The following is a 72,089-nucleotide window of genomic DNA, read 5'->3' as shown; positions in this document are numbered from 1 at the left end:
CTAATACATGGGTACTAATTAGTAGGAAATATCACTAGTACAAGTTAAAGTGGAATAATTAGTTAGACAATCATTTTAGTATTAAGGTTCGAATGTGAGAGTTCTATAATCATACTTTCAAGTCGTTAAACATGAATTTTCATGAATCTTATAAGTAGTGGTTATTACTAATTAAATAGTTTTACATAAGTTAGTAACCAAGTTACTAAATTCAAGAATTATAGTTTACATAATAAATGGTGATAATAAGGTTTCATAACTATTAATTTTAGAAACTCACTATTAAGTTATTATCGAAGTACTTCCTATAATGGGCACATGATGAAAATGGATCGTAGAATTTAAATCTAGAATAAAATATTAATAAGTCGTCCGTTATTAATTCTTAAATAGATTAGGAAGGAAAAGGGATATTACAAGCCTCCCCCGGCTATCAAGTATAATAATCGCGACTCGAGGTAACGTCTACTGCTAAAACCCGCACTCCCCTTCCAACTATGTTTATGATGATTTTACATAAAGTTTTGATGATATGTATTTATGGATTGCAGGATATGAAATATTTTGTTAAATGATGTTTCTAATGATGCTATTGGGTTTCATGATGCTTATAAGATGTTCCATAAAAATTTAAAATCACGAAACATGATAAATGAAAGTGAAAGATGGTTTATGGCAGTACTATGTTCTCTGGGCCGTGCACGTGTCATTCTGTTATATGGCGGCAACGCCACCTTCTGATGGGGGACAACGTCCTCGGTGGTACCTGCATTATGTTTGACATTATATGCCACCTTCTGATGGGGGACAAAGGTCCTCGGTGGCTTTGCCTCGTGTTATGATGTATGGCTTTGTGCCACCTTCTGGTGGGGGACATATGTCCTCGGTAGCTTAGCCTTCTATTGTACTCGTCAAGTAACCAAAGGAAGATTTCTGATAATTAATATGATATTATGATGAATGACGATACGAATCTTTCTTTTAAAACCCTAATATGAATTATGAAATGGTTTTAAGTATATTTTCTCCTTTCTGTTTGTAAATAAAATAAGTTGAAATGAATTTACGTTGTTAGAGTTGTATGTTATTGGGCCTCGGCTCATGACATTTTGTTTTTCTGTTTTAGGTACCAACGGGGATGACTGACCAAATTGCTTAGCAGTGAGAAATTGATAGTAAAATGACACAAACACTTATAGTTTTTGTAACCTAAGTTATTAGTTAGTTTAATTAACATTAACCCTTTTTTACTTTAAATTTTTATATAATCTAGCATGTTTAAGTTTTCACAGTATTATATGTTAGAATTCTAAAAGTATGTTGCCTTGTATTTTCCTAACGGAAAGTACGGCAGTAACGCACCGACCAAATGCTAGGTCTTCCGCTGCTAATAATCAAGACTAATTAAGCTAATAAAGATGTTTAGAGGTCAGGGTGCTACAATTATTTAATTTATGTGTAACTTTTGCTACGTAATTTGAAATATTATAATTTTTGTACCATTGGATAGTGCTCGAAATATGCTTCGAAACAACCTAAATTATCATATTATGTAAATTGAATATAACTTTTGCTACCTAATTCAAAACATTATCATTCTGGAGAGTGTTTGAAATATGTTTCAAACTGAGAACCATCTACAATATAGTTTTACAACTCATGAAAATATATTTAATTAGATAATGGTAAGACATTTTTTAGTCTTTCTTTTTGATAAATATAATAATAATTAAGCTATAAGTATAGTGTACAACATGTGATCACAACTTTTATAATAGGTCCAATTTACAGAATTAGGCATATAATTTTTCATAACCTCAACTTTAATTGCTCCACTGAACCAAAAAATTTAGTATTGCAAAAAAAATTATTAAGTAAAATTTATTGTTACAAACAAAACCAAAATCTATAATGATAAAGTTACATATATATTAGAAGTTTGGATGATGAAAAAATTAGGGTTTGATTTTAAAAAACAAACTTAGCATATTATAAAGAGCTCCATCTAAGTATGTCATATTATTGTTTTTAATTAATAATTTTTTTAAAAAAAATAGCATTCACTATAGAAATAATTACATAAAAGGCTTTTTGGATAAGTGAACATCATATTCTGATTTTAGATGAACAACCAAAATTATTGTACTATGTAAATAGAATATAACTTTTGTTACAAATTCGCAATATTATAATTTTTTTTGACAATTGGAGAGTGATCGCAATATGTTTCGAAAAAACTTTCATTGCAATATAGTTTTACAAATTATGAAAATTTATTTATTTGGATGAAAAATGACGTATTATACATTCTTTATTTTAAATACATGTAAAAATAACTATAAAAATAGCGTATTACATGTTAGACAATTTCAATTATATCTTTGAAAATCATACTTTTAACAATAGAGTTATATAAATATAAAAATACATATTTATAATTTTGATCATATATCATACCATGGTGGCATTACATGAATCAAATGAAGTTTGTTAACGACATTACAAAGGTAATGTACAATTCCGTAATTATTTTAATCATAGAATATTTATTGTACCCATAATTATGTATGTTTTTTTTTCACATATATCGATATGTCAGATCTTGAACTTGATTTTACTAAACTAATTGGAAAATCAAGTTTCGTGTTTCTAGACTATATGAGGTCATAGATCATAAAAAAAGAGAAAGTTTGACAAGTCTTGATATGGTCATGATGGGTGAAGAGGTATATATTACTCTTATACAATATTTTTGATTATTAGTAGAAGTTAGTTTTATATTTAATTAATTATATTTATGATACCATCATTACGATCTTTTTTTCACTTCCCATCCCCCATTCAGTATGTGTTAGTCTTTATGTGCCATTAAAAGTTGAAGTTGTGGCTGGCACTCATGTTTTTTATAATTTTTCTGTCATGCACCTATTAAATAATTACCCTGTACTTTCTTCAAGTATCATTGGGGGTGTTCTTCATGTGAAAATTGTGTTAACTATGTTAGCCATACCAATTATCGGGATAAAATAGACTTAACTACAATATATAGTTTAATATTAAAAAACATAAATTTATATAACGCAATAAAAAAATCTAGAAATAAGAGTATAATGAAAAATACTCCAAATATGCTACGAAATAAGAACCATTTACAATATAGTTCTATAACTTATGAAATGGAGAGCGCCACGTCGGATTGTCATGTCATGCATTTTTATTTTTAGCTTTTAAAAAATAGAGTTCTACCTTAGTGTTTGATTTTGAATGAACAACCTAAATTTATATTAAGTAAATTATATATAACTTTTGCTACGTATCAAAATATTATAATTTTTTTACCATTGGATTGTCCCTGAAATATGATCAGAAATAAGATTCATTTACATTATTGTTCTACAACTTATGAAATAAAGAACGCCATGTAGGATTGTCATGTCATTAATCTTTATTTTAAATATTTTAAAAAGTAAAGTTCTACATATAGTTAGATACATAAAAGGAGTTTTGGATTGGGAGAAATTAGTGTTTCGTTTTGAACAAACAACCTAAACTATTATATAATGTAATAAAATATAACTTTTGCTACCTAATTCAAAATATTATAATTTTTTTTACCATTGGAGAGTGTTTGTAATATGCTTCAAAAATAAGATCCATTTACAATATATAATTTTACAAGTCATTAAAATATATTTATTTAGATGAAGTGTAAGACATTATTTAATCATTTTCTAAGATAAATATAATAATTACTATAAGTATAGTAAATTATATATATGTGTGATTATAGCCTTTAATCATAGGCCCGATTTACAGGATCAAATGATTATTTTTCAAAACCCCAGTCTTACTCAATGAACCAAAATAATTTAATATTGCAACAAATCAATTAAGGAAACTTTGGTGTTACAACAAAAACTAAAATCTATATATCGATAAAGTTACATATATATTAGAGTTTGGATGATGAAAAAGTAGAGTTTGATTTTAAAAAACAACTTTAGAATATTATATAGATCTTTAACTAATTGTTGCAAGAGAAAAATAAAGGAGAAAGTATATAAATAAAATGGTGTTGAAAAATATCATTTCACAACAATAAAAATCAACAATGTAAACAAAATTCGCAAAATATAAAATAAGCAACAAACCTATGCAACGCACCGGTTTCAAAACTAGTATATATATATATATATATATATATATATATATATATATATATATATATATATATATATATATATACTCTTATGAGAATGAATTTTACACGCTATAACTCTTATGAATACATGATGTAACTCTAATGAAAAAGTGATGTAACTCTAAAAACAAAAAAAAAATTTCAAATTTTTTTTTTTTTTTTTGAATTCAAAATTTTTTAGAGGGATATAACTCTAATGAATAAGCGTTGTAACTCTAAACCAATCATATGGTTGAGATTCATTCTCATTTCTCATGTAATGAGCATTCTCATGTGATCCTGCCCCTATATATATATATATATATATATATATATATATATATATATATATATATATATATATAAAGGAGGAGCTTCTGTGGCTTAACATGTTTATATATATAAAATTGTGGCACTCCATATATCCTACAAGCATGTTTTGGTTTTACTATGAGCTTCTGTGCCTTAACATTACATTTTCTTGTGTGTATGCCATTTCCTAAGGGATGCTAGAACTTGTGCTTTCTCTCCATTGATGTATTAGCTATATAATGTCTAAACAAAAATGATTATGACTCTCGTAGGAAATCGCATCATAAGACCAAATAGCGTTCCTTGCATTCATTCCCCCTAGTTAACCACTCTGAAGTGAGCCTATATCTTTTGATAACCACACTATGAGCTCCTCATTTTCCAAAAATAAATTCCTTTACCATTGGTAGTGAAGTATTTAGGAATTTTATGTCGGTTAACGTTTGATGGATGAAATTGATTGTTGGTGTTAATGAAAAAATAAGAGAGAAAAGTTTGTGTACATGAAAAAAGAAAAGAAAAGGACTCCGCATTATTATTTTCGAGTCCTAATTGTTAATTCTCCTCTATCCTTATTAGCTAGAAGCTAAAGTAGAAAACTTTTGAAAATGAGACAAGGCTTCCAAGGAAAAATACAAAGGATAAAAAAATTCATTGTGAAAAAACATCGAGTTGGAAGTCCTTACTTGGATCATATGAAGGGAGAAAGGTGATGAACTGAAAAGGAGATTGGTTATAGTTGTGTTACTATTCAATATATTGTGTGGGTTGCCTCATTCAAAGTTGTAGTAATACTTCACTTCCTTGAGCACCACATTCCCAAATATTTGCCACACCTACTACCATGAGCCCTATTACAACCTTTAATGAGTCATATGATTTTATTGCATGTATAGCTACTTGATTTGGAGAGATGATACAAGCCTATGGACTAACTTGGTGAAGTTGGGCAATTGAGTGTTATAGATCGCCCTTCAAACACACTAGTATGAGAGTTGGAATGGACACTGAGGGTGGATAGAAGCAGTCATTTTAACTGCTTGGAGAGTTTTCTACGAATGAGTGGAGCGTCCCCTTATGAGATCCTTCTCATTGATTTGTAGTCTAGTTGCCTCTTTGTATTCTTATCCCTGATTGGTGCTTCTTTCTTGAGCTTTACAGATTATGATTTATGGTGTGCTTGGATTCGATTTATAGTCACCTAAGTATTCTTTTTTGCAACAATTTTATGATGGGGTGAAACTACTATTACTTCCTTGAACACTTGATTTTCATAAAAGTTTTGCTTAAGGACAAGCAAAAGTCTAGCTTGGGGGAGTTTGATATGTCTATTTTATAGAGAGTTTTTACCCCTGTCCCTCGTGAATCATTGGTCTCAATTTCGATCTTCGGAGTTATTTTTAGTACTAATGTGCTCCTTGTAGTGTTTTTGTAGTCTCAGGTTGATTATTGTAGGAATTAGCATGTTTTGGTGCATTTTCTATTATTTTATACCACTACAAGAGATGATGTATTTTTTGGAGCACGATCATTTCGCATGAGTTGGATTCTATGGTTCAAGGGCTTCCCAAGGAGTGGTCATTTTCTTAATTCCGACAAATAACGCAGAAATTGTAATACTTTGAAGATTGGATTATGGGCGTCAAAGAGCTGATGATCGCCCGACCCGGCCACATTCACCCGGGTTGATCGAGCGACTTAGCTTAGTCATATTTTGAGATTTAAAAGAAGCGAGCGAATTTACTTGCGGGCCCGACCAGACGAAATCTGCCCGGGTTGGTCGGGCGAGAGGTGAGCACAGGAAAAGAGGAGATGGAATCCGCCCGGTCGGGCGTAACGAAGCGATTAGAAGAACCTGATGACCGCCTGGTTGGGCAAAAACCACCCGAGTAGGTTAGGTTTTTAAGGTGTTTTTAAGCGTGTGTTACGCTAGCTTTTGATGGGAATATAAATACTCATCCTTTAGGATTGAAAGACGGCGTTTTCTTATTATAGTTTCAGCTTTTAGTTTTCTAAGGACTCTTTATTTACATAAGAGCCCTAGTATTACTTTCTCTCATTTTTACATTGAAATTTCAATAGAAGCGTTGATTTTAGAAGATTGGTTCTACAATCGGTATACTGTCTCTTCTCTTATTATTCTTATTTGACTCTTGTTTATTTATTCATCATGTCTACTTGTTTCACCATGAGTATGTGTGCTTCAATTATGATTGAGTAATCTATTTCTAGGGTTAAGGGGATCCATGATCAATTATGAAGTGATGTTTATAAAATATTGATATTTGATGTTGTGTGTTGATTTCTATTGAATGTATTATCTCTATTCAATCTAATTTGGCCAGATTTGATTGTTATAGTATTGCAATATTAGGTTATGCAGCGAGAGGTATAAACTTGATATTAAGGCTAGCTTCAATAGGTAGATTTGGTATTACGAAATTGCGAGAGCCTGTTAATATGATTCTATGGTTGATTTCAATTCGAGAGAGCAAACCATCCTGTTTTACTACTTTATTAATTATTGATTGTTGTGTTTCATCCTGGAATATTGTTCATTGGTGGACCCGTACCTTAGGCTCTTTTTATTGATATTCTTGATATATTTATAGTTTGGTTTAGCATAATCACCAATAACATTCGTTCCCTATAATCTAGATATCATCGACAATTAGGAAAAGAACACTATTTTTCATGTGGATTCGACCCTACTTTCCTGACTACTATTTGGTAGAGGACTTTAGGATTACTTTTGATTGGGTGATACGACTTTAGCCTGTCAATCAGTCATTGAACAAGGCTTTGTATAGAATGGATAACTTAGACCGCTTGTTAAAGTGGGCCGTTGAATTATCAGAATATGACATGCAATGCAAGCTTAGGACCGCCATCAAGGCAGGGGCCATGTCAGATTTTATTATAGAGGCATCATGTGAGGAGGAAGAAGTGAAGGAAAAAGAAACTTGGTAGCTCAAAGTTGACGGTTCTTCCGCTGTTAACGGATCTGAAGCAGCTATTGCGGGCCTCAGAATGTGCTTGGCAGAAGGTGCAAAAAGTGTGTTCTTGAAAACAGACTCGCAACTAGTAAACATGCTGCTAAGAGGAGAATTTGAAGTCAGAGAGGCCAACATGCAGAAGTACGCTGAAAAATCCAAGGAGATAATTTCTCAATTGAATCATTTGAGATACAAGCAATACATAGGGCGGAGAACACGAAAACGGACGCATTATCCAAGTTAGGTAGCTCTAACTCGCTCAGTATTGAGAGAATTTCTTGAATGAGAAAAGCATCACAGAAATAATTGTGACCATAGACAGCATAATTGGCTATTGTATATGAAGATTTATGGTAATCATATAGGTGGAAAAGCTTTGGCAATGAAGGCATTCAGAGCGGGTTTATATTAGCCAAGCATCTTGTGAAGAAGTGTGAGAAATGCCGAAGGTTTTTGTGGTAATCATATAGGTGGAAAAGTTTTGGCACTTAAGGCATTCACAGTGGGTTTTTAATGGCCAAGATCTTGTGAAGAAGTGTGATAAATGCCAAAAGTTTTGCTCCCGTAATCAATAGGCCTGCTAATAACTCGCAACCCATCTTGTGTCCCATATAGTTCTCGCAATAAGGAATGAATATCTTGGGACCGTTCAAGACAACAACAAGGGGAAAGAAGTTTTTGATAGTGGGGATTGATTATTTTACAAAATGGATAGAGGCAGAGCCGACAACAAAGATGAAGGCAAACCAGGTCAAAATGTTCATTTGGCAGAACATCATGACGAGATTTGGAATCCCATTAGCTATTGTCTTTGACTATGGCGTCCAATTTGACTACCTCTTATAGAATTCTTCTTGATGGACTTCAGAGAAATATTAGCCTACTCAGCAATCTGTCATCCTCATAACAACGAATTAGCAGAAATCGGTAATAAACATATCTTGAATGCCTTGAAGAAAAAGCTGGTTGAGTTTAAGGGGGGTTGGGACGATACAGTACCGACCGTATTATGGGAAACAAGACTACTGAAAAAAAAAAGCAACAACGGAAAAACTGTTAAAGCTGGCTTTTGATGCAAAAGCAGTGTTGCAAGTAGAGGTAGGTTTTCCCTCTTATCAAATCAAGCACTAAGACCTCGAGAAAAATGATCAGGCACTCAGGGAAAATCTGGACTTCCTACCAGAAATAAGGCTCATGGCGGAATTGAAAGTGGTTTCTTACAAGAATAGAATTAGTAAGGCTTACAATAGGAAGGTCTTGGAAAGGCCATTAGAAGTTGAGGACTTAGTCCTACGCAGAACAGCAGCCACTGGCAAGGCGCAAACAGAAGGAAAGCTGAGTGCTTATTGGGAGGGTCCCTACATCATAGCCAAGAATCTTGTTCCCGACTCTTGCATTTTGAAGGGCATTAACCACAAAGAACTAAAAAACTTTTGGAATGCTAGCGTCCTAAAGAAGTATTATATTTGATTTGTCGGACGTAATAAGCTAAGAGCCACTTTTCTTATACAAAAAATACAAACTTCTGCTAGCGTTCCATCAATTGCTTGGTTTCCATAGAGAAAAAAAAAATAACAGATCATATAACAGGTCAACAAATTAGATACTGACGGCAAAATGACATACATTAACATTAGAAAGCCATATAACATACCAAGTGCATTCGCGGTCATATAACAGACCTAGCACAAATCAAAGCCATATAACAGGCTAAGTGCATTCGTGATCATATAATAGACCTGACCCAAATCAAAGCCATATAACAGGCTAAGTGCATTCACGGTCATATAGCAGAGCTAGCATATATTAAAGCCATATAACAGGCTAAGTGCATTCGCGGACATATAATAGACCTAACACATATCAAAACCATATAACAGGCTAAGTGCATTCGTGATCATATAACAGACCTAGCACAACTTAAAGCCATTTACGGTCGTATAACATACCTAGCACAAGTCAAAGCCATGTAGCAGGCTAAATGTTTTCGCCGCCATTTAACGATCTCAAACGTAAAAACAAGGGTTCAAGCTTCAACACGAAATATAAACAAAACCGCAAAAGTTCATTTCCATAAAATAAAAGCTAGTGGCTTGGCGGCGAACTTCAAGAAAATTAAAGATGGCAACTAACAAAAAAGCTTTCAAAGTTTGAACAAAGTACTTGTAAATCAAAAAATTATTATCATCGTTTACAAATGCCAACATTGGCTGAATTCAATGTTAAGAAAAATATTCAAAAGATTACAAACTATAAGCTATTAGAAGAACAAGAAGAGTTGGTAGATGGCCGTCAAAAGCTTCAAGAGGGATGGGTGTCCTGATCCGTTTTCTCGGGAATAGACTAGGGATCCGCGTTTGCAACGACGTCCTTATCGGCAAAGGGCAGATCTCCTTCAAAGGGTGAGAGATGATGGCTTTCGGCATGAGCAGCCTCAATGACATTCCAGTCGAATCGAGGATCACACTTGCACACGCATCTCATGGCGGCAACCCACACACCATCATATCTTTCATGAAAGGTTGACACGAACTCGTTGAAGTCTTTGAAATCAGCAACTTCCATGGTGGCACCCTGAGCCTGAGCCTCGGTCTTAGTTCCACCACTGCAATATCTTTTTTAGTCCCGACAGCGTCCAAAGCTTTAGTTAACGACTCAACATTTTCCTCAGTTTCCTCTGTGAGAGTTACTGACGTCCTCAAAGTTTCCATATCATCTTCTAGAGGCTTATGGGCCTTAGTCTTGGCCGCCAAGTCCTCCTCAGCCTCCTTTAACGACTCTTGGCAGACCTCAAGAGAATACTTAACGTTATCCGTCGGCTTCTTCTACTCAGCATACTGCTCAATTAGTTATATGGCAGCATTGTAAAAGAAAAGGAGGCCATTAAATGAAAGAAAAAAAAGAAAATAGATAAACGGAAATGAAGGGCACAAGGATGGAAGCGTACTACAAGCTGGTCGTGAGCTAGTCTAGCAGCAGGAGTCGTTAAGGACCCTACCGGCCTATTAAGTGGCAATTGCATGGCTTTCTGGATCCGGTAAGCAAAGATTCCACCGTTCTTTGGGATGTCAGCATACAATGACTCGTCTTCTCTGACATCCTAGTCAAGCTGGTAAACCTTGCCAGGGACGATAAGCCGGTAACCGAAGAACACCTTCACAATTTCACTCAAAACGAAAGAAAATGCCCGAAGAAAGACTTGACAAAAAGCTTAGAGCCTTGACCATCTCTCTCAAATTTTAGTGGATGGAAGAACACGAGCCTGAAATCCAGCTACTAGGTGCTGGCTGATTAACAGGGATGGTATCCACGACTTATTCTTGAAGGCCGTCAGGGGAGGCATTGATGTCCAGATCCTCAACTCGAACGAATTCCTTGGAAGGGGCAGTAGTAGTAGGATCTTCAATTGTCGACCACTTTTTAGCAACAGTATCAACCGTAACTTGCTACCAACCTATTCTCCTCGTGCCTCCCCCGTGATAACTGGGGAACGCAAAACAGGAGTCTTAAAGCCTGTGGCGGCTAAATGAACGCCCACGGAGCTAGTGGCCACATTAGTAGAGCCGCCACGAGGAACAATCTTACCTGGAGTGTGGTCTATGTTCCCGTTCCCGCCCCCGTGAACAATACAACGAATATTCAGGAAACCGTTACGGTTCCCCTCCCCCTCCACTGTCTTTGGTGTTGCCGTGCATAGTCTCGTAATTTTCAGCTGGAGCTGGCTGCATTTTAGTGGTCGGATCCATATTGTCATCAATATAAAGAGATGTTAAGTCAAGATTAGGAAAGCCTGCTAATAATAAAGTAGACAACTAATAAACTAAAATGATAAACATCAGCAGACGGGCCAGTCTGATAACAAACTTACCATTTTCATGAGTGTGGCAAAGTAACAAGGCTGACAAGGGCTGGTTCCTGAGAATATACTTAGAGTGAGGAGCCAATATTTGGCCTCCTTAACCTTAGACTTGCTCTCGTCCTCAACAGTGTATACAAAGTCTTCTATATCAAAATAACCGAAGGCCGTCAGCTCATCCCAGGTTAGCGAAATTTGCGGTAAATCCTCCATATGAGGATGCAGTTCATTAAAATGGTGGCTTATAGGAAATCTTCAGGAACCTGTACCTAGAAGAAAGCATCTTGCCAACCTTTCTCGCCGGTAACTTCCGGTTAAACGGTGATTTTCTTGTCGATGATGTTTAGTGACCACCACCCCGCTTGCTGAGAGGAACCATTCGTTTTCAGCCAATGAAGATGTTGGAACAAGTTAAGAATCTCCGGGAAGTCTAAGAAGCGGATAGTCCAAATGTACGCAATCAAATTGCGAACCGCTAAGGGAGTTAACTGGCCTAAACAAACATTGAAGGTGTTTAAGATCTTGACCAAAAAAGAATCCACTGGGAAGCGAAGCCCAAACTCGAAGTGATGAGTTTAAACGGTCACATGATCAGGAGGGCATTTAGTTACAATTTAGACCTCGGGAGGGAGCACTAACCGATAACATTCGGGAAATTGGTGCAATGTTTTGGCAACCTTGGCCTAGTTGAGGTCGAGAGCATCCTGACGCCAGGATAGATCAATCTCCACAGTTAACGGACCAACACACTCATCCTCTAGAAGCCATCGCGCATCAGAATCGAGTCCGTCAGCAATATTATACTCCACTTCATTTGAGGTATCACCTCTCAGTAGCCCAGGAACTCTTCCCGACCACATGTTTAGACAAAGGCAAGCCAATGTTCACGTCCATATTACCTATCACGTCCTCAGTGAAGCGAGCAAGGGGGCTGGCAGGAGCGGATCGACGCTGGTAAGTACAATCTTGATTGGCTATGGCGGTCAAAATATAGTCTATGTCATCATCTAAATAAATGATATGAGGGTCAGCGAGGGATACATACTTGCATAAAAGGTCATAAAAATCAGCAATCACTTCAACCCCATCATCCGCCAAACTATCTAACCAATCATGTTCCCTGAGAGGAAGTACATCAAGATCAGGAACAACATCAAGCAGAGGGTTCCTAGGGGTCCTCCTAGCCAGAATTTGATGCCTTAATTCTCGGAGTGTTTGCTTATCACCACTTTGACTGGCCGCAAAATACCTCAGAGTTAAAATATATTCTTTCGGGGTTGAGGGGTCATTAAGGAACTTAGATCTATGCTCTCTTTACGTCTATGAAGTAACAAAATGTCCGCCAACAACTTAGTCTTATCTCACTTAAATTAGTATCAGAAGACGACATAATCTTATTCGCAGACAAGGGGGAGGAAGGCTCACTCTCGGTCATAAAAGCATTACTCAGATTATTTGGACTATTAGACGGGTTCGACATGATGAAACGCAAAGAAACTTAAGGAAAAGCGGAGAGAAAGAAAAATGAAACACCTGTAAAATAAGACTCGACGGAAAAGGCAAGAACAAACGGCTAAAAGTCACCGGAAACAGTCGAACAAGTTGTCTAAAAGCGAAAAACCACGAAAGGATGCAACTTGACCAAGAAATTCACCAAAAAAAAATGAAGTTCAAAACTCCAAAAGAGACCCAAAAACAAATCGCCAAGAAAAGACAAAGCACCAGAATCCGAAAGAGTAAAGGATAATTTTTAGCTACTTCTCAGTGAAATTTGAGCACAAAAGGATCGATTTTTTAAGCAAGACAAGCTTCGAGTGTGGAGGTTCGTCAGAAAACTAGATAAAAACAAGGAAAAAAGAGAGATAAAATTGAGTGAGTGAAGTAAGAAAAGCAGAGAAAGGACAATTTATCCTATATATGCGCCAAATCAACGACCTAGATCGAAAAATTTCTTAACTTCTCTCATAGATCTTTGCCAAGTGTAAAACACAGCAAAGCCCCAAAGTAATGGGCGGGATTTTTGCAAAAAGTGTAATCATTAACTTTTCGAAATCCCTTAACTCCCTGAAGAGACATGTGGCACCGAACAAAACAACTCCTTCAAAAAAACTGAATACGATAACTTTATTCGCGTCCCAGACAAACATCTTTAGCGGTCAAGACCCCAAAAGATGTTGGGGGGCTAGTTGTATGGGTATCACCCAAGTACGTTAGCGGACATCCTTGAGAGGTCCACAAACATTAGGAATGACGCGAATGTAAAAACAACATCCCAAGCTCATGAAGTCAATACGCTCAAACGATCCAACAACGTTGTTGGCCGTCGTGTAACAAGACAAAGTAGAGGAATCTTCCCTTCTGTTTCGGGTAAAAAACTTGGATATGATATTTGGGGAGTCGTCTCGAGCCGTGCCCCCGTCTATTTCAAGCAGGCCGCGTTTGGTCGGCTGTAATCCTGCAAAATTAGGAAACTTACCCCGGGGGGTGCCCCGGGAACGCTCCTCCGACGCTCAAGTCAGTAAATAACTTTATGGAGGGAGAAAGTGGTGAGAGAAGTTCTCAAGTGATAGAGATTAGATACCCGAGTTATGGGGATATGTTCCCTATTTATAGAGAGTTGTTCCAGATGAAAACTGCAATTTGTATTGCCAACAGGGGTATTTTCGTCCCTTCAGTGATTTTGAGCCTAACATTAGCCCCATGCTTAATATACGATAGAAGACCCATGTGAAGATCGTGTGCTGAGCGGAATTCTGCTGATTGTTATTATATCTAAAAATGGTTTTCAACCTTATGGACCAAGTATATAATATATACACAAGGGGCCAAGTGTCAATCACCATTACATGTGCTGGTAAGTTGTATTTGTGATTTTCATTTGTGATTCAATTCGTTGCCTTTCAAATTTCACGAGGAATGGTTGACTTTTACATTAACAACCAAGTACTTAAATAAGGTCAACTTGCTTCCACATGCACTCACATACGCATGGATGCTGCTCAAGCTGTGCAGTTCGTCGAGCACAAATTTTTTAGGCGCCACCTTTCAAAAAAATTCCAAGTCTTCGAAATAATTAATGCCACCTTTTCCTATGTTGTAAGCTCTCGAGCATCAGGCTATTTGAGAAGCTGCTTCTTATACATTCTTTTGAAAACCTCGAGGCACACACATATTCTCTTTGAGTAAGATGATTAAGCTAAGCTTTATTCCATGCATTCATGGTAAAGCCGATGAAGATTGTAGCAGTAGGTGCTCTTCGAGGGGTCGAGCCGAGTCGGCGCCAAGTAATTCAACCTCGAACTTGGCCCTTCGAGCATGAGATGCATCTTTGACCGTTCAAGGTGTTATGCGAGCATGAACCAAGTGAGCTCGAGCGGGAGAGAGAGGTGAGCTCGAGCGGTATAATCTATTAGGCGAGTCGTACTTAGGCGCCACTTTTCCACAGGTCGAAGCCTTCAAACTTAGATTTTCATGTTATATTAACCTCCTCGAGCTAAGATTATTCGAGAAGCTTTTTCTCATACACTCATTTTATTTCGAGGCATGCGTACTTCTTCTTCAAGAAATACTTAACCAGGTGGGTTACCCCTTGCATTGATGACAAAGGCTAGGAGGAGATAGTTGTAGTAGCCGCACTTCAACGGGACGAGCCGAGTTGGCGCCACCTCGTTGAACCTCGAGCTTAACTTTTCATCTGCCCAATTCGATTTATTAACGACCAAGTACCAAAATGAGTTTAAACGACTTTTACTCCAGTTTACGTGACTTTGCAGAGGATGTTGCTCGAGCTGTGGAATCTATCGAGCACATTGCTTTTAGGCGCTAAGCTCGATGGCCGACTCTTAAAACTACAAGTATTTGAGTAAAGACCACAGTCCTGCATATCTACCTCTAACAAGCTCGACGGCACACACCTCCAAGCTACAAGTTGGGATCGACGAAGGTCCATCGAGGTTCAGGGTCGCTTGATGAGCGGCTTCGAGAGAGTAGCTCGACCAAAGGAGCGAGTGGAGTAGCTCGACAAAGGGAGCGAGTGAGTAGCTCGACCAAGGGAGCGAGTTGAGTAGCTCGACCAAGGGAGCGAGTTGAGTAACTCGACCAAGGGAGCGAGTTGAGTAGCTCGACCAAGGGAGGAGTTGAGTAGCTCGACCAAGGGAGTGAGTTGAGTAGCTCGACCAAGGAAGCGAGTTGAGTAGCTTGACCAAGGGAGCGAGTTCAGTAGCTCGACCAAGGGAGCGAGTAAGGAGCTCGACCAAGGGAGCGAGTTGAGTAGCTCGACCAAGGGAGCGAGTTGAGTAGCTCGACCAAGGGAGAGATTGAGTAGCTCGACCAAGGGAGCGAGTAAGTAGCTCGACCAAGGGAGCGAGTAAGTAGCTCGACCAAGGCAGCGAGTCAGTAGCTCGACCAAGGGAGCGAGTAAGGAGCTCGACCAAGGGAGCGAGTTGAGTAGCTCGACCAAGGGAGCGAGTTGAGTAGCTCGACCAAGGGAGAGATTGAGTAGCTCGACCAAGGGAGCGAGTAAGTAGCTCGACCAAGGGAGCGAGTAAGTAGCTCGACCAAGGCAGTGAGTCAGTAGCTCGACCAAGGGAGCGAGTTGAGTAGCTCGACCAAGCGAGTGAGTTGAGTAGCTCCACCAAGGGCGCGAGTGAGTAGCTCGACCAAGGGAGCGAGTCAGTAGCTCGACCAAGCGAGTGAGTTGAGTAGCTCCACCAAGGGCGCGAGTGAATAGCTCGACCAAGGGAGCGAGTCAGTAGGTCGACCAAGGGAGGGAATGAGTAGGTCGACCAAGGGAGCGAGTGAGTAGCTCGACAAAAGGAGCGAGTATGTAGCTCGAACAAGGGAGCGAGTAAGTAGGTCAACCAAGGGAGTGAGTAAGTAGCTCGACCACGGGAGCGAGTTGAGTAGCTCGACCAAGGGAGCGAGTTGAGTAGCTCGACCAAGGGAGCGAGTCAGTAGCTCGACCAAGGGAGCGAGTCAGTAGCTCGACAAAGGGAGCGAGTGAGTAGCTCGACCATGGGAGCGAGTGAGTAGCTCGACCATGGGAGCGAGTAAGTAGCTCGACCAAGGGAGCGAATCATTAGCTCGACCAAGGGAGAGAGTTGAGTAGCTCGACCAAGCGAGTGAGTTGAGTAGCTCCACCAAGGGCGCGAGTGAGTAGCTCCACCAAGGGGGCGAGTTAGTAGCTCGACCAAGGGAGGGAGTGAGTAGCTCAACCAAGGGAGCGAGTGAGTAGCTCGACAAAAGGAGCGAGTATGTAACTCGACCAAGGGAGCGAGTGAGTTGGTCAACCAAGGGAGCGAGTAAGTAGCTCGACCAAGGGAGCGAGTAAGTAGCTCGACCAAGGGAGCGAGTTGAGTAGCTCGACCAAGGGAGCAAGTTGAGTAGCTCGACCAAGGGAGCGAGTCAGTAGCTCGACCAAGGGAGCGAGTCAGTAGCTCGACAAAGGGAGCGAGTCAGTAGCTCGACCATGGGAGCGAGTAAGTAGCTCGACCAAGGGAGCGAGTTGAGTAGCTCAACCAAGGGAGCGAGTTGAGTAGCTCGACCAAGGGATCGAGTGAGTAGCTCGACCAAGGGAGCGAGTCAGTAGCTCGACCAAGGGAGCGAGTCAGTAGCTCGACCAAGGGAGCGAGTTGAGTAGCTTTACCAAGGGAGCGAGTTGAGTAGCTCAACCAAGGGAGCGAGTTGAGTGGCTCAACCAAGGGAGCGAGTTGAGTGGCTCGACCAAGGGAGCACGTGCGTAGCTCGACCAAGGGAGCGGGTGAGTAGCTCGACCAAGGGAGCGAGGGAGTAGCTGGACCATGGGAGCGAGTGAGTGGCTCGACCAAGGGAGCGAGTGAGTAGCTCAACCAAGGGAGAAAGTAAGTGGCTCGAGAATACCAACTAGCACGAGGGAGTGCCCAAGAATATTCTTGTTCAACTGAAAAGCATGAGAAGTATTTGTCGTGCCACTCGAGAATATCACCAATTGACCGAAGATATCTTCGTGTTATGGAGACCGAGCAATTCGCCTATGTGACTCCCCTTTCATCCAATTAGCCCCACGCTAACTCTTAATGTGGGACTTTCCTTCACATTGAGTGTTATGCGAAATTGCTCTTTTAAGAGTTGGTGAGCTCCAAGAGTTCGAGGGACATACATGAAACCTCCTCGAGATGACTTCGTTGAGGAGGGGGGTACTTTCTCGAGATGAATTGGGGGCTGGTGTGCCCCATGTACCTTGAGGGACATCTTGGAGGGATGGTACTTTGTCGAGATGAATTGAGGTTGTTGAGCCCCATGTAGTTCGAGGGAATTCTTATCCGCACCCGAGGTTGCTCAAGGGCTAATGAGTTCTAGGCAACTCGGGGGGATAATGGACTTCGCTCAGGGTTGTCTTGCGGCCAATGAGCCCCAGGAAACTCGAGGGGCCTGACACCGTAGCTCTTGACGGGTGTCAACCTCGGCGACGGCGGTGGCCGAGATATCCTTCACTCGATCTGGGTGAAGTGCCTAAGTGTAGGTCTTTTTGGGGTCTGGTGAGCCCCATGTACCTCGAGGGGCATCTTGGACCTCGCTCGAGGGATTGCTTATTCGTGCTCAAGATTGTCTAGGGGCTGGTGAGTCCCATGTAGTTAGAGGGAATGCTTATCCGCTTAAAGGCTAATGAGTCATAGGCAACTCGGGGGGATAATGGACCTCGCTCGGGGTCGTCCTGCGGCCAATGAGCCCTAGGCAACTCGAGGGGCCTGACATCGTAGCTCTTAACAGGTGTCGACCATGGTTTTTTCGGGGACACTATTTAATGATCTCTAAAATTCCACATGCGCAAGTGCTGATTCGAGCGTCAGAGGGGGTTTCTTCTTCAAATTTAGCCTTCTTTATAATCTGGAATAGGCTCTTTTTGGAGGACCATGGTTTTTTCGGGGACACTATTTGATGATCTCCTAATGGAAACCTAATTTTTGGGCCTCCATTAATCCCTTTGATTCAATCTTACTTTGGATCAGATTTTCGGAACACCCCATGGAATATTATGAAAAAGAAGTCCTTTTTTAATCGCATAAAAGATTGGATCCCATTAGGGTCGACTACAATACGGATAAATTAAATAAAGGCAAGTTTGCTAGGGTTTGTGTGGAGATCAATATGAGCAAGTCGTTAATAACAAAGGTGTGGGTTGCTAATGCTTGGCAACAAGTGGAGTATCAAAATGTTCATCTCTTATGCTTTGCATGTGGACGTATTAGGCATGTACAAACCCAATATGAGATACATCAAGAAACACAAGCTGGGGATGTTTTGAGGTCTGGATATGGCAACATTGCCAACATGATACGCAACAAATGGAGGATGGTGTTGGGCGTACAAAAGAGGGCTTTGATAGTCCGAATGTTCATCTCTTATGCTTTGCATATGGACGTATTAGGCATGTACAAACCCAATATAAGATACATCAAGAAACACAAGCTGGGGATGTTTTAAGGTCTGGATATGGCAACATTGCCAACATGTAGAGTGATATACAACAAATGGAGGATGGTGTTGGGCGTACAAAAGAGGGCTTTGATAGTCCGAATGTTGATAAGACATCAGCCCAATGAAAGCCCAAGAAAATCGCTTAATAGGGTGGAAATCCCGATACATCTCCTTATGGGCCACGGTTAGTGGTTACTAAGAATATTAAAAAACTCGGTCTGTTTTTGGTAACAAAACACCCTAATGAGAAAAAGTTAAGTAATGGTAATGATGGGGCGTTACGTATTAGTAAAAACATTGGGAAGGGTTTAAATGGAGGAAGTGGAAAGGGTGAGAGCAAAAGCCAACGAGTAGGTAGCGTAAGACAGGGTTGTAATTGGGATTTATTGCAGCCAAAAGAAGATTTGCAGCAAAATGGCATGATTGAGTTGGATAAGGGAGAGAGAGTGAGAGAAAAAAAAAGCGGAGAAACCGCTTGGGCCAAGCAAGAACAAGAATCGAGGGGTTTCACCAATGAAGGAGAGGAGAGTAGTTGGCATATCTACTAGTGTTCATAAACCAGTGCAAGTTATTTATAAGAAAAAAGCAGCTACTAATGATTCCAATCCTACAAGATAGAGAAAGACATAGAACTTCTGAAGATACTGAAATTAGAGAGAGTGGGCACTATGGAAAAGAAGGAACAATCTTCGAAGGAGGAGGTTTGCATCACAACCTAGATGCAATCGTCCTCGCTGTTAGTTTTTCCCATCCCTAGTACCAATCATCAGCTTCCACCATTAATCCCGGCCATCTCCTTCGACAACAACCTAAACCCCCAACAAACCCACCATAATATTCAAACCTTGCCCACAAAAACTCCCTCTACCACCATAATAGAGCTCGAACCCCCGTCCTTCATCCTAGAAAAACAACCTTCGGACCCAGGGCTTTTCCCTAACCAACATTCATCGGTTTGCAGATCATCATTTTATTTCGAATTATCTCCCCCCAAAAACCCTATCTCTATTTCCCACCTTTTCAACTCCTCAAATGTGGAAACTCGTTGCGTAGAGACCAGTCCCCAGGGAGAAGCTGGCATTCCTAGCGGCCTCGATAGATTACTTGACAAAGCATCAACAACATCTATCAGAAGCCGAGTTGGTGCCATACGAAACTCTCCCAAGTATACGAATTCTCCCTCCAAAAAACCCCCCAGAGCTTCACATTCGATCACAAAGCGAAAGCATCGATGTCGCGAAATTTCAAAACTTGCTAACTCTATTCTTATTCCAAGACATGCAAGTAGGCGTACAAATTGAAGCAAGATACATAGGGGGAAGCATTGACATCGGAGATCATAGCGATGGTCACCCCTCTCTTATTGTTAGACATTTGGGCGTTAGGGAGGATGGAGGAATGGAAGGAGTGGGAGACGGATCATCCACATGTGATTTTAGGTCCATGTAGGGAAGTAAGTTGTATCTCAATCTTTTTCCCCAATTTAGAGATATGACAGCTATGATTTGGAATATTAGGGGGGTAGGAAGCAACGACTTTGTTCCTCATCTCATCAGCTCGCATCATATGTACAAGATGGATATTATCATTCTCCTACAAACAAAGGCGGGGGAAGATAGGGCCAACCAGGTCACAAAACATATAGGGTTTCATGATTATAAGGTGGTCCCACCTATGGGTAGAAAAGGTGGTATTTTGATGTTATGAAAAGATACGGTCACTCTTATCGATTTTGTGGGGCCCTCAGATCGATATTTTCATTCTCTCTTTAAATTTTCTCCCCAAACTCCAAAAGTTTTGGTCACTGGAATTCATGCTCCTTGTTCGATTGCAGACAAAAGGAAATTATGGAAGGAAATGAAGTATTATAGTCCGCCAGCCCAAACCCCATAGATTGTGGTTGGGGAATTAAATGAGGTTGTCACTCAATTTGAGAAAATGGGGGCTAGGGTTGTTACTGCCACTCAGGCAAAGACCTCCAGAACTGGATGGATTCCACCCAATTAATGGACTTAAGTTACCAAGGGGCTAACTATACATGGACAAATTACAGAGAAGGTGTTATTTGATTAAAGAAAGAGTGGATATGGCATTGGCCAATGCTGACTGGATCAATACATTTCCTAATACACAGGTACTTCATCTCCCGATAACTTTTTCGGATCATTGCCCAATTTTAGTTAAATGTTTAGTTAATTCTTCGAAGGGTAATCTTCCTTTTCGTTGCAAGGAAGCATGTCTTTATCATAATTCCTTTCAAAATCTCCTAACTACAAGTTAGGGGAGCATTATGTGGATTTTCTTACTAGTCGAAATCGGTTTCTTTCGAATGTTAAAATTTGGGCTCAAAATAATTTTAATAAATTGCTTAAAACTAAAAGACAAATTTTGGCTCGTCTTCAAGGTATTCAAGAGTATATTTGCAAAAAACATTCCTCTTGCCTTATTCATTTATAGAAGGATGTTGTTAATTATAATAAAATACTGAATTTGGAAAGAGTTATTCTAGCACAAAAGGCTATAATAAATTGGAGAAAGTTTGCAGATTGGAATTCTAAATATTTCCATATCATCTTTAGGGTAAAAAAAATCGATCTCTCATTTGTATGCTAAAAAACGATTCTAGTGATTGGATTTCAGATATACATTCCTTCATAACCTAGTTATTAACCACTTTTCTACCTTTTTCCAAACTACTCATGTGCTCTCTAAGAGACCTTTACACATTGAGGTGACAAGTAGGCTAAGTGACGAAGCTAGTTCCTCTTTAGCGAGAATGTGTAATCCTCAGGTAGTCTGGGCAGCGTCAAATTCCATGCACCCTACTAAAACTCCAGGCCATGATGGTCTAGAACCTATCTTCTATCAAAAGTGTTGGGATATAATGGGGGGTTCATTCGTTAAATTGTTAAAAAATTACCTTCTACATGCTTTTATTCCTAAGGTTATCAATGAATCTTTTCTAACCTTAATTCTTAAAATTGATAACCCCAGTTCTATAACTGATTTTAGACCAATAGGTTTATGCAATACCATTTACAAAATTCTCACTAAACTGATTGCTAATCGCATTAAGCCTTTTCTTAACGAACTAATTAACCCAATCCAATCAAGTTTTATTCCTGGTAAGAATATCCTTGCGACAATATTCTTATCATTAAAGAAATAGCTCATCTCTTCAAGAAAGCAATAAAGCAGACAAAAGTAATTGCTATGAAAATTGACCTTTTTAAAACTTATGACGGCTTAGAATGAAGTTTTATCAATGAGACTTTAGATTACTTCAATTTCCCTTCTACCATGTCTAATTTGATCATGAATTGCATTTGCTCCCCACCAATTTTGTCTTATGGAATGGTGAGATTACAAATTCTTTTCTCCCTTCTAGTGATATTAGCCTTTCCCACCTCTTTTGTGCAGATGATGTTTTTCTCTTTAGGCGTGCTTCCATTGATAATGTTCAAGAGATGTTAGCTATTCTAAAATCTTTTGGGGACAGCTCGGGTCTTTTCCTAAATGCTAAAAATCCAGGCTTATTTTCCCTACTCATTTATCTCCTTCCTTCCATAACCTGATTAGTAAAGAGATTAATATTGGGGGATCTATGGATTTTGGAGATATTTAGGGGTTAAAATTAGCCCAAACAAGTTAAAAAAAAGTGTTTGCGGTTCAATGTTAGAAAAGACGAAGGATAAAATAAGAGGGTGGTAAGCTAAACTCATCAATATAGCTGGGAGAAGTTTGTTCTGAATACCTATCCTTTGTATGCCTTTCTATCCTCCCTACTCCCTATCCCTGTTTTGAAAGACATGGAAAAAAGCTCCAAGAAATTCTTGTGGAATGCAGTAGACAAATCCCATTATCTTCCTAGAATGAGTTGGATCAAAGTTTGTGAACCTATTAACATGTGCGCGATGGGGGGGTGCGCCTTAGGTTTAGGAACCTATAAACTTGGAATTTGACTTTCATGGCTAAATTAGGTTAGGGCCTATTATGTAATACCAACAAACTCTGGGTGAGGCTTATGAATGCTAAATATTTGTACACTACTTCTTTCTTGAACTATTCTCCCAAGCAAGGGGATTCTTCACTTTGGCGTGATATCCTAAAAGGCCGAGACATATTGGAAGAAGGTCTTTATTATAGGGTAGGAAATAGGGACACAATTTCTCTTTGGTATCATAGGTGGATTGATAATACTGAACTTACTAAAGAAACTCTTAAACCCATTCCATCCTTTATGGAGCATTGCCGGGTGAATAAAATCATTAATAATTTTCAATGGGATGTCAGTTTAATTGAGCATCTTCTCCCTGAGAACATTATCAATAAGATTCTTGCTACTCCACTTTCTAACTTAACTATAGCCCGAGATACCCAAGCTTGGTACTTAAGTAACTCAGGCTTATTCTCTATCAAATCTTCCTATAATCTTGCTAATCCTCCCAAACATCTCTTCAATTTCACTCCTTGGCACTTGGATATTCCCTTCAAATAAAAGATATTTATAAAAGATTGTAGCCTCTAATGGTGATTAGAAGCAATTTTCTCGCTGCCTCTAATTAGTCGGTCGCTAATTATATGTTGCCCCTAATGCCACCTTTTATAGGCAGACAAGTTATGGTGCCGCTAAAGACACTTCTGTTTAGAGGCAACCATATGCCTGTCGCTAATTGTTGATTACCCCTAATACCACCTTTTTTGGGCATAGAACTTATAGTGCTGCTAAAGCCACTTACATTTAGAGGCGACCATAAGCCAATCGATAATTATAGGTTGCCCTTAATGCCACCTTTTTGGGGCACACATGTTACATTGGTGATAAGGCCATTTATATTTAGAGGCAACCATAAGTTCGTCTCTAATTTTAAGTTGCATCTAATGCAACCATAAGTCTGTCATTAAAGGATGTTTTTAGATGCAACAACAACTAGAATTTCCACATTTTCGACATTTTTTTTGGGATTTTTTTACGTTTATAAGCATCGAAATAAAACATTATCCCTAAAGGAGCAGCGAACATTTAGCCACCGATAATTATGACACTCATAGGCTTCGAAAATGTTGAGGCTTTTTAGCATCATTGCAATTGAAGATGTCGCAATTTGAAGCTACTATATAGACACCTGTAAGCGTCAACATTGTGTTATTAGTACAGTAACAGTTACAAGCAAATTCTTACATCAACAAAAAAAATATTATAAATTAATAAAGGAAACTAGAAGTATAATCTTATTACTAACAATTTTGACGAATTGATACAAACATTCAGAAGAGGAAATAAAAAAAATAATATGTAGAAATTCCTTTTTCAACCGACATTCAACCTTCAGTGAATCTTCAACATAAAACTTCAACTTGAACGCAATTCAATATGGAAATTCAACCCAAAAAAAAAGATCAATAATTGCAAAATAAAAAAGAACATAAATCTGGAAATTGCAAAACTATACCAAAAATCTTTGAGGCCCTTTCTGCTCTCAATATCCTGCATTTTTTCAGAAACACACACATCAGAAAAAAGATCTTAAAAAAAATTCATATATATACAAAGAATAGATGTTGATGAGCAGCGTTTCATAGATTCAGCACCTGTGAACTGGTATCCTTCAAGTTATTTAAGAAATCCTTAAGAATGCTGATGAAGGGAGTTACTCCAATGCCAAGTCCAATGAGCAATAGAATGTCATACTTCTTGTAATTCTGTGTTGGTGCTCCGTATGGGCCTTTTATTATATGTGGAAAACTGCACAAGAACAAGATTATGAGGGTCAGATTATTTCTCCTTATATTCTTAATTTAGCCCTAATTCATTTCTAAATGGACTCGAATCTCTTGTACTGAACATCAGCAAAGTTGAACTGATATGCAGGAACATATTACAGTATGATTGTGAAGAGTATTATCTCACCTTGTTGGTTGAGGATCATAATCAGCCATTTGTCTGGTTTCCATTCTCATGAGCCTCCCTTTTGCTGGACGATTAGCTGGAGGCTCACAGGCCTGCAATTTATTACAATGGCATTGAGGATGTTACCCCAAAATTAACCCCCGAATTCGATTTATTCCAAAAATTTTGAACAAAAGTATAAAACCCTCACAAAATTCGAACTAGTTTATGAGCATCCACCCGAATAACCCACCCAAATTCGAAATTTCCACCCCAAATTCTGATCGAAACAACAACCCCAAAATTGAAACCAAGATTTTCAACTTATTAAGCAAAAATCCCAATTCAATCGAAAAAAAGGAAAACAGAAAAAATACCTGTGCAGATGAGAAAAAGAGTGAAGGACCGTCGGTGAGTGAGTAGAGGAGGCGGCAGTGATATAGATAAAGAAACAAAACGAATTAACAAGACAGAAATGAAAAATATAAAACCCACGAAAATAAATTAAATCAATATTTCCCACATAATTAAAACAAAAATCAAAACCAAACCCATATCAATTAAATCAAAATCTAACCAAACCCACATCAGTTTTCCTCCAAAATCATATCGTAAACAATCAAATGATGAAGAGTATAACGAAGAAATACCCAATTGATGTTAGAAATCAATGATGAGAAGAAGAGGAATGTGGGGAAGAGTAGAATTTGTTGTAGATGGTTTCACCAACAAGGTAAACGCAGAAAGCGGCAGCACCGAGACCGAGGCCAGGAACAGAGTGGCGGAATTGGTTGCTGAGAGTGGGGTGCTTCCTCCACTCATCCTTTCTCCTGAAAAACTCACCCGTTGATCCCAAAGGTTTCGCCATTTTTACTTTTTTCTTTTCTCTCTCTCTCTCTCTTTCTTTTTCTTGAGAAAGTTCAGATTAGGAGTGTGGTTCTTTGTTTTGGTTAAGCAAAGGGTTGGTGTGTCAGTGTGTGTTTTTGGAATTGAGGGGTGACTCGGGTGAGTGAGGCCTTGTGGGCTTCGTAATTGAGTTTTAGAAATCTAGACCACGAAATAATTTAGGGCTTAGGCCGTGTTAGTTATCGTTTTTCTTTTCTAAAAGAAAATGTTGAAATCAGTATAAGTAGTTAGGCAACCTGTTGAGTTTATGTGTGTATCTTTAGTGAGCTCACGTAGTGGCGGACCTATGTACGATTTTACTTGGTCACTTGTCAACTATTAATTAAATATGAGGGATAGCCTAATGGTTAGAATTTTGCACCCGGTTTCAGAAGGTCTTGGGATCGATTCTCACCCTTGACACTCTTCTTCTTTCTCTCTCCTTTAACTTCAAGGTCCTCAACTAGAATTCTTGAATTTTTTTTTTACGTGAATCTCCTATTTCTTTCGAATCTTCAACTAAAATTAAATCTCGTCTTGATCTGCCAACTGATACTTGTTTTACCTTTTTAATAGATAAAAAATTATCATTCAAAAGCCTAGAATTTGAGGAAAAACTCATGTGTTGCCAGAGTTGGTAATTTAAAATCGAAAAATTATCATTGAGATAGAGAATGCTTCAAAGGCGTTAACTTCTTGGATCGAAGTTCTTCAGATGGAACAAAAACACAAAATTCTTCATATCGAAGAAGAAGAAGAAGAAGTTGAGAATGGAGAAAGATTGATGTGCTCACCCTTCCTTTGTCGCCTATTCTGAAGTCTTTTTTTAGATAATCTAATTCTCATTTGAAGTTTAAATTTTCTTATTAATTAGAGGTGTCAATCTGGGTCACTAGGTGGGTTTGGGTTAACCCAACCTAGATCGGAATGATATAAGTCGGAATAATCTAGGTGAGAGTGTACCATGGGTCGGAACTGGGTGGGTCGGTTGGACTTGGACTCTTGGAGAGCCTAATGTTTACAGTTGGAGAGTCGGTAAAGTAATTGAAACTCAAAACATTTACTTAAATTGAAACATATTGTTATTGAAATGAGTGTATTAATGAAGTCGATAAACTAATCCAAGATAATAATAGTACTCTACTTAAGTTAATCATCTTTAAGTTGCATTCATTTCGGAACGAAAGCATCTAATTCAATTGCAACATATGTGGAACAATGTATCTTAGCAGATCGGTTCAATATAACAATACTCCGTTTAAGTTAGTCGTCTCTAAGTTATATTTATATTGACACTCAAAACAACTATTTTGACAGTACCCTAAGTTTAATTCAAGATAATAACGATACCATACTTAAGTTAATCACTTTAAGTTAAATTCATCATGGAACCAAAAACATCTAATTCAGTTGTAATAGATGTAGAACATTGTAACTCAATAGATTGGTTCAACTTAACAATGCTCCATTTAAGTTAATCATAACATATAAGGAGGTTTGTTAAATTCCTGTATCATTTTGCACATTAACAATATCTTAATTGATTAAATCTTATTGCTTATTCACAAGATCTTGATATGAAGCCTATAAGTATCGATCAAGAAAACCTATGGCTTAAACCTCATTGATACAATAATACATCAATATAAGTATAATGTTATACTATATTTCACGTAAATGACTCGATTATTTGCTATATAAGTAAATCTGCTAATTTGTTTGGGTTAACAAGTGTCAACAATAAGACATAAGTCATATTGTAAATGTAATTATTAAGACAATAAGTCCTAAATCATAATATCGGGCCCTCGACAATAATCGACTAACTGTTACTGTGTTACGTGTTACATGTTAGCATTAAATTAATCCCTAATCACCGCATGTAACATGTTCACATATTTTTGATTTTATAAATTTAGAATAATAATTTCTTAAAAATCAATAATACTAATTTAATTTTGAAAGTTTCTAATTTCTATTAATTTCTAGTAGTACTACTAATTTCTAAAGTTACTAAACTAATAATATTAGAACTAGAAATTAGAATACTCAAACCATAATAATATCAAAATACAATACTAGTTTATTAGTAGTTTAGGCTATGTATTTTTTTCGAGGAAAAGACCATTAATTTTAGAAAGAGGAATATCCAACCATTGATTAAGTTAGCAATACATGTGATTGACCACTCTCAATTCTCATTGGTCAAAAAATAATATCAAAGATTATGAATTAAGACCATTGATTTAAGAAAGATCAAAATCCAACCATTGAATTAGATCCCTCTCTATCCCTAGACCTTCACCCTTTCCTCCCAACCTCATTCTTCAGTAATAGCCTCCTTCTCCATCATCCTATATCCTCTTCCATCTCTCTTGTCTTCTCCTCTTTCTACACCACCACCACCGCCAGTCCTCTCACCGCGAGTCTTCTCTCGCTGCTTCCCTGCCACTGCCATCGTCGGATTTTAGCCACCACCACGTAGGCCCGACGTTTCTTCAGTGATGATGATGGTGGTCGAACAACGACGCCATAATTGAATCAAAAGATGACCTTTAACGATGTTTAAGAAGGTAATGACAAACGCCGTCGCACCTGAAGTTCGATTTTGAGAAGGATTTTCGAGGATTTCCATGGTGATGTCTGGGGTTCAATTTTGTTTTTCAAGTCGACAGTTCGGTTTTGTACGTTGATGAGGCCGGCGAACAGATTTTCAGAAGTTCAGATTGTTTTGTTCTTCAGATTTTAGGAGTTTCTTCAGATTTTTTGGTTTTTTTGTTTTGCTTGCACCTATTGCTGTAATAGTTTTCAGAATTTTCCATTGTTTTGTTTTTCAAAATATTTTTTAGGAGGTCGGGATTTTTGTTTTTTTAGGAGTTCTTTCAGAATTTTTTGTTTGGGTTTTCAGATTGTTTTGTTTTTGGTTTTCAGATTTGTTAGGAGTTGTTTCAGATTGTTATTTGTCATTTCTTTTAAGTTTGTTGTATTTTTTGGTAATTATTGTAAGACTATGATGTTTATTGAATATATGAATTTAATGGATAGTTTATTGGAGTTATTTTTGTGTTGTAATTTTTGTTGAGAATTACTGTAATATTTAAATTTCAAAAAAAAAAAAAACTTAAGTAGTTCATCAAATGTCTGAAAAATTATATTCGAACTCAAATAAAGTATGTGTAAGCTACAAAAATGAAATTTATAAACTTATAGTAGTGAAATTAGTCATTACCTAACCTTGAATTTTTATAGAAGATTCAACATTCTTTCTTTTCTCTGACTTTTATAGTAGTGAAATTGTGAAAATTGTCTTTTATGAAAATTCAGTTTACCAGTTCTCAATTTTCTGTTCTCATAAACAATTATTTTCAACTCAATTTAGTTCAGTTCAATTTAATTCAGTTCAGATATTTTAAACTGAAACCAATCTGATTCAACTTGATATAATTCGAATAGTACCTACACCCGACATCTGATATAATCCGAATCCACCACAATTCGATATCGAAAGATCCGAAATCCGAGTTGCCAGAAAAAAGATTACCCGAAATCAAAATTATATCAACCCGTAACAATTGTCTATACAATAAGATCCGTCAATGTAAATGGGTGAATTTAACATATTTTTTTTAACCTTACATTATTAAATTTTTAATAAAAAAACTATAGATTATTATTGGAATTTTAATATCTAGAATACACTATTGTTTATTTGTGGAACTTGTGAGTGTGTCTCTATGAAATATTATATGACAATAAATACATGGCTTTAGAGACAACTAACTAAATTGATGCTAAAAAAATTGGCTTTGAGAACAACTAAATTCATGTGACGTTAAATACATGCTTTAGAGACAACTAACTACAGTTGATGCTGAAAAAATAGCTTTAGAGACAACTAAATTCATGTGACACTAAATACATGGCTTTAAAGACAACTAACTACAGTTGATGCTGAAAAGAAATGGCTTTAGAGACAACTAAAGTCATGTGACGCTAAATACATGGCTTTAGAGACAACTAACTACAGTTGATGCTAAAAAAAATGGCTTTAGAGACAACTAAATTCATGTGATGCTAAAAATATAGATTTAGAGACAACCAATATTCATGTGATGCTAAAAACATGATTCTAGAGGCAACCAACATTCATCTGATGCTGAAATGTATCTTTAGAGGCACCAGAATATACTTGACACTAAAACCATATAATTTAGAGGCAACCATGTTTATGTGATGGTAAAAGGGGGTTTTAGAGGCAAGTCGGCCAAATGATGTGCCTCTATAGCCAAATTTTTTTGTAGTGATCCCTCTATATTTGTGCTCTTCAAAATTTGAACAGGCCTTTCAAATACAAACATTTTTATCATGACATCCAGACGTAGATAAGATGAAGCATGAAGAGCTCATATATCTAATATAGATCATTACTTACGTATCAACTGGGCCCAACAGCAGCCAATCATCTCCTTTTGAATTTGTAAATACTCTCCTTATCATGCACTCCAATGGAAGGTTATTATTTGAGTCAACCTGTACACATAAACAATCAGTTTCACATCAAACAATGACATATAATGTGATGATCACTATATGAAGCTTATTGGCTGCAATCACGGAGCATTCCTCGTCAAATAATGACTAGCAATCCTCACAACTACTCACAAACTCGATCAAGCTACTAACCAAAGGTCACTGCTCAATACTAACCCATTTGTATCCTATAATAAATGGTGGTAATAAAGTAAAAAATGTATGTGTAACTTAGTAAATATACTTCATCCCTAACCATTTGTCATTCTTCATAAAATTCCATTACCAGCCAACACCACTTCTAAAGCTGCAACGGATGTTGATAAAAATTTGTGAAGAAAAAGAGGTATTTGGGGATGGACAAAAGCATTACCCTACACATCAGAAATGGGCTTTTTTCACAAAATTACCTACGTTTTCATTACCATCACCATAATTATTGTCTCCTACACAAAAGGTCATACATAGAATGCATAATTACTAAAGGGATTAAAGAATTAGACATCAAGCCAGACAACCAAATTCACAATATCGATTTTCCCATATGTCTGCTAGTACCAAAAGGTTAAACCTCCAATTCTCAAGTACACAGTTCCAATCATCAACCACCCCACCAAACAAACAATCCTCCATAAAAACTCCACATGGGACTTCTATATATATTCCGAGCAAAATCAAGATTACATTACACTATCGAAACGACAAGCGAAATTCAACACACACAAAAGTCAATATCATAATTCACCATAACCTATGAAAAGCAACTTTTAAACAAGAAAAACAAAAACAAGAGAGTTAGAAAGTCCGTCAACAATAGTAGCATTTCTCCTAGGTGAAACCATCAAAACACGATTTTGGCTTTTTTTGTTTGATTTCTGCAAAACTGAAAATAGGGTGATTTTGGTCACTGGTTGCTTTTACTTGGGAGTTTTTGGATTCTTTGGAGGAAGAGAAACCATGTTTTAGGGGTTGTTCAACAGTTGCAACATGTGACAATGTAGATAAGAACTGGGCGGGAAGAAATATCAATCTGGATTACTCCATCATAAACCTCACAATAATCAACTCAATCCAACAACATCAAACACATAACATCCATCTTACTCCATCATAAACCTCACAATAATCAACTCAATCCAACAACATCAAACACATAACATCCATCAATAATTCATTTCACTCAAACTCTATGGGTAATACCCAAGTGTGCTAGCGGACAAATGCAATGGCCGATAGCAGAAGTCTAAGACGTGAGCTCGCAACAAACAAATTAAATATCCTCTACTTAAGGGTCGGGACTGTCGTTGCGGCCACCGGAGAGGACACAAAGGGAATCTTCCCTCTGACAGATTCATCACAGCCATACACGTGTCAAAGGATTACCTATCCTGTCAGATGAATAGTATGCCTATAAATAGGTGAATAGTACTATTCCTGCAGGTACATTCTCTTTCATACTAAAAATAGCTTATCTATCTCTCTCTACACTTTCTCTCTCTATATTCTTATCGGACACTAGCTGACTTGAGCGTCAGAGGAGGTTTCCTCACAACCACCCTGAGGCTAGCTCACGTTTGTTCACTTGCAGAATATCACTCCTGGATATCCCCTTTCACTATCGGACACTCCTTGAGTCCGTCACTGTTTCCAATACCGGAACAATTTGGCGCTAGAAGGAAGGGATCTCCTATCCTTTGAAGGTAACAGTCATGGGTGATGCAAATAACAACGTTGGTCACGGTCCCTAAGAACTCGAAGTCGGCCAGACGTCCTCTTAGTCTACTATCACTAGAGCAATTGGGAACCCATAGTTCCATTACCGGACACCAGGGAACGAAGAGCAGACTCAGAACAGCAACGCTCCATTTAACCTGGCTCAACTGAGTCAGTTCTCCCCCGAGCAACTGCAAAATGTGGCATCCTTCATTCAGATGCTAACAGGTAACTCTCAACAGAACAATCCTCCTACTCAGCAGACTGGCGCCGTAAGCGACCACTGGCTATGACCGGTAGGAGCGCTGATGGTACTCCACTCCGGAAGATGCAATCCCTGAACAAAGTGGGGCCTGAGATGGGGAAGAGGATTGACCAATCTGGTTATGAAGAAGCAATATTGGAGACAGAAGAGTTGTACCATTCTGAAGAAGAGGAGGCCGTGAGTACAGCGCCACTGGTGCTAGTAACTATTCGGCAGGGGGTCACCTTCTTATTAAGCCAAAACTCTCTCCTTACCTCAGAGATACTAAACCATCCGATGACGAGAATCAAGATGCCGTACTCCAAGTATGACGGCAGAGCTGATCCAGATGATCATGTGGCGGCTTATGAAGGTCATATGTTCCTATACACGCAGGTGGACGCCATCTGGTGTAACGTCTTCCCATCCACGCTAACTGGGATAGCCCAGAATGGTTTAAAAGTCTTAAACCAAGTAGCATCTCTAGCTTCTCTCAGTTATCGTCTACATTCAGTACGCATTTCATAAGCAATATGCGTCGTGAGCGTACTACCGGAGAGCTGCTTTCTGTTAAGCAAGGCGAAAATGAAAGTCTGACAGACTACATTGGTCTTTTCAATATCGAAGGGGTCTCAATACCAAGATTACAGCAAGATGTGGCCGTTTTGGCCTTGATGACAGGCTTAAGGAAGGATCACCACTCCGTAACTACCTGGGCCGGAAGTCTTACACATCCTTGGGGACAGTCCTTGGCAAGGACAATGACTATATCAGGGGGAAGAATTTGACAGGGCCGTAAGCAATCATGAATCGGATAAGAAGAAAGAGGACAAACAGAAAAAAGAGAAAGACCGTGAGAATAATCACGGCCGGGATGAAAGAAGACAAGAATCAAATATGGTCAAAAGAGGGAACGATCAAGAAAGAGAGAACGAAAGATATGACCGTGACAGGAGGGACCGTGAGAAATGCGGTCGAGAAGTGGGTGAATGCAAAGAGAGATTCGATGCATAAACTCAGCTCACCACTTCTAGAAGCCAGATCTTTTTGATGAACAAAGATAGTGATAAATGGCATGCAGCGTCCGAAACAAATGTTCCATAAGAACCGGGACAAGAGTAAATGGTGTGATATCCATGGGGATCACGGCCACCTGACTGAGGATTGCCAGCATCTAAAAGATAACTTGGAGGATGTGATAAGAAGAGGTTACTTCAGCCAGTACAAAGCTCTGACCAAAGAAGGAGATTTGGTAAAGCCAGAAAACCGGAATGTCCAATCTCGGATCAGCTATATCCATGTGATCAGCGGCGGTCCCATCCATAGAGGTAGTATAAATAGGGCAAAGGCAAGCTTAAAAGAATTCAGGCATCATGTCAACTTCAATGAAAGTTTGTCATGGAAGAAGCCGCAACAATGCCAGCAATGTCATTCACTCTGCAAGACGCTAAACATGTCGTTTATCCCCATGATGACCCTTTAGTGGTAACTCTGAAGATCTCAAACTGCCTGGTCCACAGAATCTTGGTGGATGGAGGCACCTCTGCAAACATCATGTACCTATCAATGTTTGAAAAGCTGATGATTGGCCTGGAGCACTTGAAGCCGCCGATATCTAGTCCTTCGCTTCACAGGAGCGTCAGTTGTACCAGAAGGATTAATTTTGCTCCTGGTGCGCATTGGAGAAAATGACACAGCTAGAGACGTCATGGCTGAATTTTTGGTGCTGGATTTCCCAGGAGCATACAACAGCATCATAGGACGCCTTTTCATTCATGAAGTCCAGGGGGTCGTCTCAACTTATCATCTAACGATGTTGTATGTCTCCAATGGCGGCTACATCAAGATTGAAGGGTGACCAAGAGATGGCGAGGTCATGCTATCTAACAGCACTAAAGCAGCCCGCTACGAGGTTCCCAGTAGAAAATCTTGACCCACTATCAAGAAAGCAAAGAAGAGCTCAGAGGAAGGCCCAAGCTGAGGAGAAGGAAAACAATGAAACAGATCAAGTAGAAACAGTCCAGAAAGGTAAAACATTCCCACTGGAATATCTAGAGTCCCGGCCAGAGAATGAGCCGAGACCAATGCCAGATGGGGAAACTATGCAGGAAATGCTGGAGGATGATCCTGCTAGAGCGATCGCTGTCGGGATGGACATGGACCTAGAGGTCAGGATCAACCTAGTGACTCTCCTTCGAGAAAATGTTGACGTATTTGCATTCTCGGTAAATGAGATGCAGAGAATAGACCCGACCGTGATGGTTCATCGTCTAAACATCGACAGCGCAGTCCGCCATATAAAGCAGAAGAAGAGAGCTTTCTCGGCCGAGAAGAACAAAGCAATCAAAGAAGAAGTAGATAAACTGATAGCGGTCGATTTCATTGAGCCATGTGATTACCCGGACTGGTTGGCAAACGTGGTAATGGTTAAAAAAGCCAACGGCCAATGGCGCATGTGCGTTGACTTCACAAATCTGAATAGAGCATGCCCAAAAGATTGCTACCCTTTGCCAAGGATAGATCAGCTAGTAGACTCCACTAATGGACATGCCTTACTGAGCTTTATGGACGATTTCTCGGGGTATCATCAGATCAGTCTGCTAAAGGAGGACCAGAAGAAAACAACATTCATTACAGATGGAGGAGTATATAATTACAAAGCAATGCCTTTCGGCTTGAGAAATTCTGGCGCGACTTATCAGAAGTTGGTCGACAAGGTCTTCGCGGACCAGAAGGGGCGCAACATAGAAGTATATGTGGATGACTCCATAGTGAACAGTGAAACTGACCGTGAGCACCTGGCCGACTTAGAGGAGACGTTCAGCACGTTAAGAAAATACAAAATGAAATTAAACCCAAAGAAGTGTGTCTTTGGAGTAAGAGCGGGAAAATTCCTAGGGTTTATGGTCAGCAAAGAGGCATTGATGCAAACGCGGACAAAGTTCAAGCAATCATGAATCTATCGGAGCCAAAAGGGGTCAAAGACATCCAAAGATTGACAAGGTTCATGTCAAAATCAGCAGACAAGGCTCTGCCATTTTTCGCGCTGTTAAGAGGAAACAAGAAGTTTGAATGGGGAGAAGAGCATATTAAAGCCTTCTTGGCCGTCAAAGAACACCTGACGAGACTGCCAACAATATCAAGGCTCGAGACCGGAGATACATTGCAGTTATACATCCCGGCTTCGCCTAAAACCATAGCGGCGGTATTGTTAGTGGAAAAAGAGAAGCAGCAGCGTCCCATATACTTTGTCAGCCACATCCTTAACGGCCCTGAAGGCCGCTACCAGTTGATTGAGAAAATGGCCTTAGCAGTCGTCATAGTGGCCAAAAAGCTTAGGCCCTATTTTGACTGTCATCCAATACAGGTATTAACAAATCAACTGCTAGAAAAAGCGCTGCAAAGGATGGATACCTCAGGGCGTTTGCTGAAGTGGGCCGTCGAGTTGTCATAATATGATCTACAGTATAGGCTGCGAACAGCCATAAAGGCCCAGGCGTTGGCGGATTTTATAAAAGAAGCATACGAAGAGGAAGAGACGAAAGAGAAAGAATCATGGCTGATTGAGGTTGATGGGTCTTCGGCGGCAAATGGAGCAGTTGTCGGGATCGTAATAACCATCCCAGAAGGAAACATATTTGGATATGCGAGATCAAATTTGCATTCCCAGCCTCAAACAATGAGTCAAAGTATTAAGCAGCCATTGCCGGACTGAGAATGTGCATAGCAACCGGAGCTAAGAATATCCTTTTGAAAACAGATTCACAATTGGTTAGCGGCCAACTTAGAGGAGAACTTGAGGCCCCGGAGGCCAATATGATAAAGTATGTGAAAAAGGCCAGAGAAGTAATATCTCAACTAGAACAATTTGAGGTAGAGGCTATCCCAAGGGCCGAGAATAAGAAAGCGGACGCATTGTCAAAGCTCGCCAGCTCAGATTCTGTTAGTATCGAAGGGATGGTGGTTATTGACGTCCTAAAAGAAAAAAGCATCACTCAAAAAACAGTCGTGGTAAACAGCATAAATCAGCAAGGGGAATGGTTCACGGAGCTGGTGGAGTATAAGCTGACGGGAGTGCTACTGACCGATCCTCTGTCTGCTAGGAAGCTGCGAAAGCAGGCAAATTGGTACGTGATATATCAGAACGAGTTGTACAATAAATCATTTAGCCTGCCGCTATTAAAATGTGCGCGGCTGCTGAGGCCGTGCAAATAATGGAAGAGATACATGAAGGAATTTGTGGAAACCATATTGGAGGAAAAGCACTGGCCCTAAACGTGTTGAAAGCTGGATTCTATTGGCCTAGCATGCTAGCGGATACGCAGAGCTATGTGAAGAAATGTGATAAGTGCCAGAAATTTGCCCATGTGATAAATAGACCTGCAAATGATTTACAGCCAATTCTATGCCCGATACCATTCGCTCAATGGGGAATGGATATCTTGGGATCATTCACCACTGCGACGGGAGGCAGACGCTTCCTTATCATGGGAATTGACTATTTTGCAAAGTGGATAGAAGCAGAGCCGACAGCAAAGATAAAGGCAAACCATATAAAGAAGTTTATCTGGCATAACATCATGACCAGATTTGGCATCCCGGCAGCAATCGTGTTCGATCACGGGGTTCAGTTTGACTGTCGTCCTATCCAAGCTTTTCTCGCGGACTTCCGGGTTAAGTTCTCCTATTCAGCAGTATGTCATCCACAGAGTAACGGCCAAGCAAAGGCCACTAACAAACAGATATTGAATGCTCTAAAGAAGAAATTGGATGAGTTCAAGGGGAAATGGGCCGAGATGGTGTCGACCGTCCTATGGGCAAATAGAACAACAGAAGAAGAAGCAACAGGGAAAAGCCCTTTCAGGTTGGCCTTTGGTGCAGAAGCAGTGTTGCCAGTGGAAGTAGAGCTACCCACTTACCTGATTAAACATCAGATCCTAGAGTAGAATGATCAGGCATTGAGGGGAAGCCTAGACTTCTTGCCCGAGGTAAGCTTGAGGCAGAGCTGAGGGCAGCAGTATACAAGGACAGAATCAGCAAAGCATATAACAAGAGGGTCCTGGAAAGGCTATTAGCAGAAGGTGACCTGGTCCTACGAAGGATGGCTGCCACCGGTAAAGCGCATGCTGAGGGAACGTTAACCGCTAACTGGGAAGGGCCATATGTCATTGCTTGGAAGATCGGTCCCGGCTCCTTTATCCTTAAGGGAATGGATGGAAAAGAACTTAGAAACTGTTGGAATGCTGATGTTCTGAAAAAGTATTATGTTTAATTAAGCAGAATGTAATGGGCCGAGAGCCTCTATTAGAATTACAAAAATAATATAACTTTTGCCAACGTTTCGCTAAAAACCTCTTCTTCTTTTTTCATGTTGTTTAATAGCGGCCACATAACAGGCCTTAGCTAAATAATAGGCTCAAAAATGATTAAGGCCATATGACAGGCCCAAAAACACAAAGCCATATAACAGGCAACATTGAGCTAGCAGCCATATAACAGGCAAAATAAAAGCTAGCACCCATATAACAAGCAAAATAAAAGCTAGCAGCCATATAACATGCAAAATAAAAGCTAGCGGCCATATGAGAGGACTTTTGATAGCAAAAATTGCAAGCTAGCAGCCATATGACAGGCAAAATAAAGCTAGCAGCCATATAACATGCCTTGGACAATAAAAGTTGCAAGCAATAAACATTCTAAGGCAATCATTGTTGGCGGACAACACAATTCAAAAGTAAAAGATGAATCATAAATTACTGGCATGGTGGCCAACTACAAACAAAAATAGGCAGCCACTCAAAACAAGGCACTTATGAATTCAGTATCAAAATTCAAGTTAAATGTTTAAATGCGATCAAAAGGCTGAGAACTAAATACGGCTATTACAAACTATTGGAAGCTATAGAAGATGTTGAAGATGACCGCCAAAGTGTTTAGGAAGGAGGCACCCCATCTTCAGCAACCATCAGGACATTGGCGATAACCTCCTCGGAACAGATGAATGGTTCATCCGCCAAGGGACACAGATGAGCACCCTCGCCAAAGGCGGTCTCCATTCGCTCCCAGTCAAAATCCAGATGGGAATGGCAAACACATCTCTTAGCGGCCACCCATCCGCCATCGTACCGTTCGCCCAAAAGCCCGATAAATTCCTCAGACTTCTTGAAACCGGCCACTGTAGTACGGCCGGCCTCAGCCTTGGCATCTACTATAGCAGCAGCCATCTCGTCCTTTGCCGTCTTGAGGGCAAGCTCCAAGTCCTGATTCTTGGTCTTGACGTCCTCCAGCTTTTTGGCTTTCAAGCGTAGCGCCGTCAGCTCCTTGTCGGCCTCCGCCCTGGCCGTCTTCTCAGCTTTCAGATCAGCTTGCAGCTGATTGACTTGAGATAGAGCACCATCATGGCAACTTCCAAGTCCTTGACAGCCACCTAGGCACTCTTGGCCGCACGGTGATACTCAACATACTGAGTTATCAGCTCCACAACAGAGTTGCCAGCCTGCAAAATAAGACGAAAGAACATGTTTAAAAAAAAGTGAGAAAGAGAGAAGATACAAAGGGAAATGCTTACCACAACAAGGTCGTGAGCTAGCTGAGCAGCAGGTGCCACTAACTTGTCCGCAGGCCGGTCAATTGGCAACTGAAGCTCTTTCAGAAGGCGGTACTCCAAAGTGCCGCCATTCGCAGGTATGTCCGCGAAGAGAGACTCATCCTCTCTCACATCCAAAGCAGGCCTGAATTATTGGCCGGGAGTTGTTGGAGGGTGAGAGAGAGCGGCCTTGACAGAGGCACAAAGGGGGACATCCTTCGCCTCTATCCACTCTTGGACCGGGGAATAAATTCCCAGACCAATATCCAAGAGGAAACTCGGAACACTGAGAATCTCATAGATCCTCTGGCGTGTAGAAGAGCCAGACCCCTGTGCCGTCCCCATACTGTTGGCATGAGGCGGAGACGACCGGGGGACTTCCGGAGCAGATTCCCGGACAGAAGAGGCCGAGATGACCTAAAGGTCGTTGGCGACCACCTCAATAGAGTCAAACTCCACAGACTGCATTTCTGGGGGCCCTCAACTTCAGGCTCCCGGGGACGCCTACGGTTCGTGCGACTGCCACCCCTGTTGATGGGGACCTGGACGGTAGAACGAGAAGTAGTTTGCTCCCCCCGGCCGGGAGCCCGACCTTGAGTTTGCTCGGCACGGCGAGCTGTCTGCCTAGCCGTGCGAACCCCACGACTAGCATTCCGGTCGGCGCCTCGCGGACCTCCAGCCAGTCCGTGGACGGTGTCATAGTCGAACACAGGCTCTTGAGGAGTCTTAAACATCGGGCGCAGCTGCTCGTCCAGTCCTAACTCTTCCAAGTCCAAGCTGACGTCACCTAGAAAAGAAATTAAGCAAAGCAGATAAATATTAGCAACAAATAACACGGAAACAAGCAAAGAAAAATGCACAATTCTAAAGGACTGTGTTGGACCAGGATTCATGTTAATCACCTTCTAGGTGAGTCAGGCATAGGAAAAGAGCTGACAAAGGCTCATTGCCGAGAATGTATTTGGCGTGGGGGAGCCAAGTGCAGGGGACCCGTGTATCGGTCTCCTCACCTTCGACAGCCGCTTCCTCTGACTCGAAATAATCAAAGGCCTCTTGCGCGGCCTCGGACAGACCATACGAGGGCACATCTTCCATCCTAGAGTAGGGCTTGGTAAAATGTCGTCGGAGAGGAAAGTTGTCCGGGACCGTGAGCCAGTAGAAGGCCCCCTGCCAGCCCTTCAACCCACTCATCTTGGGGTAAACGGTCATTTTGTCCTTGGCCGTCATCAAAGACCACCAACCTTTCTCGGCGGAACCATTCCGTCTCATCCAATGAAGACGCCGGAAAAGGTTCAGAGTCTCGGGAAAGCCTAAGTAGCGGCAAACCCAGACGTAAGCTATGATGACGGTATTTTTAGGACCAGAGCTATAATCTAGGGGCAGCCATATCCCGGTATGGAGAACCTCATCACAGTCTGGAATAGGTTCTGGACGAGAGGAAGAGGGCATACTGGAGCTCTCGCCTAAAGCAATTTGGTTGGGACGGGAAGCCTGATCCCAGCCAGATGTAGAGGGGGTGGCATCGGTCTCCATGCTGGTTACAGAGTCACTATCATAACCTAAATTAACAACAGGAGGAGGATGAGAAGGGGCTTACTCACGGGAAAGACGGTCAAAAACACTAGAGTCTGTTACAACCCCAGCATCGGCCAAACTTTCTAGCCAGGCATGCTCCCTCAAATGCTGAACATTTAAGCCGGGAACAGCATCAGGAGGAGGGTGTCTAAGGGTCCGTTGGCCCATAATTTTGTGCCTTAGCTCCTTAAGAGTTTGGTTATCACCGCTCATCCTCGCGGTCAGGTATTGGGTAGTCAAATTTGCTTGCTCAGGAGTAGAGCGGTCATTAAGAAATTTCGACCTAAGTTCCTTATCCATGTCGGCCGTGAGAGGAAGGTCAGCCAAAAGACGATTTTTTCCATCCCTTGGGCTAGAAACTTGACGAACTTTGTCCACCATCAAGGGAAGGGAAGGAGGGCTCACTCTCAGTCATAAAATTACTACCTAAGGAATTTTGACTATCTGACTGGTCCGACATGATCCCAAGGAAGAAAAAGTAGCAAGAAACTAAAAAGTTATAAGAAAGGGTACCTTAGTGAGAATTCGCGTGAAGATTAGAGTCTCGAAAAGTACCCAAAGGTGCTCCACAAGCAAGAGTTTCACCAGAAAAAATGTCGCAACAGAGTCGAAGAAACCCCGGAAGAAAGCCCTGAAGAAAAATCAAAAATTGCAAGAATCCCTCCGGTGAAAAGGAAGGAAATGAGAAAAAGTAACGTTTTTTAGTATGATTGGGGTGAAAGAAGTGCTCTTTAATCACTGAGCAACAAGTTCGAAGTTCGCAAGAAAGCAAGAAAACCGGAGAAAATGTCTGAAGGAAGGAGAAGAAGTGGGGTAAAAAGAACAGAAAAGGGATTTTGCTTTTAAATATCAGAATAAGAGGTTAAGAATAAAAAAATGCATCAACTGCTCTTGCAGATTAGCGACAACTGTCACCCGAAAACATACCCTAATGAAAACAAAGGAAAAAACGAGCGGGATTCAAGAATTAGCAATGATTACACTTTTCGAAATCAATAACTCACCCTAGGTCAACACATGGCAACACCGAAGACCTGGTTAAAGGACATGCAAAATTCGCTCACGTCATCTTAGTATGGGTAACACCCAAGTGTGCTAGCGGGCAAATAAAATGGCCAGTAACAGAATTCTAAGACGTGAGCTCGCAGCAAACAAATTAAATATCCTCTACTTAAGGGTCGGGACTGCCGTCGCGGCCACCGAAGAGGACAAAACAAAGGGAATCTTCCCTCTGACAGATTCATCACAGCCATACACGTGTCAAAAGATTACCTATCCTGTCAGATGAATAGTACGCTTGTAACTAGCTGAATAGTAATATTCGTGCAGGTACATTCTCTTTCATACTAAAAATAGCTTATCTCTCTCTCTACACTTTCTCTCTCTATATTCTATCGGACACTAGCTAACTTGAGCGTCGGAGGGGGTTTCCTCACAACCACCCCGAGGGTAGCTCACGTTTGTTCTCTTGCAGATTATCACTCCCGGATATCCCCTTTCACTATCAGACACTCCTTGAGTCCGTCACTATTTCCAATACCGGAACACAAACAATTTGGAAAAACTTTGCTGAAATTTGCGCTCAAACAACCGTTAAAACCACCGAAAAATTTGCGAATTGACTCAAATTACAACAAGGAAGAGAAAGAGAGAAACCTCGGGAGTGGGGGAAGAGCTTGATGAACTAGGAATGGAGTTTAGTGCCATCGGAACGCTTCATGAGACACCAGCAGCGACTTCATAGACTTCAGAGAGAGATTAACGGGGACATAAAGGGTTTGGAGGCTTCTGGGTTTCTTCTTTTGCAATTGAAGAAGGCGAGCCGAGATTAGGAAGACTCCTGCGAGCCGAGGTAAGGAAGACGGCTCCGGCGAGTCGAGGTTAGGCTGGCTCGAAGAGAGAGGGGGAGGCGAGGGTGTGAGTGTGAGAGGAAAAGAGGAAAGGGAAAGAGAATATGCAGTGAGGGCCTAAGGGGTTTCGTGGGTGATTGAGAATAAGTGAGTTATTAGAGCGGAAGAAAAGAGTTGCGATTATCCCTTAAACCGCATCCTTTATCAAAAGGGTTGCGGTTAGTCCAAAAACCACAGTCCTTCAGTGACAAAGGGCTACGGTTTGTGGGATAACTACAACCCTTCACTATTAAGGGTTGCGTTTGGCAATAAACCGCAGCCCTTGCATTTTTTTTGTGTTTAATGTTATCGTATAAGTTTTTAGAAAATAAAATTCCAAGATTTATATCATGTATAATGAGTTTATGTTAAGTTTATGAAAAATGTTTTCAGTAAAATATTTTTGCGTAAGAAAATAAATAAAAAGTGAGTTATGGATAAATATCTATTGGATTATATTTTTCTCCAAGTATTTCTTTATTTTTTTCCCCTATTTTTACTCTAAATATTTTACTGTAAACATGATTTAAGTAATGCTCAAGTATTTGACTGCTTTCTCCCTAAGAACTGATCATGGGTAAGTGCCTAAAAATTAGGAAACTTATTGTTAGTGGAGGAATTAGTGGGATTGAGGTTAAGTCTTAAGTGTAGTATAAATAGAGGGTTATGTATTCATTCCAAATTTTCTAACTTACTTTAGTAATTCTATAAATGTCTGACTTGTGTCATTCCATAAGGTTTGCCTTAAGGAATAACGTTACAAAAGAATTTTATTTATCTATTCCTTGTTTGAGTCAGTTCTTGTGAGCTCCTTTACAGTTCTTCGGTTTCTATATACTGGAGTTAAACCAAATTATCAAGCGTCTGTATTTGAGTTTGGGGTTAAAGGACTTGAGTGAACTCTTGTAATCGAAACTTGGTCAATAGTTTGAGTAAATTATATATTGTATCAAGTTCGAGTTAGGATCTTAAGTAACTTTTTGTTGTTTATGCATAGGCTTGGGGTGAAGTCTATCTAGGGGTAAAGGGTTTGAGTAAACCTGTTGTAAAGAGTTGTGGGAAATCTTAAGGGACTTAGAGTTAATTTTAGAGAGTTAACTTTCGGAGTGAAACTTGTGAGAGAGTTGAAGTTTTGAGTGGAACTTGGGTATGTAATAGGTTAAAACAGAGTAGGTTTCCTATTATAGTGAAGAGTTTAAAACATGAGGAGGTCGTGGTTTTTCTTCTTGTATTGAGACAAGAAGTTTCCACTTAAAAATCTCTCTTGCACTTTGAGTACCTTATTGCTTATGATCTAAATTCCACATTACAGAGGCAATAAGTTCCACATTAGAATTCACCCGCCTCTTCCAGTGTTCCTTCCGAGTTAACAATAGGAGAAATAGTTTGAATAGATTCCTCGAGCATGACATCGTTAGCTTGTTACTTATTAGGAGAGTTATGACGGGGTACATTACTTCCCTTATTTTATACAGTTTGAGTTTCATTTGTAGTTCATCATACCAATCTCGAATTCATCATCATGAACCTGCACATTCTTGTCAAACATGTTAGTTTCATTAAAGAAGACATATATACCATCTTTGTCACACAAAATTCTCTTATTGAATACTTTATATGCCTTGTGTGAGTAGAGTACCCAATAAACATTGTCTCATCACAGAAAACTTATTAAGATTATCCTACCAATTATTGTGCACGTAACATTTGGACCCAAAGATTCTCAAATGCATAATATTAGGTGTCCTTCCCCTAAGAAGCTCATAACATGTCATCTTCAGCAGTGGTCTTAGTATGACCTTGTTAAGTATGTAACAAGCAATTATTGGAGCTTCTGCAGACTACTCTCCAGTAGCATGGTCCTTGACATTTCTTCCAGTGTTTTGTTCATCCTTTTTATAACTCTGTTTTGTTGTAGATTAAATTGGATCATTCCAAATTGACAGGTTCGTGTGAGCTTATCCACGCGGTTGTGCACTCTTAGGATGGGAATCCATTTTTTTAAAAAAACCTGACTTTCGTGCTTGTTGGGTCTCTGAGATCCTTTCAATGACCTATTTTGTGTTGAAGTTATATCTTTCTAGGGGCTGAAAAGTTATGAGACACACCATAATCCTTACAATACTCAATGAAAATAGCATTATTAAATCAAAACCACGATTAGATTGTATTGTTGCTAGTTGAAGATTAATCTTGTACTGGACCTGTTTCACCAAAGCTTCAAATTCATCAAATGTTTCATTCGTGAACTTCAGAAAAATAGTCCAAGTAAAACGAGAATAATCATCAACCATAACATACTGATAACAACTATTGCATTGTAGATGCATAGGACCACACAAATCCATGTGTACTAGCTCAGAGGGTCTAAAATACTTACCAAATTCTTTGGCTTAAAGAGCAATTGGCAGGCTTACACTTAGCACATTCATCACAGATCTGGTCTGCTATAAACATGATATTTGGCAAGCCAATGACTAAGTCTTAAGATCGCAATTTGTTTAGCAGTAAGAAACATACATGACCAAGCCTCTTATGCCAAAGCCGTTGATCATCCTCACTCAACAACACTAAGATAACTTGCGTTTTATTTGGGAATTGGACTCAAACATGTTATGTAAACTTTATTGTGTCTGGTTCCCTAACAGATCAATTCCCCTGTCTTAGTGTTCATTATGAGATAAAGATTTGCTTTGAGTTCAACCTGATTTCCATTATCACACAATTGCTAAATACTCACCAGATTATGCTTTAAACCATGAACATAGTAAACATTGTTAATTGCATAAGAGAGTGATTTACCAACCTTACCTATTTCATTGATGAGTCATTCAACGTATCGCCAAATGTCACACGCCTTTCTTCAAAGGCTGCTAGTGAAAAAACTGACTTTTATCTCTGAACATATGTCTTTAGCAACCATTGTCCAAATACAAAAAAAATATCTTCCTTTCACCATAGCATGCGAAAATTAATCAATGTTTAAGCTTGGGAACCTAGATTACTTGGGTCCCTTATTCTCAACATCAGGTTCATTTCTCAAAACATTTCTGGTAGCCGAAGCAGGTGGCAATCTGGTCTCGGGAATCCATACTTGCTTGGATTCCTTGTTCTTAATAAGAGGTTTGTATCTCAATACATTCAGGGTGGCCGAACCAGACGACAATTTGGTCTTGGGAACCTAGACCTGCCTTACATGTGTTTATATTCTTTTTATCATGTTTTTCTTTGGTCCAATAGTTTTTATATACATGACCAATCTTACCATAATAAGTGCACACATGTATATCTCGAGCAGTAACATACTTACCTTTATTGAATTATTTAATCCAAGTATTTTCTCTGCCCAAACTAGTCCTTTTAGAGAAAGACTCACCAAAGAACAAAAAAAAACCTCTAAGGGTTTCCAGGGTGAGATGTGACACGTTCATAGTACTCTAAGAATCAAACAATGTGTTTAAATTCAATCATATAATTTGACAAATCCTCTTTTTTAGTTTCAAGCTTCTTCAACTGAATCAATTTGTGCTCAACATAATGGCTAAGTCCAACTTGACTTTGTTCCATTCATCTAGGAGGCTTAAAACTAAGTCTGCATCAGTTCTAATAGTGGACTCAATGTCTTTCGATTTTAAAAGATGTAACTCTGAGCGAAGATCACAAAAATACCATCATATTCATTGTGAATCTCCTCAAGATTGATAGTGGGAACACTATAGGAAGTGGTTGCATTAGAGGCCTATAGAGGACAAATTATTTTATACAAATCTTTACTATAATTCATAAGAATTCTAAAGCAAGTCATCAAATCAAAATTGGACAAAGGATTTGCAATCTCTTTAATTGAATCAAAATCAATATCATAAGTTTCAGACTTCATTAAGTTAATAGAGTTTCCGTTTTCGACATATACAAAGTTTTCATTATCTTCAAAAAATTTTAGTTTTTATTAACTCAAATTTAATTTCAGTACTATCTAGTTTAACTTCCATTTATGAAAGTTTTTTTCCAAATTAGTACATAATTTCTCTAATTCAACACTTTTCTTTTCACATTTGAAAAGATTTTGCTTCAATGACTTAATTCTGCCTTTTTTTACTCTCTATAGACAGATCCAACTTTCATACTGTAGACGCATAATCGTGTTTTTCCATTTAAAGATCCAATGACGAAATATACCGTGGTATTAATTAGCCCGACCCAAGGGTAGAGCAGTCTGAAAAGCATTCAAAAAATATTTCAAGAAGTTTTTAAATCCAATTTTAAAGCCCAATTAATTATTCATGATAATTTATTGTATTTGTGCCCAATTCTTGACAAGCCCAATTAATTATTATTATTAATTAATTATTTTATTTATCATAAATAACTATTTTCAAAAGATATCTTTTATATTTAAAATCATATCTAATCCCGTAAAATCAGAGTTCCGAAATAAAAGGATAAAAGAAATTCTTTTCAAACGCGTTTTAGAATAGCTGGCAATGACACGTCACAGCTAGGTTGGTGCGTTTAACGCCCCATCTTGCCCCTAAGCCTGGCGCACATGTGTGCGTCAGACGCAATTTTTCTTGACACGTGGCACTGTGCCACACACTGTACCACACAATAGATCTTGAGCCTGGCGCACCGCTATTTGTGATTCACAGTTTTCTTTCTTATCTTTTTCAAAGAACATACCACTTCTACGCTTTCTACTGGGCATGTTGTTTCATGCGCTTGACACATCAGCCTGCGCCAGATGTAGCTGACACGTGAGGTGCAACGTCATTTTCCCTATAAATAGGCATGATCTCCGTAAAAATTGGAGACGAATTTTTAACATTAACACACTTCAAACTCGACGAATATATTATGGACCTCTCTACGAACTACAAAACCTCTCTACAAAAACTCATACTTTCAAACACAAACACATTCAATATACATACATACACATTTAGAATTTCAGGCTTCACGATTACTCGTCCCGAAGGTTGTTATCTCGCAGACCAAAGCCACGATATAATCCTAAGGGTCCTTGAATGAATTCCTATTTTTTATATTGAAGTTACTGACTGTTTCTTTCCTGACATAGATCTTTAATATAAAATGAGTCTATTGTATATTCTAAACATTTTAGTAGGAATCATGATTTTCCCTACGTTCTCAAAACGATGGATTTTCCATGATTCAAATTATTTAGGAGTCAGTTGTAACTAATCCAAGTTGGATTAATTACGAGTTTATTTTGCTGGCAAGATAGAGTTTGCTAGTTGTCCTAGTTCTAGTAGGATTAGAACTAGTAGATGTCTTATATATATGTCGTTTCTTTCATAATAATAGTTGTTGTTGCATTTTGCTTAAAGATTATTGAGATTATTACTTTGCATACTTTTTTTATGTTTATGAGACTAGCTTCACTAGAGAAACCTCCATATCTATTTGGAACACCAATCTCTACATCAAGTGGTATTAGAACTTTGCCCAAGATCCCACGTAACGCTTGTTTTGCGGTTAGTATTCATCCCGATTTTTGCAGTAACTTTGAGGGTCTCGAACTCCGAGCATACTACGAATGTTTCAAAAAAATTAATCTTAAACTGGACTACATCTTGTTTAGTTTATTGTATTAAAATTTAACGAGATTTAGAGAGGTTTTGTTATAGTTTCGAGAAAGTTGTTTTAAGGCGTGTAAATTTTAATATGAAATTTTGATTGGAGTCTTAAAGCATATCAGTCGTGTTTGGAAGAAGTTATGAATTTCCAAAGTTAAGTCAGTTTCTTGAGACTTTCTTGATCATGGGGACTCCGATGACTCGAGAAGAATTGCAGGCTATGATGGCAAATATGATGAAGGACTTTAATGAGAGTTTTAGCTCCATTAATGAATCCATAAAAATTATTAACCAAAGGATTGAATCTTTAGCTTGAAATCTGGAAGGACAAGGAGGACAAGGGCATCCAACTAGGAAGCCACCAATAAGGACTCCTATAGAGAGTGATATAGATTTCAAACTCATGAAGTTGAAGGAGTTTACGGGCGAAGGAGACGTTGAGTATCTCCAAGAGTGGATTCGACAGTTTGAGAAGCTAATGGACTATAAAGGCTTCGATGAACAAAAGGCTTTTAAAGTTGCACACTTGGAAATTACTAGGTATGCTAGTATATGGTCTTAAAGGTTGAGGAACAAGAGAATGCGGGATGGTGATCCAACGATTGATACTTGGTCCGAGTTGAAGAGGCAACTTGATAAGAGATGCATCCCTCGTGAATATCTTCAAGAGCAATTCCTAAAGCTAAACAAGAGTCAACAAAATTCCAAGAGCATGGCTGAGTATGCTAAGGAGTTTGAGAAGAAGTGTATTTTGTGTGAGTTGCACGAGAAGGAAGAGATGAAGATTGGGAGATTCAACACTAGTTTAAGACCCTCCATAGCCAACAAAGTATAGACGTCCAACTACATTTTTTTTGATGATGTGCTTAGGTTGACCTGCAAGAGATTTGAGAAGCAATAGAATGAAGTGAGTAAGGGGAAAGTTAAGCAATACAATAGCAGCTCCTATTCAACCTCCTACAAAAATAAGCCTACCTTTGACAACTCCACACAACCTCCATTATCCTCGTCCGAATTCGAACCAAAACCGAAACCTAAGGTGTTTATTAGTCATGAACATGCTGCTTTGGCTAAGAAACAATGTTATAAGTGTTACGAGTTTGGTCATATCTCACGTGATTGCCCACAAAAGATCATTATCACCCCTAAAGATCATAGAACCGTAGTGAATTTCCTTGCTCAACAAAGGGAAGAGGAGGAACGTGCATGCCTTGAGGAAAAGGGGGAAACTAAAGAAGGGGAGTGGTTTCGAAGATGATGATAAGTGGGAAGATCAAGAACTACAAGAAGCTGCTCCAGATAAGGATACCCTCATCTTAAGGAGATTACTTAGAGCACAAGCTGCACCTTTAGAGGATGAAGCACAAAAGGAAAATATTTTTTGCACACAGTGCTTAGTTGAAGGGAGATCTTGTAAGCTAATCATTGATAGTTAGTCTTGTGCTAATGTAGCATCTTCAAAGATGGTGAGTGTCTTAAAATTACCCACTAGAGAACATCCAAAGGCTTAAAGCCTTAATTGGTTGAATGATAATGATTCTATCAAGGTGAAGAAACAAGCGCTCGTTGTAGCTTTTTCTATATGAGCTTACTAAGATAAACATTGGTGTAATGTCATCCCCAAGAGTGCTTGTGCGGTACTCCTAGTAAGACCTTGGCAGTGGATGAGAGATGTAAACCATATGGGGAAGAGAAACATTTATTCTGTTGCTATAGAGAATAAGAGGTATAGATTAGTAGCCTTTACCTCCCAAGAGGTTAAATTTTGCAAGTACAAATAAAATGCTCGTATGGACTTCTCAATTAAAAGGTGAGTTAATGGAAGCCAAGGTGCACTACATGTTATATATTAAGGAAGCAATAATGTTGGATTCTTCATCCCCATCGAGTTCATACATTGCTGGTGAGAATTTGGGGATTCTTTTCAAGAAGGGGAGAATGATACGGAACAAGAGGATCCTATGTAGTATACTTAGTTAGGTCACTTAGACGTAGTATTAGTTAGGTATAGTTAATGATTAATGTATTTTAGCTAGGTCAATTAGTGTTCCGTTGTGTTTTTTTATGTTTTGTATTAGTAGGAATCATGGTTTTCCCTACGTTCTTAAAACGATGGATTTTCCATGATTCAAATTGTTTAGGAGTCAGTTGTAACTAATCCAGGTTGGATTAATTCGGAGACCATTTTGCTGGCAAGATAGAGTTTTCTAGTTGTCCTAGTTTTAGTACGATTAAAACTAGTAGGGTGTCTTATATATATGTCGTTTCTTTCATAGTATTAGTTGTTGTTGAATTTTGCTTAAATTATTGTGAGTATTGCTTTGCATACTTTGTTTATGTTTATGCGACTAGCTTGACTATAGGATCCAAGTCGTTGCCTTGTTTCCAAACTTGAAGTTGTTGCCCTCAAGATTCACCCGCAATCCACCTTTCAAACACACCCATAACTGTTTCTTTTAATCAAGAAACCTCCATATCCATCTTGAACACCAAGTTCAACATCACCATAACAGGACCCATTGACCTGGCAAAGCTAGTTGTAACAGCCCGAATTCTCCTGATCAGTTAAAGGAGTATTAAGTACAACGAAAGATACTCTAGTCGAGATAACCCGAACTATTACCATCACTTTCACCGAATAACATTGGAGAATGTGGAACTCGATTCCCAATTCTATTCAAATTAATTAACTATTATAAGTTCTTGATTCTCAAACTCTGTTCTAATAAATTCCTATAGAAAATCCGACGAAGTTTCTTTTGAAAATAGGTCAACCCAAAAGCGGGAAATAATTTAATCATGTTTATAGTATCAATTAAAATATTTTGAACTCTCAAAAATAAAACAATTTCTAGGCTTCGGAAGCATAACAGAAATAGCCTAAATCTTCCTCATAAAGGAGCCAAAAAGCATAAACTAGGCTAGGCATTCAGGGCAACTCGCTTAGCATGGTGAGTGAATCAGACCGAAGTGACACAGTCGTCCAAAGCTTTTGAACCCGAAAAAAAGATGAAATTCACGCTTTTGTGGCGCAACAACCAATGGAGCATCAGGAGCACTATCGACTATTTAATATAGAAATAAATAACTAATACAAACTCAAGCGTCTTCGCCACGAAAAACAATACAACACAAGTAGTCTTCCAACATATGTAATGGCTTCAACTTTAGTAAGATTAACTTGAGACTTCAACTTGAAACATTCAGGGAAACTGTCACCCACCAAGTGACAGGCCACGGAAATGACAAAACAACATACGCACACATCAGCAAAGCTGAGTACTAAACCGATAAATAAGATCAACACATACTTTGATGACTTTTACTTCAAAATGACTCTCACACAATCAACATAAGTTCAATAATACTCTTAGCAACATTACTCTTGTTGAACATACATATTATATTTCTATCCAATTCCTCGTTTCATAATACACCATCAATCACATAGTAATAAACACAATAAGGTGGCTCCCACGGACATGTTCCATATATTCTCAATTAATTAACCTTTTAGTTTACCACGATTCCTTATAAGGAATTTGAGGTCACCAACTATGATATAACAATATTCTTCATGTCCTTTAGTCGATTTCTTAACTGAAATTCATTCCTGTGCTTTGATTTGCTATCAATCATATTCTTATATTTTATTAAATAATCTCTTACCAGGAAATCAATAGTTTAATAAATTTTCTTATGACGATTCCTTACTAGGAATCTGATCACATAATTCGATTGCTTACCAGGAATCCAGCATTACTATAATTATAACTTACTATGATATGCTCCCTTATCAGGAAACCAATATCGATATTCATATATTACATTGATATGACTCCTTACCGGGAATTCAATATAGAAACAACTTACCATGATACGATTCCTTATCGGGAATCAATATCGAAACAACTTACCAGGATAATATTCCTTATCGGGAATCCAATATCAAAATAAGTTTCATACTTTGAGATAACTTTGTTTTTAACCAGGGGGAAAGAGAACGGGCGGAGGAGACAAAGATTACTCTCTGATAGTGGGGGTCGTCACCCAACCATTCGCTTTACTTTTGGCCAATAACCGCGACTAGATTGGAGTACATTTTTTTACTGATTTCATCAGCCATCCACAGGTTTCGCATTACCTAACATATCGCCCGATTATCACCCCACAACTCATTGGGCATGTTTCCCTGTGGGGCCCCCAAGGTTCACAGTCCATGGGGTACTATTCGTGTCACCTCATCCGTCGACTTAAACAAGACTACTTTCCCATTTCGATCACTTCAATTATCATTCACAACATAATTAATCATTCTTGGAACTCATCCAATAATACTCGTGATTCTTAATATCTTTTGAACACCCAACCACACTAGAAGACTTCACTTTAAAGAGCTATACTCATTTATCATAGTATTTTCATACGTATTTCGAGTTCAATATATTTATATATTTATGTTCAATCCAATTCCAATCATAAAACTTATAACCACAATCATATTCAACAGCATATTCATCACAATGACGAAAGTATCTTAGTTAGGATTAACTAACGACAGTTACTAAACCACTTACACTTAACTCATACTCTTGCATATGAATAGTTCATATTCTTTTACAAATTTTATGATTATCAATGTACATTTACCTCAACAATGATAATAATTGTTATCAAGCACCAACAACCATTACAATTATAATAGGTCTCTCTCTTAGAATTAATTAAGGAGAGTTAACTTCCACAACACACTCCATGTTCACTAATCAAATGTTGATTAATGAAAATGACTAATTAAGGTTCATATTATACCATCAGTTGAATTCCAATTAGCATAATCAATAACTAACCATTAAGGAACCAAGATTATGATTACATAGAATGAGTTGAACTCAATTTTACTAGAACACTGCTCCAATAACTACTCGAGATATCTTTAAGGCAATGCAAAAGATCATGTTTACTTACATATTTATACTCAAGTACTAACTTACTTTGTGGCATTAATCAACTAAAGTAACTTTATTCTATTACTCCATATGCAAATATTAAACTAAAATATCTTTTTAACACGGCCTCAATGAGTTAGTCCCTGGTCTAGATTATTGACAATGATTAGTCAATCCTTTTTAAAACAACTTTCAGTTCCAACCCACTCACATCCTGCATTTAAGCGTTCAAACCAAGTCCATCCTCCACAAGTGAGCTTTGATCAATCCTACTCCTAATCATTTAAAAAAGAAGTACATAATATCTTACTTTATAACCAACGTACGAGTGATTTACTAAACTACTAGCTTTATTCAATAAGCATTACTCAGATAAATAAACATCTTAATTAGGGGTGAAAGTTATTTGGATAAAATTCAAAATCTAATCCTATCCAATCCAAATTAGTAATTCGGATCATATTCGAATTGTGTTCGGTTTGGCTTCAGATTAAAATTTTAAAAAAATTGGATTTTTGGATCGGATTGGATTAAGGGTAATTGGATCCAAAAATTCAATATAACCAAATAGTAATATGATTGTATTATGTATCTGGATTAGGCTTAAGTGCTTAACTAAATAAAAAAAGCCTAGTCCATACCCCCATAATTTGCTCCACTGTATTTGCTAATTGATCAATTGGCATCTACCAATAAAAGAAATATGTCTTGAACTCCAAGTTCTTATTCTTGCTGTCATCTTTTCAATGAGCACCTCACATTGTTTTAGGAGCTTCGGAGTAAACTGAAACAAGTAGGCCATTTTAGGAGTTAAATTATATTGAATTTTTTTTGGCTTTTGATGTTGTATTTGATGTTTTATTGATAGGAAATTTGCTGGAAACCCTATTCGAATTGGGTGCTTCAAGACGAGCTGAAAGAAGATAGACAGTTCATAACACGACTTGGCCCGATGTTTTGTAACAACTATGTGGTTCAACATAAACCACATAATGTTACAAAACAACTTGGAGCCTACGAGCTCGACCCGATCTTGGATCCGGACAAGTTCAATATAATTAATCATAGGATACAAGTTATTGATAATCGTGGCGGTAACGGACACGATTATTTCGACTCGTATAAGAAGGAGCTTGCAATATGGGATAAAAAAATGTGTCTTGAAGTCGATGATAGCACTGATGATGATGGTTCTCCTCCTCCTTCTCCTCGTGCTCCTCCTTCTCCTCATTCTCCTCATCGTAAACGTAGGTTTCATGGAAATCAGGAACTTCGGAGAGGCACTCGTCAACGTAACCGGCCTGATAAGTTCACACCCAGGTTTCGGTGAGCTGGGTTATTTTTCAGGAACTTGTATATTTGGCTCTGTTCACACCCAGCTGGTGAGCTGGGATCTTTTTTTTTGAAAAAAACTTGTATATTTTTAGAACCATTTGGTTCTTCTGTTTCAGAAGAAAAACCTTGTCTATTTTCATAATCATTTGGTTGTTCTGTATCAGAACCATTTGGTTATTATTACTATTATTACTAGTGTAAGACCCGTGCATTGCACGGATTTGATTTATTATACCAATAGTTACTTAGATTTTTAATTACACATTATTTGTGATAATAAATATTTATTTCAACTTTTTATTTTAATTACATTAAAAACTTTTTATTTCCATTAAAGATTTCTTCACAATAGCTTGTATTTTATTTCCCTTCACATTTAAATATATAAGAAAGAAACATGTTTCAATAAAGTGTAAATTTAAGATTAAATTAATATAAAATGTAAAAATACAAATAATATAAATGGTGATATTGGAAAAGGTAAATAAATTATATATGTAACCTTTGCATCCATTACAACCATTTCAATTTTTATTGTAATACTCCATGATTATCTTAGTGGACTTATTTCATGAACGAAATCATGATCATAATCTATATTTTCAACCATATAAAGGTGGGTCAATAAAGAATTTCTGAATGAGGACTAATCTTTTTGAAAGAAAAGAGATAAATAGACGAATTGAGGTGTCAATTTTCGAATTCATGGAGTTGGGGTTTGGGGTTGTTGCAAATGGGGATTTAGGGTTCGAATTTAGGGGATTTGGGGTTCGAATTTAGGGGATTTAGGGTTCGAATTTAGGGTTCGAATTTAGGGGATGTTTACACTAATTGGATTTAGAGCAGTGAGAAAATTGAGAGGAGTGGGAAGAAACGGAAAAGAAGTCTTGAAAGCAGCGCCTCATCCAAGGTAAATTTTCTTGCTGCGATTTTTTTTCCAATTTGATGCTTGTCAAAATGAGTTTTGTTATTTCTGAGTTTTCTACTTTCAATTTGTTATTTATTCAATAGTGATTATGAACAAATGAGCACAAATTTGACAATGACAATGACAATGATTGCAGTAAACTGTTTTCTACTTTCAATTTGTTATTTATTCAAGTTGAAATTGAAGCGGAATGAACAATTTTTTCTATTACAATAATTGCTGAAATTCCTTCCTTAGATCCCACACACAAACAAACACCAGTTTATTAGTAATAAGGAAATTGATGATCAAAAGAGATTCTTATTATTGGGTTGGATTGTTGTTGGTTGAATTGTACAGTTTATATTAGTAAAAAAAAAAATAGATTAGTAAAAAAAAATTATGAGGGAATGTTTGCACCTAAAAATTATGTAGCCTTGATTATGAATTCAGTAGTTCTCTTAGGCTTGAACCACCCATTTTTTCTTGTGTCACATATATGTTTAAGTTGTAATTAGAGAGTAATTTTTCTCTGTGTTGTTCTAATGTGCAAGTTCTGCATTTAGCCAGTAGAAATGTCAACGACAAACCGTCAATGGAGTATCGGAGAACTTAATTTGGGCAAGAGAGTACTAAAGGAGTACTCAACAAATGGGTTTCATTACAACCATGGAGGTGATTATTAGAACCCGTAAATTTGTTGGAATTTCTGGCTCGGTACAATTCTCTGGCACGGCAACAATCCTTGTCGGTGCTGAATGGCACAAAATTTCTCGATCTGGGCAAACGTCTCCAAAGTGAATATTGTTTGGCCAGAAAGAGGGCCAAATCTTATGGCCATACAGATATGGAAGATGTATTATTCAACCCTTGTCCTAATTGCCAGAGGAGGATCCTTGTCTTCCCAAAACATCTTCCGAGCGGATCAAATTCCCTTTCCAATACCACTTCCGAAGCTTTTGGCAATGACTCAAACAATGGTGGCGGGCAGGAACTCAATAGTGATGGTGGTCGATCGAAAATCGTTGAACAAAAGGTGAAGGAAATGTGGTTGGCTGATCACTTATTAGATCAGCATGTTGCTGAGCTCTTTTCAGCGCCCAAATTGCGTGAAGATGTATGGTATGACTTCCTGTTAGATGATACCATACCAATCACTCGAAAATCCCGATTGTTGATTGTAAAGTTTTGTGGTGGTGCTAGTACCACTAGGCAGTAGGTATGTTTCTGTTTGAAATTGAGGATCAATTGTTGATCGATGTTCTTGTAGGCTTGAATTCTTAGGTATCATGGTTATCATAACTAATCATGATCATGGTTATTCTTAATTTTAAATCAGATGATGATGCTTGCCAAGGATGCTGCTGCTGATGCTTGGTTGGGATGTTTCTGCTCAGATGCTGCTGCTGCTGATGTTATATGTATTTTATGAGGATTTTTTTTTAATGCGGATTTGTTTGATGCTAATGTTATATGTATTTTATGAGGATTTTTTTAATGCGGATTTGTTTGATGCTGATGTTATGGATTTGTTTTATGAAGATTTGTTTAATGCGGATTTTGCCAAGGATTTTTTTTTTTATGAGGATTTTATGTAGAAAGCACAAGGTGGAACTCAATTCACAGCTTGTCTCTGAGCTTTAGCTTGCCTTTTGGTTTGGTCTCGCTCATGAGAGATCACATCAGACTCTGGCTTTCCAATCCATTTAGATGCTATCATGGTAAAAGCATCACCATGTGGAATACTAAGTAGTTCAATAAGCGATGGGTCCTTCGAGAAGTGAGCCATCAACCTCAATTCTATCTGGGAATAATCTGCTGTTAAGAGTACCTAATTTTCCTGAAAGAAAAGCATCAGCTATTTTAATGATTAATAAATAAGATACGTGGATAAGTTGATCATGTTGTTGATGAAACTGTGATGGAGAAATGTATTTTCTGTGGAACTAATTAAGCTCTAAAAAACATCCCAAGTACTAAACCCAATTAGTGTAAACATCCCCTAAATTCGAACCCTAAATCCCCTAAATTCAAACCCCAAATCCCTTAAATTCGAACCCTAAATCCCCATTTGCAACAACCCCAAACCCCAACTCCATGAATTCGAAAATTGACCCCTCAATTCGTCTATTTATCTCTTTTCTTTCAAAAACATTAGTCCTCTTTCAGAAATTCTTTATTGACCCACCTTTATATGGTTGAAAATATAGATTATGATCATGATTTCGTTCATGAAATAAGTCCACTAAGATAATCATGGAGTATTACAGTAAAAATTGAAATGGTTGTAATGGATGCATAGGTTGCATATATAATTTATTTACCTTTTCCAATATCACCATTTATAGTATTTGTATTTTTACAATTTACATTAATTTAATCTTAAATTTACACTTTATTGAAACATGTTTATTTCTTATATATTTAAATGTGAAGGGAAACAAAATACAAGCTATTGTGAAGAAATCATTAATGGAAATAAAAAGTTTTTAATGTAATTAAAATAAAAAGTTGAAATAAATATTTATTATCACAAATAATGTGTAATTAAAAATCTAAGTAACTATTGGTATAATAAATCAAATCCGTGCAATGCACGGGTCTTACACTAGTAATAATAATAATAATAACCAAATGGTTCTGATACAGAACAACCAAATGATTCTGAAAATAGACAAGGTTTTTCTTCTGAAACAGAAGAACCAAATGGTTCTAAAAATATACAAGTTTTTTTTAAAAAAAGATCCCAGTTCACCAGCTGGGTGTGAACAGAGCCAAATATACAAGTTCCTGAAAAATAACCCAGCTCACCGAAACCTGGGTGTGAACTTATCAGGCCGGTTACGTTGACGAGTGCCTCTCCGAAGTTCCTGATTTCCATGAAACCTACGTTTACGATGAGGAGAATGAGGAGAAGGAGGAGCACGAGGAGCACGAGGAGAATGAGGAGGAGAACCATCATCATCAGTGCTATCATCGACTTCAAGACATATTTTTTTATCCCACATTGCAAGCGGCTTCTTATACGAGTCGAAATAATCGTGTCCGTTACCGCCACGATTATCAATAACTTGTATCCTATAATTAATTATATTGAACTTGTCCGGATCCAAGATCGGGTCGAGCTCATAGGCTCCAAGTTGTTTTGTAACATTATGTGGTTTATGTTGAACCACATAGTTGTTACATAACATCGGGCCAAGTCGTGTTATGAACTGTCTATCTTCTTTCAGCTCGTCTTGAAGCACCCAATTCGAATCTAATCTCAAGCAACTCACTTAACATCTAATCTCACTCACAAACAAAAACCCTAAAAATTCTCTAAGCAAAAGAAGTCTGAGAGAAACATTCGAGCAAGACGAGAGGCACCACCGCACCACCTTCGACGGCGAGAGGCACCACCTCCGAGGGGCTCCGACTGCAGCAGCAAGCCAGCAACGCACAAACGAGCGAAGAGCGAAGAACAGAAGGCCAGTGAAGAACAGAAGGCGAGCGAAGAGCGAGCAAACGGCAATCAATTTGGTTGTGAAATAAAACTTGATTTTTGCTACTAATTATATATGAATGTTGCTGTTAATTGAAACTTGTTGTGTTTATATGAATGTTGATGTTAATCTGCTCATTACATATGAATTTGGTTGTGTTTATATATGAACTTTTGCTGTTAATTTTTGCTGCTAATAGCATATAAGTTTATAGGGCTAATTGTAAGTTAATTTTGCCACTACTTATAAACGAAATTTACTGCAAATTACAAAATGATTTTTCGAATCCCCCATCCCCTTCTTTGTACTTTGTACCGCCTTCGTGGCTCATATGGATCAAAAAAAAAAAAAAAAAAAACAAAATGATTTTTAGGGCTAATTATATACAAATTTGTGTGGCTAATTATATACGAATTTTTGGGGCTAAATTCTTGCAATTATATGAAATGAAATGAATTTGGGTTAATTGGGTATATTACTTTGCAACAATCACAAATAATTGCTCTTACCTTTTTCATTGTTCATTTCCTCTTGTTCCTTCGTTTTCAATCACAAATTTTCTTATTTGAGTATGAAAATCGAAATTGATGAAGTACAAAGTAGTAAACACTTGGAAGAAGAACACAGTAGGGGGCTGATATGTTAATAAGAAGATGATGAGGAAGAGGAGAGAGAATAGAGGACATGATACCAAACTTTCTGGAATTTCAAATACTTATATTTGAGAATGCATATGAAATTCTAGTAGTTGAGCTATTAATTAGCTATTAATTTAATTAGCTATTAACGTACAAGTATGTTACAAATACTTACCAATCCTAATTAGCTATTAACTTACAAATATGTTACAAATATCTCTCTTTTCATTACAAATATGTTATGTAATTTGATATATTGATATTGATATATAAATTACATGACATATTTGTAACGAAAAGAGAGATATCTGTAAGGGGACTGTAACATATTTGTAAATTAATAGCTAAAGTAAATTGGGGTGGTTTTTTTAATCTGTGAATTCTAAATTTTTTGTCTGAAACTCAGCTATAGCTTAAGCATATGAATTCATCTAGAACAAAGCTCCATTAATTTTTGCATGTTGAATAACCTTACTGCAGGCTTTTCTTCTTGTATATTTCGATTTAAGTATTCTTATTAGTGTTTGGTAGAACCACTTTTTCCAAATGCAGGCTTTAGTTCTTTCTAAGATCATGTGAACATACTGTTAGACTTCCAGTTTCAATAATTTTTGCCTTTATGATTATTCTTTTTCCCTTTCTCCTGATATTGCCTTATACTAAACTTCTCATTACTTGAAATTATCTTTGTAGGAGTAGCATCATGTCTAAACCAGCCCGAGAGCATATTAGCAGCCCTTGGGGAGCTCCACAGTAATTGTTCCTGTTCTTTATCTGTTTAGTTGTTCGTGTTTGTTTTTTGCCTTGAATAAGATCATGCCCACTGTTTTGCCTTGAATAAGATCATGTGATTGATGTAAAATGTGAGTATATATGGCTATTGTAGTACACCCAGTTTTTTTTTTTTTTTTTTTGATGCAAACAGAAAAAAGCATAAATTAATTAGTGTTTACAAGCTCTTTTAGGTACAGCTCTTCAATAAGTCCTGAAGGACTCACAATACAAGCAGAAGGTTCATTTACATTGATAGTAGAATTGTTCCTACATGATTTTGCCATTGCATGCGCCACTGCATTGGTGTTTCTGCTCCCATATTCAACTTTCAGCCTCATGTTTCTCCCAAGCAGCTCCCTGCATGTTCTTATCAAACCAGACAGCTCACTACATGAAAAGATTAATAATTACTTGTATTGTTTTTTCCAACAATATGTTGTTTAAATGTAAGTACATTACACTAATTATGTCGTAACAAAATAAGTAAGTACGTACTCAAAAATGTATGTACATCGCACTAATACGAGTTTGAAATGTGTTCTAGATTAAACTGATGAATAGCAGATTTATGATACTGTTCAAAATACCATTATTAATGGAAGAGTGAATGAGTGGTTGAGAATTGGCAAAATTAATCATTCCCACCTTTTAATAGACTCATTTTTTAAACTCCCACCTTAAGTCATTTTAATTAAATACTCCCACCTTTAACTCTCCCAAAATTTTAAAACTTCCACCTTATAACAGTTCCGTTAAGAAATCTGTTAATTTGGGGGCTAAAATCGTAATTTCCCCTTTGCTTCTTTGTAAACTCATCCCATCTCCATCGATTCACCTCAGTACCTCACTCCCTTCACTCCATTGACCTCCTCCTTCTTCCCCAGTATGCGTAGCGCTTCAACCCTTCCCCCAAAACCCTAACAACACTTAATTCCTCATTTCCTAAATCTACTAGGTATGTTGTGCTTAATTTATTTCATTGAAAAACTAAGTTTTAAAAATCGGATTTTCGGATCGGATCCAATCTAGAGTATGAAAAATCGGACTGGATTGGATCGGATTCAAACTCTAATTGGTTTTGATTCAGATCGAAAAATTGAAATCCAAATTTTGTTCAGATCGGATTGGATTAGGCCCTAATCCAAACTATAAACCGAACTTTCACCCCTAATCTTAATTCCCTTTTAGTAAACTATAGATAATGTTCTAGGTTTACTATATTAAGCCGTTTATATGGTATATACTCATCACGTTAACTCATATGTTCACATATGAACTTTGCTAATGGACTTTATGAGCTGTTAACTATTTCTAACGTTTCTCATATTATCGACACTTGATTGTTTCCCCTCCCTTACTTTTAGTTAAGTGAACTGACAAAATCAATTCACTATAAGGGTGCAGATAAATTCCCCCGCTAAAAAACTTATATCATAACTACTTAATTGCAATACTACTCACTTATAATCAACAATCAACTCAAACTACTAATATACTTGACAGCGTAAAATACTATTTAAGGATTAACAACTTCATATTAACATTAGAATCAAGAAAGATAGATTGTCTCTTATTAACTCAAAGCATTCCAATTATTTAATTATTAATAAATAACAAAGTATTTCTCATCTAGCTTAATTATATAAAACTAAATCACTTTTCTTAAATAAGAATCCCTTATGATTCTAATTACAACTCTTTGATTCAAATACAACAAAAGTACTAACATATTCAATTCTATATTAATAACCTTCTAAGGATAATCATTTCTCTCCAAGTAACTCTTGAACTCCATAACTCGATCTTATGATCTCAACAAAATAATATCAATTAATACCCATTATCATTTCTCAATAAACATCTTATTAAATAAATTAATAGAAGTAATATCAATAAACATTTCTCGTTTTCTTAATATGAACCATTCTATTAATCTAAGTGACAATCTATTATCCAAGAATTAATTCAATGGATTACTTACTATTCAAAATAGCTAAATTAAAATTCCATAATCAAACTAAACTAACATATTCTATTAAACTAATTTCATAACATATAATCACAAATCTTTTCCAACAGTAAGAACACTCCAACTTAATTTATCACTTGATTTAAGAAGCCATTCCAATTTCAGCTTACCAACAATTAACAATCCAATAATAAAACACTTCTGCAATCACACAACACAAACACAATCAATTGTAAATAGGAATTCACACCCAATAATAATCAAGCATCATTGACTATAAATCCATAATCACCACTATTAGCACATAAATCATCATTTAACACTAAAAAATAAGAAGAAAAAGAATAAAGAAACAAAGGGGGGGGGGGTTAGTACAACAAGAAGAGTTGCTCGATCGCGGCACCACCGCGGCGTTCAAGCGTTCCGTCCAGCCAAAGAGGTAACAGGACCTTCGACAGCATGAATGAACAAAGAGAGAGGAACATGCGACGTGTGTGACAGTGTGAGGCCAGACCAACGTCGAGCAGAGGCGGACATGGGAGGGGGATTGAACCGCGAGGAGAGCAAAAAAGGGTAGAGAGTTGGATGTAGTGTCCGTCGAACTTTGGTGAGCTTAGGGACGCCGACAAGGCGACAACTCTGATGAGAGAGGGCGAAGGAGAAGGGGGTGTTTCACGGGGAGGAGAGAGAATTTGAGAGCTTTGGGGTTTTGTTGTGGTGATAGTAAAAATCGAGGAGAGAGGAGGGGGTGTTTGGTTTCTTCAGTAAACCGACAAAGTAGTAGTGTTTAGGCCTTAGGGTAGTGGTGTCAAAACAGGTTAGTAAACAGGTTCTGGGTATACCCACGGCGAACCAGGTCATACCCGGACAGGTCAGGATTCTGATTGTCAGTGCCCCAGGTCATGACTGGTCAGGTTTTGTTCAACTGGGTCGAACACATTTGAATCATATGGATTCCCGGGTGCCGGACAGGTCTGAACGTTCCGTTTACAAGTCGATCCATTCTCGAGTATAATTGCCCTTTGACATTTTTTTAGCCAGGTTTGCGAATATCGTATTTAGGTCCATGTGCGGTTGAGTTAAGTGAAATGTACTCGGGTTGAATTAGTAATAATCTTACTCATCTTAGTTCGATTATTTTGAAACATCGGGTCCATTCGCTGTTGAACGCCAATTCAACTACGGGTAACTCCTGATCGGGTCATCTTGATTTTGTTATGTATATTGTAAATGAATCATATTAATAAAAGTATTAAGATCGATATAGATATATATATATATATATATATATATATATATATATATATATATATATATATATATATACACATATGTGTGTGTGCGATAAATATAAGGATGACAACGAAAAATCAATAAAAACACTATATTGATTACCGTGATGTTTAATGTAGTCTTTTAGTCAACTCTTATTTATCAACTGCGTAAAACGACTCTAATGAGTAAAGGAGTAGAACGACTATTCGTATGTTTTAATATTATATATTATAACCAACGACAATAATAACGAGTATACGATCAATTCCAAACTTTATATAAACAAGTAAAATATAGTTTAATACTAGTATAAGATTAACAACAATGACACTCCCTTGTCTTTATAAGCTATAATATTATTTAAGTTAATTGTTTTTATGTTATACTATAGTTTAATACTAGTATAATATTTGTGGTCTTCTCTTAACTTTGTATATATAAGTAAATGAATCGTATTAATAAAGGTATTAAGATCAACATATACATACATATGTGTGTGTGCGATTAATATGTGGATAATAACGAAAAACCAATAAAAACACTATATTGATTATCGTGATGTTAGTGTATTCTCTTAGTCAACTCTTATTTCGACTAATCAACTGCGTAAAACCACCATAATGAGTAAAGGAGTAGAGGCGACTATTCATATGTTTTAATATTATATATCATAATTCATAACCAACGACAATAATAACGAGTACAAGATCAGTTCCAAATTTCATATAAAGGATTTATTATTATAGTAATACAAATACGAAGAGGAATAATAACAATAACAATAACAATAACAATAACAATAACAATAAATAGTATAACAAATGATAATCATACATTCATAGATTTACAACGACGGTTCATATGACTATATGAGGTCTACCGCCTACGTGATTATAACGCGGGTTCATATGTTGCACAAGACTAATAATAGTAAATTATATCCCTATATCATTACCCCATATAAAAGCTAAACACTATATTGATTATCATGATGTTTAGTGTATTCTCTTAGACTCTTAGTCAACTCTTATTTCGAATAATCAACTCCATAAAACCACTCTAATGAGTGAAGGAGTAGAACGACTCTTCATATATTTTAATATTATATATTATAACCAAAGACAATAATAACGAGTAGACGATTAATTCCAAACTTTATATAAATGATTTATTATTATAAGCATTATGATTGATATTTAAGTTTGAAAATAACTATTATAAGCATTATGATTTTCATAGGTAGAGTATGTTTACATGATGACTGATTGTGCTATTGATTATAAACTAGTCTAACAACTCTTAATATGTTATAATACTATAACAAATGACGATCATACATCCATATGTTTACAACGATGGTTCATATGAGGCCTGAGTGACTATAAACAAACTATTGAATCAATATGTTTAATCATTTTAGTAGTACTATACTATTTTAGATATTAGTCTTCATGTTAAATTTAGAAACTCAATTCACAATTCTAATTAAATAATAATAATAATAATAATAATAATAATAATAATAATAATAATAATAATAATAATATGCTAATTAATAAATGATAGTTATAGCTTAAATACTAATCATAATAATTTCAATAAAAATAACCAAAATTTCAAATTAAAGTTAATAAGTTACTAAACCAAGACAATAATTAGAAAGATTATAACTTATAATTAAATAATAATTAAACCCTAATCATAATAATTATAAAAATAATTAAACACTAAAAATAATAATTTCAATAAAAATAACCAAAATTTCAAATTAATAAAATAATTGACTAATTATTAAAGTTTGAAGTTACTAAACCAAGACAAGAATTAGTAAGAATATAAAAAAATTAAGATTGTGACAAGTCATCAATCCATGTGCTAGATCATTCTCTTTTCCTATTAGCCAAAGATTAATGTCATGGATCATAAATTATAACCCTTGATTTTGGAAAGTATCAAATCTAACCATCAATCTCTCCAACACTCAAACTCAACTCCCATCTCTGATTTCCCTTTTCTTTTTCATCTCTCCTTTCTAAAACCCTAATCCCCATCCCTCTCTCATCCAACCACCCTTTATTCCTTCTGTCATTCTCTCTCCTCAACCTGCCACCCTCTCAACCACCCCACGGCACTACCTCCTCCCACTCCTCGTCGCCGGTCTTCGCTCCTCGTCGCCGGTCTTCGTTCGTCATCGCCTGTCTTCGCTCGGCGTCCCTGTCTTCGCTCGTCGTCATCTTCGCCTGTCTTCGCTCGTCGCTCGTCGTCGTCTTCGCCTGTCTTCGCTCGTCGTCGCCTTTCTTCGCTCGTCGTCGCCGGTCGTCGTCGTTGCCTGTCGTCGTCGTCGGTCTTCGCTCGGTCCGGCCAGATCTAGTTTGTTCAAGAATTTTTTTTTTTTCCATTTTTTAGTTTAATTTGTTAACTTTTGTGTTGATTAATTTTGTTTTTGTGTAATATCGTTCAATATTGTCCCCAGATTTATTGACTTTTGTGTAATTTCATATAATTTCATATTTATATAATTTCACATTTATTCTTTTTGTGTGATTTTATGTAATTTCACTAAATTTTGGTTTTTTTGTATAATTTATTATAATTGCAGATTTATTATAGCATCATATGTTGTTGTTTAGTATAGTGTTATGAGCATTTGAGGTATTATTTGGTAGAATATTAAAATTGGATAATTTTGTAGAAAAAATGAGGAAAATTAAGTAGAATATTAAATTGGGATAATAAATTTGGAGTATAAGATTTAATAAGATATTTTTTAATATTATTTGAGAATGGGGACATTATATAATTATAGAAAATATAAACAAGTAAATGATATTTCAAGTTTAACTCTTAAATTAAATTAAATTTATTTTTTTATTTAATTAATTATTAAATATAAGAAAATTTATAAATTTATAAATTTAAATGATTTTATAGATATAAAAAATAATTAAATTTTAGTAATATCTATTTAAGTACGGTCGGGTTTGAGTTTTGATGCAGGTCTGTCTGAACAGGTCAGGATATAATCTTGCCAAGTGCCGGTCAGGTCTGGATAATCACAGGTCAGGTTTCGGTCAGGTCTGGGGACTGACCCTCACAGGTCGAACCAGGTTCAAGTCAAGTCAGAATCAGGTTGACCCAGCGGTCAGATCTGTTTCTGACACCACTACCTTAGGGGTTTCTTTTAGTTTTAGGATTTAGTTTTCAAATAAGGAAACTTCGACATATGTAGCCTATCACCAATTAAATCATTTGGATATTTAAAACCTAAAAATATATTTCACAATAACTTCCTAAAATCATAATAATAAATATATTACAAATAGAGCTGGCAAAATATTACCCAACCCGCCAACCCGACCCGAATCCAACCCATTAATAATGGGTTGGGTCAAAAATTTGAACCCGTTTAATTAAATGGGTCGACCTGAATGCCAACTCCAAAGAATTAAATAGGTTGGGTCAGGTTGAATGGGTTACGTCCAGCCAAAGAATTAAATGGGTTGGGTCAGGTTGAAAACTCCAACTTGATTTTGACCCACCTAACCCATTTATGAAAAAACAAGCCAAAAAAATCCCTAAAAAAATTGGAGTCCTCTACTGCTCTTGCTTATTATGATTTAGTCATTACACTTAAGGTTGAACAATTGCTTATGAAGTTGTAATGATGTTAATCTTGAACATTTGTGTTAAATTTGAACAAAAGTTATGTTGATTTTGAACAATATTATCATATGGTTATGTAATAACTTAATTTTAATTTGTTGCCTACTATTATTTGCAAATAAATTATGTTGTTTTTATTTTTTTTTTTCTAGAAAAAACACGAAAAAAAAATTAAACGGGTCGACCTGAAGGTTGACCCGTTTATTATAAGGTTGGGTTGGGTTGTAAATTTCAACCCGCTTAAGTTAACAGGTCAGGTTGGGTCAAGGGGTTCTCAACCCGCCAACCCGCCAACCCAACCTGATCTTGACCCAACCCGACCCATTGCCAGCCCTAATTACAAACATGACAAATAAGAATCATACTCCAACCAAAATAAAATATAAAAACAAATTTCAAAACATAATTAACTTAATAAATAATATTAGCATTTAATAAACACTTTTAAAAATAGACTTGTTACATACTACCACCCTTATCAAAAGTTTCGTCCTCCAAACTTGCAAACAGTTATCTAAATAAAATCATAATCTCAAGCTCGTAAGACATTAGGCATCCAACCTCAATTCTACCATCAGCTTATGTATCTCCACTTCAACTCAACATCAGAATCGAGGAGCAACAAAAACAAAAGGGGCAAAAAATTTTGGCTTAGTTTTTCAGCCGTCTTAGTTGCAGAGATCTCCTTTGAAATTCATTTACTTAAGCAAAGTATACAATTTTCTCAACATACACAACATCATAAACAATTACAAGGCATTACCCCTTCACATAACAAAATCATATAACATACGCAAAAGAGCAATCACTCAAATATACTCGACCTTCAATATTCTTAATTTGCCTTCATCGATTCTCAACCACTATAATAACCCAAATCGATTTCAAATTATCCCAAAATTATTTTACCCTCGCTAGGTAGCCAACTCGGCATACGGTCACAAGGTTGCACTAATACCATCTTGTAACAGCCCGCACTTTCGAGCTGCTAATGAAACACTCAACAACCATAAACTAGAATTTAACTCATAATTAAATAAAATCAAAGCGGAAAATATCCTCAAATACACCAATAATTAAAAAAAATCCCAAAATGATACAATGAAAATATCAATAACTATCTCCAAATGAGATGTATGGAATCCTATGCTAAAAAAATTTGCCGCTTTTGTTTTCTTTGCTCCTTGATTCTAATATTGAGTTGAAAGTTGATGTTAGAATAATTGAGGTTTGGATGCCTAATATCTTATGAGCTTGAGGTTTTTGTTTTTATAAATCTTTGTTTCGCGTTTTGAGGAAATTTTTTTTTAATAAAGGTGGTAGTATGTAATAGCCCTATTTTTAAAAGTGTTTGTTAAATGCTAATTATATTTATTAAGTTAATTATGTTCCAGATATTATTATTTTATTAGACTCGAATATGAATATTTCTATTTATCACATTTGTAAAATATTTATTTATTTAATTTTATGACACTATTATTGATATATTTCGAATTTTAAGTTTAAGTTGAGTGGTATTTGGCCAAATAGGAAATTAAGTCAGCCCATTTCTTTTGCACTTGTCGGTTTGTCAACCAAACCCAATTCAATCCTTTATTTTTGTCCAATCTCTCGTGGCTCTTTCTCACACTCGCTCCCTCATCTTCATCATCATCCAAAAGAAGAACCCAACCTGTAACTCCGTCTCTCTCCCCGTCTTCCCTCTCAAACTCCATCCCCTATTTTTCTCTTTTTTCGAAGCTCCCTTTAACCTCCGTCGAGGTATGTGCGTTTTGCTAGAGATCCCCATACAACTCGCTTTCTCTCTCTTTCACTCTCCCCTTTGTGTTGCAGTTGTGTGTGTAATCCCCCACAATTTTAAAGGATTATATATATATATATATATAATATATATATATTAATATATATATATATATATATATATATATATATATATATATTAGTATTTATATATTTATATTTAAACACAAGTTAGTTTTAAAATGGTTTGACTATTTAAAAAGGTTGACTATTTTAAAAGTCAAATGAAATTATTTTTCATGGCTTAATAAAATTGAAAATATTTTAATTAAGCATGTTTTGATAAAAAGTTTTAAGTACTAATTTATATTGAAAAAGAAGTCTAATGGAACTGAGGAACCTAAAGATCCTAAAAGGATATAAAAAAGAGTCATGATGATGATGAAAGTCTTAAGTTATTTATCTTGTTGTTCATCAAATTTCATTAAACCTTATCTCTTTTTCTTAAGCCCGAAAAGGAAGCCTTTATAGAAATACCTTAGTACCCAATTATTTTATCCCACACAAATTATTTTCTTTTCCTCTCTTTCACACGCCATTCACCATACTCGACTTTTCTTTCTCTTCTTTGCACGTCATTCTCAATTCTCCTTCCAAACACTTTTCTTCTTGTTCAAGTAACGTTTCTTCTTCAACAAGAAACGTCACCAAAAATCCGAAAACACCACACAACCACCGAGGGCTGCTGCCGTGGACTGTTCTTTGTCGGCGCCTTCTTCCTCCTTCTTTTTGTTGGTTGTTTTCTTTTCTTCCTTCTTAAGATTCTATTAAAGACTATATTTTTATGTTGTCTATTATTGTTAATCATGTTCATTAGTTTAAATTACTGTTTTTAATAAGTAGTTTCGATTCATCTATAGTTTATATTATAAGAAAATTTTCAGATTTATTATTATGATTAGATTTTTAGTTTTAATCATGAAAACATGAATTTTTAGGGTTTTAAATTGCTAGAAAACCATAGTAGCATATTAGGTACTATGAGATTAACTTAGTATATGATTTTAAATATGTTATACATGTTTTAAGGAGGTTTATTAATTTTTAAAGTTGCTGTAATTTCAAAAAGGGTTTATTTATAGAGTTTTTAAGAGTTTTAATTACTAGTATGGTAGTACTATGCTAGGAATTAAAAATAATTCAAGTTTTGATATTAAACTCGACTTTTAAACATTTTTAAAGGGGGTTTTATGTACTTTAAGGCTGCTGTAATTTTTATTTAAAGTCATTAATTTCGGTTATCTTGATTTCTAGGCGGAGAATATCTCGTAGGGGACTTTTAAAGGATTAAAAGTGGCCTACAGGCTAGTTTACACGAGGTACGTACATAATTACGTGCTATGTGATTAGTATTATGTTTTAAGGAGGATTAAATTTTAGTATCATGTATAGGAACCTACTTTGTTCATATATATGTGATTTCTAGTAATTGATTTACATGTTTTATGCCTGTGTGCAAGCATGTGATTTGAGATTTATTATGAATATTAGATTGTATGTTTGTATGGAATAATTGATGCACACATGAAAAGGAAGTTTATTTATTGATCCGCATGAAGAATTAGTATATGTTATAGAAACTGAATCATGTTATTCATGTATTACTTGATGAGTATTATTTTATTATCTTATGAGGATCGTGGACCTCATTTGGTAAGTTTACAAGTTATGCCTATATAAAGGTAAGATTATTGTTGGCTAGGTTCAACAAGTAAAGAAAGTTGAGATTAAAAAGGAAAGTATTCTTGGATTATAAGTTGTGATCACTTGTTAAATCCAAAGATAAAAGAAGTTCAATGTGATTGTCTGATTATTATTTATGTGTTACTTGTATGTGTGTGTCAACACAAGTGATAATATGTAAATAACGTAAAGTGTAACGAGAATAGTTATAGACTTTAGACTGGTGCACGTCTAGAAATGGACATTAAGGGTTGGAGTAAATGGTGGTAGCCCATGGCTTTTCTAGGAATGGATTGATCAACATCCCTCTTTTATTTCAAAAGTTCCTCGATATCGCAGGTCACTCTGGAATACAGAGTCGCACCCGTATTTCGTCTTCTTAGTGAAGGCATTAATAGATAAGACAACTCAGTTCCAATAACTATTCCATTTAAAGTGAGAAATGATGTTTAGAGTCTAGTTCAGTAAAAGTTATCTGTAGAATGTTATATGATTATACTATTATTTATCCCTGCACGTTATTATTTAGTACATGTTTATGAATGCTTATGTTTGATATGTAGTACTCAGCTTTGCTGATTACGTTCGTTGTTTGTGTGTGTGATCATGGCTTTGCCTTATTGATCCTGTGATGATCCTTATGGTGAGCAGATTCAGTATAGCATTGACATTACAGGTTCGCAGATGTGCATCATTGGGAATCTGGAGTGGAGAATTTGTGTAACTAGCTTAGTTTAATTTCTGCTTTTGAGAACATATTTATTTAAGTTGTTTGAATTATTTAAGTTTGTTTGTTTAAGTCCTAAACATTTGTTATTCATTTTGAGTTATAATAAAGTTAAAGTTTAGTTAATGATTTTCCGCTGCAAAATTCTAAAGAAGCCGATACGTTATCACACGGGCGACAATACTTGGGTAATTCTGTACTTGTACATTATAAAAGTATTATCTAAAAAGGGAGAATTATCGGGGTGTTACAGTGTGCGCGATGTTGCCTACAGTGCTGCCACCACGAGTTGCGCAGGCCGTGTGGTGCCCTCGATGTGGTGCCGCTGCTATTCTTCTGTCATTTCTCTTGGTCGTCGTGTGGTTTGAAACCTCGCCCTTGTTCCGTTTCTCCTCTGTGGTGCGATTGGTGTCCTCACCCGACTAAGGTGGTGTTGCAGGTGTTGTTCGTGGTTGCTAACTTGTGGTGGTTTTGTGTCCAATTGTTGCAATTGGAAAGATCTAGTTTTATGGGTTGTTAAGGTATAATTTTGTGTTGTTTACATCTTGTTAAATTTTAGATTATTAGTTAGTGATTTGTTCTGATTATTAAACAATTTATTTGGGGTTGATATGCAATTATGTTTAAGAGTTATAGGTTTGGTTTCATAAATTTCCCTCGTTATGTTTTGTGATTATGGTGTTGTTATTGGGATATTGTTGTTATGTTATTTTTGTCGTGTTGTTGTTATTGGTTGTTATGGTTTTGTTCATCGAGCTACTGATGTTCGTGTTCCTTTTCCCTATGAGCTATCAACCATTGGTGATGATGTAGTGAAGTTGCTCCTTGCTCTATGATTCTACAATTGTCCTTGTTAAGCTAATTTAGTTTTGTCTGTTCTCTATATGGTTAGTAGCCAAATTATGTTCTTTGTTTAATTAAAATTTGTTAGTTAAGTTTAGTGAGTTTAGTTTTATAATCTAGAATTATGATTATGAATTGGGAATGATAGTCTTGTGATGTAGCTAGTGTTATTGAATGTATAGTTGATTATGATTTAAGAATCATGGAATCGGGATGTTAAAGGTTGATAATTTCTAAATTAGGAATTGGTTATGGTTCCATTTTAATTAGCTTAATTAGATTAGCTAAGATTGGTTATTGATTATTGTTGTCGTTATGAGGTAATTGTCG

General features: G+C 37.3%; 4 long non-coding RNA genes across 4 annotated transcripts; 2 read left to right on the top strand and 2 right to left on the bottom strand.

Annotated features, from left to right (window-relative positions):
- Window positions 1-23,608: 23,608 nt before the first annotated feature.
- LOC130590713 (uncharacterized) lies at window positions 23,609-25,327 on the bottom strand. Its single transcript, XR_008968557.1, has 3 exons — window positions 25,067-25,327; window positions 24,711-24,802; window positions 23,609-24,545 (listed from the first exon to the last, which is right to left on the bottom strand). It is a non-coding gene; the product is annotated as an uncharacterized LOC130590713 (long non-coding RNA).
- Window positions 25,328-55,607: 30,280 nt separating this feature from the next.
- On the top strand, window positions 55,608-56,542 carry LOC125495863 (uncharacterized). Its single transcript, XR_007272265.2, has 2 exons — window positions 55,608-56,118; window positions 56,239-56,542. It is a non-coding gene; the product is annotated as an uncharacterized LOC125495863 (long non-coding RNA).
- A 1,486-nt stretch (window positions 56,543-58,028) lies between these two features.
- LOC104906880 (uncharacterized) lies at window positions 58,029-59,910 on the top strand. Its single transcript, XR_791964.3, has 2 exons — window positions 58,029-58,421; window positions 59,716-59,910. It is a non-coding gene; the product is annotated as an uncharacterized LOC104906880 (long non-coding RNA).
- LOC109136411 (uncharacterized) lies at window positions 59,874-62,695 on the bottom strand. The gene is made up of 2 exons (XR_002041337.3): window positions 62,141-62,695; window positions 59,874-60,183 (listed from the first exon to the last, which is right to left on the bottom strand). It is a non-coding gene; the product is annotated as an uncharacterized LOC109136411 (long non-coding RNA).
- Between the last annotated feature and the right edge of the window lie 9,394 nt (window positions 62,696-72,089).

The sequence above is a fragment of the Beta vulgaris genome, chromosome 3 (genome assembly GCF_026745355.1).
Source record: "Beta vulgaris subsp. vulgaris cultivar EL10 chromosome 3, EL10.2, whole genome shotgun sequence".
NCBI classification, from domain to species: domain Eukaryota; kingdom Viridiplantae; phylum Streptophyta; class Magnoliopsida; order Caryophyllales; family Amaranthaceae; genus Beta; species Beta vulgaris.
Note: the sequence above shows the minus strand (reverse complement) of the source record. Positions and strands in the feature narration are given on the sequence as shown.